The 72,089-nt window shown below is 42.0% G+C and overlaps 2 long non-coding RNA genes across 3 annotated transcripts; one reads left to right on the top strand and one right to left on the bottom strand.

Moving 5' to 3' along the window:
* Positions 1 to 22,580: 22,580 nt before the first annotated feature.
* On the bottom strand, positions 22,581 to 23,726 carry LOC136287676 (uncharacterized). Of its 2 annotated transcripts, none has more exons than XR_010720251.1 (3): positions 23,665 to 23,726; positions 23,291 to 23,404; positions 22,581 to 22,973 (listed from the first exon to the last, which is right to left on the bottom strand). It is a non-coding gene; the product is annotated as an uncharacterized lncRNA (long non-coding RNA). The 2 variants fall into 2 exon arrangements; XR_010720250.1 differs by having other exon boundaries at positions 22,581 to 23,142.
* Positions 23,727 to 24,148: 422 nt separating this feature from the next.
* On the top strand, positions 24,149 to 30,282 carry LOC136287677 (uncharacterized). Its single transcript, XR_010720252.1, has 3 exons — positions 24,149 to 24,271; positions 24,714 to 24,757; positions 30,253 to 30,282. It is a non-coding gene; the product is annotated as an uncharacterized lncRNA (long non-coding RNA).
* The last annotated feature ends 41,807 nt before the right edge of the window (positions 30,283 to 72,089 follow it).

The raw sequence follows: 72,089 nt of genomic DNA on the forward strand, positions 1-72,089 counted from the left end.
CCTTCTGTGTTCAGGCCTCTAGATGTTGTGTGAAACCAGCACACAGGACGAGGTCCAGAATAGATGCCAACAAAACCTCACTCTGTTTGTCTTTCCGTGCCAGTTGTGAACCAGTCTATGTGGTCACTCAGTGTAGCTGTGTACTTGCACACAACCTGCACTTGTTTCATCAACACTCTACCTGGCTTATGAAAATGTCATGTGAACCAGGAACAGAAACATAACAAAATGAAGATAAGTGACTCCTACTGCTTCTCCTCTACCTACTAGGCCCATTACCCATTATAGGAAGGAAATCTACTGGTGGGACACAATGTTTTGTTCTTAACAAATCCATTCTAGCTGTTACTCATTTCCATTTTCCATTAAACAATATACGGTAACAAATAGATCTACTTTTTCTTTCTTTCTTTTTCCCCCTGAAAATTGAAGTTTTGGTGACAGACAATTGTACAAATTTTCCTTAATTTTTCCCCATCATTTTCTGAAGACAAATGTGATGCTTACTCTTCCCCTGTCTCCAGGTAAAACTAGAGATACGGTAATATGCAAAATTTAAGGACAGATAACTAAATGCACAGGCGGAGAGCACTGTCTTAGTGGAACAAACCAGGTAAAATAAGGGTTATTGGAAAATCACTTAACAGACCTGCATACTGAAGCATGAAAAGAAGTACTAAGAGCATTTCTTGTCATGAAATGTCAGTGCTAAATTAGGAACACAGAAGTCACTGCTATTGATGTTGGCAAACACAATTTCATCTAGAAAAACAGGTTTTATTTTTGCTTGTTTAAACATAATTTCTCTCTTCTTATCAGGACAGCCAAACTTCAGAATAAAAATATGCAGAAAATGCAGTTTAGTCTGTCAGTTTTCAGATGAACCTTTGAAAAGCAGTTTAGTCTGAATTGAAAAGATACACAGGATCCCCACAACCCAACCTTCAACCAGATCCATGTGTTTGCTCTCTAAACAAATCCTCTTTTCCTCCATGGCAGGTTAAAATTTTCCATTTGTTTCCTAGTTTTCTGCACCATGTAGTCTCTTTTGTGTTATCATGTATTTGCAACACATGGCCACTCTCCAGGAGAGCTGCAGGGAGGAGGTCCAGAGGAACTCCCAGGACTCAGTGCTGGGTAGAAAGGAGCTACAATGCTGCCCTGATTTGCAGTACTGACCATTTCCAGGCACTGAACTTCCCTCTGCAGAGAAGGGCACTTTGGGCCAGAGGGAATCTGATGGGCTCTGAACCCTGAAGCTGGGAAGCAATGCCTTGGCACAGCACAATCAATACTGTCTCAAATATATCCTCACATAAACTTCTCCTCTCTAAGAACAGGGACCTATCGATGTATCTATTGCATTGGGCAGCACTGCCTACCTAAACAGCACTGGGCCTTTAGTGGTTCACAAGAAAGCCACTGCTCAACAAAGTCAGCAGATTTGTTTGTTTGTTCCAAATGGAGAACTTCAACTATCAAAGGAGTGTTTGACACCCAGAGCTAAGAATCAAAATTGTTGTATGACTTCTGCTTATCCTTGGCTTCTGGCAAAACAGTGGGGAAAGCTCTACAAGCAATTGTGTTCATCAATACTCAAGGTCTGCTTTACCCAAATTTCCTGCTCTCAGACATCTAAGGTTGTTTTATAAGCAAATAAAATACAAATGATTTCTTCATCCCACATATATTAAATCTTTCTGGGAATTACACACTGTAATCTTTCTCATATGCTTACTCAGATGCTCCCCAATGTCCATTTTTACTGATTGCCCAGAACACCCCTTTGCACACACATTTTGGGTGTTTGTGCTATGCAGTCCAGTAGATCCAGCGAGGTTGAAATGAATTGGATAACAACAAGTGCACAAAGTCATACATGGTGCTTCCTCTCTGTTCTTCTTGAAAGTCAATGGATGGATAGGAAGTTGTATTGCTGACTGATGAGCTGTTACTGTCTGTGGAGAGGCATTGCTTTCAGAGGGGAAACTACGTGATTCCAGTAAGTTTGTAATAAGAGGAAAGTAATCTAGGATTGTTTTGGTCTCAAAGTTCACATCTGTACCCATGTGAACTCATGTACTTTCACTGAAGTCAGTGAGTCCAGGCTGATTTACCATAGCTGAGCACTGCCTGGACGTAATTAATTTGTGGGGTTTGGGGTTTTTTCTGCCTAATCTGGCATCCATTGCAAGTCAAAGCACATTAATAAGACGGTATGAATTGCCTATAAAAGAAGGCATATCTTCTTGCCTTGCTGGTGAGTGCATAGGAGTGCTGTATTCCTAGTCTAGCTAAAATGATTCAAAGGGTAAACAGTTCTCTCCTTTTATATTTGACAGGAAAATATAGGACAGATGAAACAGCATATTACAAACCCTTTTTTTAAAAAAAAAAATTCTGGTGACTTAGAAGCAGATCCACAGATGAACCAAAAGCTTTCCAAGACTCTGGAATCACTCTTACAGTGCTTGGGAGAGAAAACATAGAGGTGGTTCCTGTTCTGTGTTTTGCTTTTTCATATTAAGCACCACACATCATAAAACATGGGATCCAGGATCCAGTCTGCCTCTTTCCTCCTTCCCCAAGGGGTGAATATCTGCATCACTGGTTTACAAAATCATCCACACGTTTACTGCTTTTCCTCTGTGTAATGTGTGGATCCCAGGGGCCATAAACTGGCAGGCTGGGCACCTTCTAGCAGGAGGTGAGTGATATGGGCTTGCATCTGCAGAAAGAAAAGCAAATTGAATTTGTTTCTCACAGACAGTCCTACAGAGGTGCATTAGGCACATCTCAGCATACCTGGGTAAAATCCCTCTGAGGAGACAGGCCCTATGGGAAGCATTCCCTAGCCTTCTAATTACTGCTAATTATAGGTGTAATCTACTAAATGCAGCCATCTGGGAAGTGAGGCTATTTAAAGTATTTTAAGACTCTCTAGCTCTCTAAGGTACTGAGACATCAGGTAAAATCAGGTACTACCCTGGTTGATGAAGACTGTGCTACATTATCCATACATTTCATTGACTGTTGAATGGGACTTAGGTTTTAAAAATTCCTGGGGTCCTTTTACAGAAGGATGATTTGGAATCTGAAATTGTTGCTTCTTCTCATTTACTTTGCCTCACTATATGGCTGAACTATCAAATATCTGAGTGTTGTGAACTGGGATTACATTTTTCCCCCATCCTAAAACCCCCGGAACTTCAATGTGCTGAATTTGAAGAATACTGATTGTGAACACAGGAAAAAAAAAACCCACAAAAAACAAACAACAACAACAAAAAACAAAAACAAAACAAAAAAAACCCTACAAACCCTTCTTTTGGAGACATCATATGCAATCCTAGCCAACCATCCTGAAGAAAAAGGCAAGATGGTGAGGTGGGGAGGGAAGAGACACAGACAGCAAAATAAATAAAAATGAAAAAAAAGATAAAAAGGCTGAGATGCCATGTGCTTGCTATCTACAAATAATCACACTGCAGAAAAAGATTTATGTGGGTTAAAGGACAAAGATGGTATGAGATCAAATAACCATGAAGTATCTGCAGTTAAAAAGGCTGCATGTAAGCAAGCTGTCAAATCATCTAGGAAAAAAACATTTTGGGGTGTTTTTCAGAGCAAGTGACTAGGGAGAAGCCCAGATAATTTAAAAAATAATGGTATCAATTTACCAAAGTGACAAATGGCACCTGTCAGACTGAATTCAGTAACCCAAGATATCCTGCTTAGTCCTGTATCAGCTTTTCAGTAAAAGCATTGTGAGGTTTATTTTCAACCAAAATATGCATTTTGATTGTTGTTCAAGGTGCAAATCAAAACATTCAGGTTCAATGTATGTTATTCATTCAGGAATGCACATTCATGTAGGAATGTACTGTTCTAGCAGCTGAAAAGCCAGAGGAGAGTCTGTACTGCTTTGAGCCCCTGGATGTCTGAAATTATTTTTCAGTGCCCTCCATTCTCAGTGCTCCTGAAAACCCAGAGACAGCACTACTGATTTTGTATATTCAAAATTATAACCAGAATCCTTGCTGTAACTGCTAATATCATCATTTTGTCTTCAAGGCAGTAAGATTTCAAGAATCAAAAGTATAAGATGTCATTTGACACCTTGTTTTGGAGATATAAGCTTCACTTTTAATAGTTCTGAGGGTAACAGCTCACTGTTTTTCTCAAAATGAGAGCCGAGATCCTTGTACATAATTCTGGAAACTGGGACTTCACAAAAATACCAAATAGCATGACAGAAAAAGAGAGAGAGTGTATAAAAAAAGCCTCTATCAGCATGCTACTTCTTTTTCCAGACAAGTTCATAAACCAAACCAATCTCTCCAGGAAGCTTTCTGGTGTCGTGTATTTTTACAACACATCCTTGCTAGCAGTGCATTTGGAGGAAAAAGCAGGAACATGGAGGTGAAAAGTCAAAGGAATACTGGTTTCTTGTGGGACCAGGGATCAGGAAGGGCACAAAGGGTGAGAGAGCTTTCTGCGTGCAATCTCCAGTCCTGGAGGCACCCAGTTCTGATTTTGCCTGAAGAAGAGAGGGGACAAGCCTTTAAGGAATCAGGAAAAGTCCAGTCTGGAGGAAGTATAATGAAGAAGGCAAGTTTTTTGGAACCACCTATGACTTTAAATATTTGTTTTTAATAAACCAGACCCAACTGCTACCAGTGCAGTCTGGAAACAAAGGCATTCCTATTTCCAAGTAACCTGGCCAGGCAGACACTCCTCAGCTAAATGTAGCAATGCTGGAAGCTCCCCAGTTCAAGACATCAAGTCCCAGTTAAAAACGATCAGCCTGACACTCCTGGCCATATCCAAAGAATTGGGGGGCCTGAACACACAATTAAGTGCCCAATTAGTGAAACACAACATTGCATGGCTTCTTGACCTTCCAGAACTGGAATGAATTAGCCAAACAGGAAAGAGTAGGAATGAAACAGAACGAGTAATTCAGAAACCCTCTGGGTATAATCTGCTGATGCCTTGCACCTCCAGGCTCATTTCAGGTCTTTTGGCAGAGGAATTCATGAGTGTCAGCACATTTCCAGGGGTGAGAGCAGAATCCTGCAGAACCTGCTCCACCACTTCTGCCTGTGTGAATTAAAAGAATGTGGTGTTTTATGCCCAGTTTACACTGACAGAAATGTGTGCCCCTATGCACCTCTGACAATTCCCTGTCCTGGCTGGGTTATTAACCATTGCTTGTGAGTGATGCACCAAAGCAAGGACATCAGAGCAGCAGTACAGTTTCAGGCCTTAGGTCCCTCTGCCCCATGATTTATTTTCTGACTGTAGGCAGTGACAGGTGGAGGAATAAGGTTGGAGCAAGAGCATTTAATGTTCCTCTCCTCCAGTATTGAGTGGTTTACAGATTGTTTTTGAGTGACAGAACACTTTTTTCGTAAACCCCCTCTGGTGATCTCACTGATCTCTTTTAGCCTTCCAAAAGGGAAAAAAAATAGTGCTTTGAGTCTCCAAAACTGTGTCAGCACAATGATATTCAGGGTTTGTTTTTTTGTTTTTTTTTTGTTTTTTTTTTTTTTTTCCTGTTTTATTCTCTATGTATTTCCCAAAAATTCCTAATACTAGATTTACTTTTGTGGCTGCTAACCCAGCACTGATTTTATAAAATACACCTGGATCACCTGTCCAAGCCATGCTCCCTCCCACTTGTGCAAGAAAGAGCATGGGAAACTGAAAAGTCTTTGACTCAGAGGAAGCGGCACTCAACAACAACAAAAACATCAGTGTGTTACTAACACTTTTTCTCATTCTGAACCAAAATCACATTGCTGTGTCAGCTACTAGGAATAAAATTGACACTATCCCAGATGAAACTAGGACAGGAGGAAAACTCATGGCTGAGCAGCACAGATTTTACCCTCATGTTCTTTGAATTCACTCGGTCCCCCTTCAAGCTTTCTCCTAGCAAGGAATACTTGCCTGAAGTAAGGGAGAGATGCAAGGTCTGGGGAAGCCACAGGGAAAAAAGGGAGAAGCAGCTGGGCCTGGAGGTGGGAAGGCTGTGCAAGGAAGGCTACTGCTGTGCAAGCTGGAGGGCAGCATCCAGTTTTCCTTTCAGCTGCCTGTCCTGTGACTGCATGGTACTTCATTGCCAGCTGGGGTTAAACCATGACACTGCCTTCACTTTTCTCTCAGAAGCCTCTTGAGGAAATTTGAGCAGGAAATGTAGAGAGTGAGGTACATGAATGGCACATGAGGCAATCTGTTGGTTCCTGAGGGCCAGATGACTTTTCCCAGCACTTGCTGAAGGCTGCTGTCATTGTACCTTACCCCTGGCCTGGGCACACCAACCTGCACAGTGCTTGCACAAAGCTGCCAGCAGATCTGTCCCTGGGGAACAGACACAGCCAGTGAAGCCTATGCCAGTGAGACAGCAGCTGTCTGGATCTGTTCTTTCTTTTTTTTTCCTCACTGTGATTTGCATGTTCTTCCTTGATAGCTGTTACCTTCTGCTCTCAAAATAGTGTTGCAGTGTATTGCCCTGTTATTTTTGGGAGCATTTTCAGAGAAGTCTCCAGAGCTGCCTGCCCTGGCTTCAGCACCCCATCCCTCCTTTGTACCTCTAGATCCCAGCCATATCCCCTTGGCAGCCCTGCTGCTGGGACCTGCAGGCATCCCCAAGTACAGAGAAAAGATTTACAACAAGGAAAAAAGCAGAAGTAGCTCATTAATAAATAGATCTACATCCACTTTAATCTGACAGCCATAGAACTGCTTTCCCTGGCTTCTGACCAAGCTCCAAATTATTTTTGCCCATCTGCCCCTAGGGCAAGGCTGCACAAGGAGTCAGTGAGGTCACCCTGAGCACTGAAACTAACTCCCCATGCCAGATCAGATCAGTGACTCAGTAGGAAGAGTTTTTCTTGGTGGGTTACCAGCAGTGCTATGAATAACACCATGATCAGGCAGGGGGTTTCCTAGGGAAGATTTCTCCCTGACACTCATTGTGTCAGACCTTCTTTAAATGCCCCAAACTTAGGAAGCTTGACTATTTAACGTGTGGTAATGAAGGATTACATTTGTGCTTCTCCCAGGGAAAAATAAAATATAAAACAAACTTTTAAAATAGAGCAAAAGCTGGAGATGGATTTATATTGAAAAGAAAACAGGTCTGGGCACTAATTTCAGAAGATTTGAACTGGATGGTCAGGCTGTCTTTTACCTTAAATGAGAACAATGAGCATCAGATCAAAACCCAACCAAAATCTGTCAGTTAATGCTCAGTGATATGGGCCCTTCTGTATAATTATTTACTGATCCTTGATCATCTTGAAAGCTCATCATTTTCACTCCACCTTTTGGGCTGTGGAGAGGTGTGTGCAAGTGGAGCATCCAACACTGGGATCAGCTGTGTGACTGGGGAACATCCAGTTTTCCTGAACCTGCCACTGTTCACATGCTGCACTGACACTGTGCAGCTCCTAATATTTTGCTGCTCTAGGCAACCACCTGTTATGCTTTTTTGTCACAAAGCCAGTCTGCCATGGAAACACTTCCAGTCCACCAGCAATTGCTACACATTAGGTCATTGCAGAGATGTTAAATCGTGGATTGTAGATGTCTGTGTTGGGATCTGAAACATGAAGTATAGTATTGCTTTGGGATTAGACTTTCTTCACTCTTGCTCATGACAACAGAACCTGATGAGAGTTCCTCTACGTCACCTGAGCTTCTGTTTACACTATGGCAGGTAGAACCACGCACCCAAACGCTGACTTCAATAACTATTGTTATCTTTCATGAAACACAGTGTACTAAATACCATACAAACCAGTGGAACAATAACCCCCATGCCAACAGCAGCTGCCCAGGAGCCCAGGATGAGTGTGCTGCATGAGCTGCTGTCCTCAGGATGGCCAGGAATGGGGAGGGAAGTGTGTGAGCTATCACTGCAGGGTAGGCACTGACACACTGGCATTGTTTCACAGGACTGCAGGCCTTGCTCATGAGCAGCAGCGGAAGGATGACAAAGATTTGTGCCACTTGTTCTGCACACACACAACTTGTGGCCCTTTAAAGCTGTCCTGTCTGAGCTCAGTGACTGGTCAAGAGGGACACTAGAGAAGCAGAAAGGAAATAGCACAGCAGCACACAGTTGTTTCCACGCAAGAGGTTTGCTGGTAGAGAGCCAGGTGCTGATGCCCTGGCTGTGTGGCAGTCGATGGAGCTATGTGGGGCTGAGTGCTTCTCACTGTATGGGTGTAAGAAAGGTGCCTGTCCTCAAGTAAACCAAAATAAGCTGTACTTATCTCTAAGTGGAGGTCTGCTATTCCACTTGCGTGCAGGATATGCAATACATCTGGAATAATTAATTTTGTAGCCTATTGTTACTTTCTTGTGTATCAGACGTTTGCTGCTTCTGAAGCCTGTTGACTGTATTCAATATCTCTTCCTGTTTAACTTCGTTATTCCGCTCTGAAAACTTTTTTTTTTTTAAGGGCATGTCTTTTTATTTTCCCTTGAACTAGAGAATTTGCCTGAAGTATGGATGAGTCAGAGATACCATATTTCCTCTTCTCTGAAGCACATTTACATTTTTGAAGAATTACAACTGACAACAATCAGCCATACTTCCAAAATAGCCTTTCAGGGAGGAGAAAGGAGGAACAGTGATGCTGAAATCAGCCCAAAAGGTAAATGACTAAAAGCGGGGGGAGACAGAGAAAACACAGAGTCTTGGAAGGGCAGCCGGATGCATGCATTCACTGTGCAGTGTTTGATGGTGGTGTCTCAACTGATAACGTTCTTGCAATCACAGACACTCTGTCATTCCTGTCAGAAGCCATTCAAGCATATCACCAGCGGCTCTGATTACAAATATCAGAAGCAAAAGGAATACATATTCAGAAAGTCAATTCCTTTCCTTGGCTCCTAGCCCAGCATTTTCTGAAGTGAGGGAAGGTTAGTTTAAAATTGGGTGTAGAAGGTGCTGCCAACCCTGCATTACCCCATCAATGCCATTGTATTGGTTTCAGCTGAAAGAGAGTTCTAATTCTCCTCATCACAGCTGCTGTTTTGGATTTGTCATGAAGACTATGTTGATAACACAGGAATGTTTTGGTTATTGCTAAGCACTGCTCAGCATCAAGGCCTGTTCTTCTTCTCACCTGTTTTGCCAGCAACTGGGGGTACACAGGAAGCTGGGAGGAATCACAGCTGACCTCAACTGACCAAAGGGGATTTCTGTACAATGTGGTGCTATGCCAAACAATCAAAGTTTGGGGGAAAAGTTGGCCAGAGCTGCTGTTGCTCGGGCTGGCTGGGCATTGGTTGGCTGGTGGCAAGCAGTTATGGAGGACTTTTTTCCTTCACTTATTTTTCTTGGTTTTGTTTTTCCTTGTTTCCATTTTTCACTTTTAAAACTGTTGTTATCTCAGCCCATGAGTTTCCTAGCTTTTGCTCTTCCCATTCTCTTCCCATTCCCACTATGAGAAGGATGTGAATGAGTGGCTGGGTCATGCTTAGCTGCCTGACAAGTCTAAGTCACAACAGCAATATAGGCCCAGAGCTGTTCCACGTTTTGGCTCTCATATGAAGCATGGCAGTAATGTATTTTTAAAGTCTTTCAATTTTGTCTCAAAAACCAACAGAAAATGGAGGTTCCCAGCTTGTCTTGTGTCTTAAGCTGTTTCCTAAATCAGGTCTTGTGGGTTTGTTTCTGACATTTCTATGGGTTTTTTTTTGTTGTTGTTGTTGAAGTTTGTTTGGTTTGCTTTGGGTTTTTTGCATAAAGCTGTAACATGTATTTGCCTCATAAAGAAATCTGCTACTGAGTCATTAAGGGCTAAAGTTTAAAGGGCTGCTATTGTCTCTGTCTTTTCATCCCCAGATTGTAAGACTGCAAGAAGTTCAATAATGAAAGTCCTTTCTATGAGTATCAGAGTGCAAATCAAGCTTCTTCGTATGCAGTCATTGACAAGACAGGCTAATTCCAGTTGTCTCTTTCTGTGCACCAGAGTGCCTTACATTAAAGCCCATCAAGCACTCACCCCTATTAGAGAGTCTTTGTGTAGTGACTGGTGCTGGCACACTGCAGTCGACTTGAGCCCCACAAAGGGTTCCCCTGACCTTCACTCACGACTGGAAGATCATGTTACAATCTCACTGCAATTGAGCTAGTTATTCCAGCAAATCTTTTGTGTTGTTCTTCAGGACAAGGCAGGCTCTGTAGCTGCTCTTGTGAAGAATCATAGATTGGGAGGGGTCTGCTCTTTGCTTCTGCTTCTGTGAGACTTCACTGCACAGCTGAAAGGTGCATATAACCATCCTGCTTCGTGGTCATCTCCTCATTCTGTGTCTTGCCTTGCCTCACCTGAAGTAACCAAAACATTATTAATTGTTCTTATTACCTATAGGCAGCACACAGGATTGATAGGGCAGGAAAATGCGAGCACTCAGGTGCTGCATTGTGGCAGGTTGGTTCCCTGGGGGTTGGCTTGGTGGGACACTATCTGGGATGGAAAGGACAGGACAGCAGAACAGAGTGAGATACTCACTATTCATAAAAAAATAGTCTCTGTGTACTTGCTTACTTGGCTGAAGACCTGGTAAATTCTGATGAATTTCAGAATGCTGAGAAAAACAGTGATGGAATGGTAAACACTGACTAATTATTTCTCCATTTTTCAGGAGATATCAGTGACCATTCATGGGTCCCGGTGTCAGTGGTAGTTTTGTCCCCCAGGATTTAGCAACCTCAAGCACAATCCCTAGCCTCTGTTCAAGACCCAGGAATAGTGGAAGTTCAAGTGAGTACCAGCAATCAGCTGTCCAAACACCCCTAACAATATGCTTGTTCAAAGTGGTTGTGGAGTGGCTTGCAGTGTCTTATGTACACTACATTTTCTTCTTGACAATGCTGGAGTTACAACATGGGAAGATTGAAGAAGATAAAACCAAAATAGACCTGGGAAATCAGTTTTTCTCCTGGGATTTAAACCAAGAGGATGTACTACTGCCAATTACAGTTATCCTGCCAGAGTAATTTGATGTAAACCAGTGGGGTAAGAGACAGTATAAACAGATAGTTACAGATAGTGTGGGAGAGGAGAGAGGCCTAGGACTCTCCTGTTCACAAAGCCTTTGTCATAACCACTTGTCCATTGTATTTGTCATCCCGCTTGCATTAGTGCTGTGAACTCTAGTAAGGTGCTGGGACATGAAGCATAGGACCCTGATAGCCTGAGATGAGAGAGGTGGAGTTGGAGCAAAGGCTGGAGGTAGAGATGGTCACGTCAGCACAGAGGAATGCAAAACTCCCAAGACTGACAGCCAAAGTGCTTGACAGGGTTCACTTCCAGCTACTGAGGAGGTCAAGATAAAAGCAGCCTTCAACGTACTCTGCTTCCCTGCTACTCTCTACCTCCTTGATGTTGGTATTTCTGCATCCCATACTTCTAGTTTCACTGCCCTGGTTCCTTGGAGAGCCCCATGCCTTCTCCAAGAAGGCACACCCGGTAGCTTAGCAGCTGGGATAAGCTTTTGTGCCTGAAGTTGCTTTGGATGATACCCTGTCAGGAGGTGGTATTTACCATTATATCCCATTGTGAGGTGTCACCCTGACCACTGATTTTCCCACTTCTGCAGCGCCTTTTGGAGCACTGACAGCCCTGAGGTGTCAGCTTGCAATCTGGTCAGTTCTTACTTTTATAGCAGTGCTTACCCGTGGTGTGCTGAAGTTCTGCAATTGCTGGCCAGAGGCATAATAGGATTCTTTACAAAGTAGAATGAGGGATGTGCTCTGTTTGGCTCCTTTAATTAGGTCTACCACTTCTGACACACACATACAAGTGTGTCTGCATGTATACACAACCCTGAACGAATTCCTGGTTATTACGTGCACCAAAGGTGTCCTTTTTCACTAGGGGACAGCCTCCAATCAAGACCCCAATTCTATGGAACAATTTTTTAAGTGTTAAATTCAGCTTCCAATTCTGCTTTGGAATAAATTCAAAGCTTTTCAAAGGAAAATATGAGGTTCTCAGTTCATGCTGTGTCTGAAGAAATGGCTACACTCCACCTTAAAGCTTCAAGACCTTCTGTTACAATCTTTATCAAAATCTGTATATTTTGATGAAATATTCTTGTTTTGACTTAATCAGTATTTTAATAGAATGGCTGAAAACTGAAAATGTTTTCCTTAGTGGTGCACATCAAAGTATGTTTAGGATATATGTTTACACTCTCTGTTTGCTATGAGTTTCAAGATTACAAAGATGGTCAAGTGTCTTAACATTTCAGATTGAGAGACTTTTTGAACTTCCTGTTCTGCACAAATCCTATTCTTCCCCATCAAGTGGAAAAACTAATGCAGTGATTAACAAAGGTACATCTGAAACTGAGATATCTCCCTACAGGCTGCAAAGGTTGCAGGAAGTGTTATTTCCAGTAATTGAATATGGTGTTATAATTTACAACTGCTCAGCCACAACTTTGCACAAATCAGACAAAATGCTCATGATTACTTAGATTATCTGTTTATCACAACACCACAATCTTCTGACCAAAGATGATATTTCCCCTTTTATTTACTGCCTTCCAGGAGGCAAAAGGTTTCCGAGAACTGGAATTGCTAGGCATCTTACATCACTGCCAGTCAGATGGGCTGCCCTTCACGCTGCAGCATTTGCAGCACCACACATCTTGTTGCTAAACCAGCTGTCCTGTGATGCAAGGATACAAGCAATTTTTGCAGGTATAAGCACATGAGTATGTGCCCACACATACAAGACAATAATTTGATGGTGTTCTCTGTTTGAAAGAGATAATGTATGTTTGTTTGAGTTTGTGGGGTTTTTTTAATCTGAATTGAGAAAGCAATTCCTATACAACAAGAGCAGGGTTTTTTTAAAAAAATGGCTCAAAAATTGGTTTGGTGGTTTGGGGATAGGTTAGGTTTTGGGGTTTTTTTTTCCCCCAGCATTTAATGTCCTCAGGTTATATAATCCCCATCCCAAATTATATTGCTTGTTCTAAACCAGGTCTGATTAGCTCCAGTGAAGCAGAACATTGATATGATAGTCTATTACATCTACTTTTTGTGTTTTAAAGCACTAGCATTGTGTTTAGCATTGACTGAAACACAGGAGAAAATGGGCAGCCCATTGACTGTCTCTGAGCTCGCTGCTCAGAGAGAGTTGGGGTGGAGAAGGAGATCTGCTCAGTTCCCCACATAACACTGCAGTAGCTTTGCTGCTGAGCACTGTGCCTCCTTTCCTGTGTCATAGCTGCAGTTGTCAAGACCATACATGCAGTTGTCCTTAGCCATTTGCATTCTGGGGAAAGGAAAAAAAATGAGCTGAAATGTGAGAGCTCTGCAATTTTTCCTTTAGTAAAGCAAGTAACATTGTGTGAAGTGCCCTGATACAACTTTGTAGTCCCAACATACAAAACATTGTTAAAAAACGTGAACAGAAATCCTGAGTTTCATACAAAATCAAAGTAACATGAAGTCTGTGCAGAGATTTAGGAGCAAGTGAGCTGCCTTCCCAGGAGCAAGGCTGCCCTCCAGCTTCACAAGAGACAAAAAATTTCAGTGCAGGTGAAGCAGGTGGAGTGGTTAGTGTGGAGTGCCAGGAGCACACCTTCTTCACTGCGCAGCTTGGTGGCCTGCTCCTTCCCACTCCATGGCAGTCCTGGAAGTTCCCAGAAGAGCGGAGTGCTCTCTGCTTTGCTTTGTGGGAGCAAGTGGCAATCACAACTAAGCTGCAGCACTGAAAAATAACCAGGTGATATCAGCCTTTTTTCAAAGCAGGGAGGCAAAAGATAAGGAGAGAAAAAAAACCCCAGAAAAACAGTGGCTGCATGGGAAAGCTTACCAGCATGTGTAGAAAAGGAGGAACTCAGTTCCATAAAGGAAATAAACTGAGTTGTACAGCACTCTCTGTAACATTTCACTTTGTCATTCAGGCAGGGCCTTTTTGAAGTCAGTGGGAGTCCTTCCACTGCTTTCAGGAGTTTTTGGAATAGGACCATCCAATTGTTTGGGTTGCTGACACATAACTGGCCCTTTCCCTGTTGCTTTAAATGAATACTCCAAGTGAAAAGTATCAGATTCTCCTCTGCTCAGAAGGCACCTAATGTATTGTAGCTGCACCCAAATGTGTTGAAGCAAACAGGTTGACCCTGCAGCTCAGTGTTTATTTGCCTATGCTTGTGCTGAGTTTACATCAGCACAGGAGATTGTACAGAGGACGTGGCTATGGAAACTGGACAGCAGGAAGGAATGACCTACCCTGATGAGCAAGGGCTGCTTTGGAGCAGACATTCCTTAACCCTACCCCTTCCAATATAGGTTCCTTTTCAACACATGCAGCTTTGACAGAAGATTCTGCTCTGTGACCAGTACAGGGTTAGAGGGGATTAGAGATATTTGCATGGTTTGCGGTGGGGTTGAAGTTGTGCTAACCTTTAGCTTAGAGGTCACAAATCTTCAGGAAAAAGTTGCTCAGCTACAAACTCAGGGAAATGCCATTCTTTTCTCTGTCCATCTACAGAGGTAAGGGGGGAGAAGAAGAAAGGAGATGCTCGCAGATTCGGTTAGCAGCAAGGTCAAGCCTGCAGATTTCTATCACATCGCCTGTTTGCAGTTTTCCAGATAGACTTTTACGAGTCTGAGTATCCCGAGGGAAAAAAAAAAAAATACCCCAACAACTCAGTATTGGAATTCTATTAATTATTTTAAAAATAAAACAAATAACTGAGCTTTTATTTTGAATGTTTAAGTGAAAAGCGAGAGGCCCAATGTCTATCTAAATGTAGAAACATTCAGTGTGCCCAAAGTATGAAGTGGACTTTTGTTTTTCCTGAAAATACAATAAGTCACTGAATGTGCTGTTGGTTTTTGGGTGTTACAGGCCTGCTGTTTCAGACTATCCAGTGCTAAAATACTCTGCTGTAGTGCTCTGCTGCACACTGATTGTTCTGTCTTTGCAATGTCTCTAGTTTGGGATTCTTCATGCTGATACTTTAGTGTGCCCTTTCTAAAATGCTGTTACTTAGGATTTTACTAGATGCTACTCAGTTCAGGCCAGTCCAGCTGCCACTGAAATAAAGACCACCTCTCTTTTTGTTCCCTTGTTCTGACAAAACACAGAGGACTGGTGAAGGAGGTGAAGAAAACTGTTATGATTTCCTAGGGCTTACAAGAAAGAAGTATGGAATTGTTTTTGATAAAGTGCTTAGCTGTGCAGCGGGTCAAGCAGAATGCCCCTTCCTCTCACTACATAAGCAATGAAAAAAACAAACAGAAGGTTTTAGAACTACTGGCTGTGCTGTGGCTGGGACAGGCTAAGAACAACACCAGACTGGCAGGACAAGAAGAGGAGTCCTTTTCTTCAGAGGGGAGTGGCTCCACTTCCTTAGAAGAGACTCCAGGAAAAGTTGTTTGTAGGACTGAATTGCTTAAAGGGCATGAGATGAACCTCAGTGAACCAAAGGTGACTGAGAATTGCATACAGTCATACTTACTTTAAATGACTGTGAGGGCCACAAACAGGCTAAGCAGAGGTCTCTACTTCAGGATGGCTTATACACATCCAGCTAAAGAAGGATGCCAGAAGTGAAGGACAAAACAGTTACAGCAGCCTCCACTTGGTCTGACATGAAATCTGCTGAATGTCCAGCTAGGGATTTCTACAGGTGTGGTCACAGCTCTACTGATAGCATGATGTAGGGTGGTGGATGTGCATTAGGGCACGGCACTCCAGTAGCTGAATGGAGGAGCAGTGTTTCACTCAACACTTGTGTGTCACCTAACGCAGGTTTGTAGCCAGGCAGGCTCCTCCTTTAGCAACCATGCTGCCTGGCTTGTGAGCCAAAATGTTGTGGTGCAGAACAGGAAAAATTGCCTTTTGATGTGATCCCTACCTAGGAGTTTTAATGTATTTATCTCTCTATTTTCTGAGCGCACATTTTCCAGTCATGGCCCTATGAATTCTTTTCTCTCACAAGGTGTGGTTGTGTTTTACAAGTAATCTTGTGCTGGCTGGCTGAAATATGAACCCACAGCCTTTAGACCAATACCATACAAGTTGTAATGTTTTCCTCAGACTCTGGGGTATTGGTTAGCTGCAAAGCTGCCAAAGGACATTCCACAGTCAGAGGAAATTGAGTGTAGGTGGCCAGCCCAGAGCCCAAGTGCATACTTAATAAACTCTCCATTATTATACTTAGAGGGGTGAGTCACACAATAATCATTCTGCAATCAAATTCACTGTTGAGCGTGTTGTTTTTTTCCTTTTAAGTCAAATGTCATATCAAAGTTGCCAATGCCTACCAGAAGTTTAATTTCTGAAAGTGGGAGAAAATGAAGCAAAGCTAGCTAACTGACACACCTACATGTGTGCAAATGCTATCTTAGCTGTGCACTGCTTGGGCTTTTTTATGTGCCAAAAATAAAATATTATTTTGCTGTCTGAAGCTGAGGGACTCTGGCAGAGAAAAAGAGCTTGGACATCTTTATTGCCTGATGCCAGTCAGGGATCTCCAGTATTAAGGAGGCCTTCAGTGCTGGGAAAGCATGCATAATGTGCTTATAACTGGCCAGCACCACCACTGGGTAAGTAGGCAGTCACACACAGGAGGCATAGACAAAATATCTATATATTGTGTATATACAAAGTATTTTGTCCTCAAGGATTAATCCAGTCTGGTGTAAGACAGAAATTGTTGAGATTTTGTTATGCCAAAATCAAGTTTTTAAAATAGAGAGCCTTTCCCAAGAGACCTCCTAGGAAAGTGCCTGGTGCAACCAACACTGCTTATGACAAATTCCAAGTGACTGGCCTGTGGTGGCTGCCTCTGATCTCATGCTGATCAGCTACTCCTCTGCTGTTTTGGTGGAGTATGATGTCACTACAAGTAAATGGACATAGGAAGAGCTCCTCAGAGATTTGGAAGGCTTTGTGTGATCCTTAAGCATCACTGTCTGCCCAATACTCATGGCAGACCTTTTCCAGAGCTTGCTATCCATGTTGCACACAAGAAAATCCCATCCCCTACAATGAACAGTCCCAAGGAGGTTCTTCTGCCCAGGGATGCCCAGGGTTTCTCTTTCTCCTGGGTTTGTATTTCAAGCAGGGGAAGGGTGAAGTGGTGCTTTGGTCAGGAATGTCTTTTAGCTTTTTTCTTCTCCTGTAATGGAAGAATTTTAACTTAGTGAAGCCACTGAGGTCTTGCCCAGCCCATTGCAGTCCTCACTAGTCTTAGGCCAACACCAGCTGACACATCTCCTTCAGCTATCAGGAAATAGCTTGCAGTCACAGAGGCAGAAATAGGAGAATACAAGAGGTATTCAGCAATGACAGTCCTCCCTTTTTACTTGGTTACTTCTTGGACTAGCCTGTTTAAAATCATTAATATCCTGACAGCATAAATGAGGAGAAGCTTGTTTCATTTAGATGATGTTAGGAATTCATTCTCTACTTTGAAGACATTTTTCCTGCTTTCTGCTTATTCCTTCAAATACATCCTAGAAAAGCCAAACCTCTTCATTTCATTGCACAGTCTCCATGCTGTTCTGCTTCATCTTTTGTCCTCAACTACACGTCAAGGGAGCAGAAAGGCAACAGAAATGCTACCTAGCCCTGAGACAAGCCAGAAAACAGGTGCCCTTCCCTGCCAAGTGCCATTCTCCATTCATCCAGGGAGCACTCAGTAATTTTATTGTTGGAACCAAGTGTCTTGCTGGCAACATGAATGCTGAGGTGTGGGGAGCTAATGGGTCTTTTGCTGAATATAAAAATCATTTCTGATAAGTGTAATATGCCAATTATCAAGAAGGAGACAATCACTGCCTTTGTACTGTTCACATAAACATCACAGCAGGCCTTGACTACACACTGGGGTCCCTTGACAAGTACGTATACTGGTTTGGCAGTCCCAAATTCTATATCTGGATGCTACTTAAGCCTGTCCCTCCTTCATGTCCTCCTGGTGCTTAGGGGCTATATCAGCAGGAAGGAACTATTTTCAGAAGAAAATGCCTTTCATTTTTTGTGACTCAACCCTCCCCTTCTCCACAGGGAAGCTGAGGCTGGTCGGGTATTGTGCAGGTGTCTTCTGGATGCTGGCTTAGGTGAAGGGGGCCTCCCAGTCCTGTGCAGTCACAGGGCACTTCCTGACATTGTTCATTGCAACAGCTATTTGTTTCATCATCTTTTCACCAAACCCACTTTTTCCCTCTGCCACTTCAAACAATATTATTCTTGCGGAGGCTGCATTTCAGTGGTTCAGTGACCACTGTATAAATTATCCTTTGTACCAAAATGTTTAAATGGCTGTTTTTAATTTGAAATGAGCAGTGCCACAAAAACTCTAAACATTATCAGTTGCTCTTTTTACTTCCTTCCTTTGGAACAGGAATGAATGAAACAGTTGGGATAAATAAGACTATATTACTCATGCCTTTTGTTCTTAACTAATCTGAATCTCAGATGAATGTTTTTCCCCTGCAGGACAGATATTGCTCTCTCTCCGGCCAGTCTGCAGCTTGAGTATCACATTCTGTTTGTTGCTTCTCCCCATGGATTCAAATTGATCAGCTGTTGTCCTTTGCTTGCCTCTCCACCCCCAGTACAATGCCTTGTCTTAAAAGCTGTATCCAGGCAGTGCTTTAAGGCAGTACCTTTTGGGTTTGCCTGTCTCAGAGCGCCCAGCAAAGTTGGCTCAGCTAGGACTGTGTCCATACTACTGAAGATAATAAAAGCTTTTCCATTAACATTAATGGAAGTTCAGTCTTCCTTTAACATGCTGCTGCATATCCTGAAATCCTAGAAGATGATCCATCTTCCAGCCACCTGGGTTGTAGTAGCTAGTAATAATTCATGAGTGCAGTGAAGCTTAGAGATCTACATATTTTTTAATATTCTTGCACCACTTTTGAGAACTAAAAATTCTGGTGCCAGTTGTTCTTGGGTTCTGTGTCAGTGGCCAATTCTTTTGCCTTGGCAATGTTTGTGGGGCCATTAAATTGTGCCACTCAAATGTGTCCCAGTAAAAAAACACTCACTGCTGGCACAAAGCACAAATGTCCTCCTCTAATCTCAAAATGATCCCCACTGTCACAGCCCAACAGACAAAGAGAGGGTTGTTAAGTGGTGAGCAGAGAGGTTTTTAGGGAACCAGGTTTCAATTTGTTTTTCATGAGGTGACTTGTAAAAACAGTAAACAGAGATGGTTATTTTAAGAATTTTGAAAAACCTCTTGTCTGCATCCGTTTAAATAAATACTGTTTGTTTCCCTATCTCATGTAATAATCATAGGCAACTTCTGCTGTGCTTGTTAAGCCTGTTCCCTCTTCACCAGGTGATGTTTACCTATTAGTGCAGCTTGCACTAGAGGTTATTCAGTGCAGCTGAATCCCAGGGTCTGCTCATTTTGTGGCACACAGCTCATTAGTCAAGATAAATGATGATGTCTCTGTTTAGAAGACCAGGTGAGTGCTGTCTCATTTTCAGACATCCAGTTTCTGTGGTCTCTGAGATTCCCCTCATTGTTTGTTACCTTTCCCCTCAGTGTTATCTCATTTTCTTTCAAGGGTGTCATAGTCACCTATTCAGGGCAAAGGATCTCAAAAGGTAGATGGTTTGGTGGATGGAAAGCACAGACATAGTGCAGCATAAAATGAACAGACTCTGAAGAGGTGCTTTTACATCAGCACTTAGTGCTGAAGGTATATGGAGAAAGAAAGATAAAATATTGTCACAAGTGACAAAAGAGGTTACATGAAATAAGGACAGAAGGACACACTTGTAATCATAGAGCTAAAATGCTTAGGGTTTTTTGTAGGTCAGATTAATGAAATACAAGATGAGACTTTATAGCCCTAATGTTGGATGCAGGTGTGGTAGAGGGCTGTGACAGAATATGACTGTTCCCTCTTTACGTAAAGGACATGTACAGCTGTGTTTAGTGGGGGAAGCATTTTCCACAGGATAATGGGATGAGAAAGGCACTGCAGTTACAGCCTGCTTATAGTCACACAGAGAACAGATAATGGCTAGGATTTGTTATTCCTCCTTCTCACTGTGATATCTTAGTCTCTCTGCCAATGGCCATTTCCTTGCTAATAAATGTCCATGGTTCCTTCCTGTGCCACATCCTACCTGCACCCTGCTCTTTAACCCCTTGAAAATCTCATTTATAGAAGCTGCACTGCCTATCCTGAAGTTGCATGTTCTTTCAGGCATGAGGAGCCTCTTTCCTATACCAGAATTTCTCATTTTCCTTCTGAATTGAGGAAGTCATAGCCAACTCTACTTCAAGGAGGCAGCTGAGGCAGTAGTGATGCAATTTATCTTCGTTTATGTGAGAAGGTCAAAACCACTAATGATGTTGCTTGCCTTTCTAAAGCACCCCTGACCATCAGGAGCTGAGCTCATGCATTTCAGGAAAGCAGGTTCCACTAAGATACAGTAGGTCATCTTCAAAGTGATGTACTTCAAATCGTCTGGCACATGTTTTGCCCCTCAAACAAACAGACTTCACTGCTTCCCATCACTCTTTTTTTGCTCCCTCAACTTCTTTTTCAGAGTCTTTTTCTCCTTCCATATGTCTATCCTTGTTCATCCAAACTAGATGTCTGCATATCCTTCCTCTGAGCATTATTCTCTCATGACAGCTTGTGTATATTTTGACTCTCTTGGCCTGGGTGACTTAGTTCTTATCTCAGCACTTTGCCAAAAAACATTTCTCTTTCTTTTAGATGTTCCCCTCTTGGTTGTGACTGACTTTGTTTCCTCTCCTCCTCCCAGAGAAGTGACAGTTTTTGTAGTCCCTCAAAATTAAAGTTTTAAATACCTGTAGATGATCCAGGGATCAGTCTCTGTTACAATCAGGTCTTATTCACAGTATTCCCCTGTAGGAGGCATCACTCTTGAACATAAAAAGTTTAATTCAGACACAGGCCCAAATCACACATCATACTGGCACATCTACATAGGTTATATAGACAGTCAGTTTCTGAGATGATCAGGGTATTGTGCATGGGTCCATCCCTATCATGAGCTGGTCCAGATCTGCTGGACAATCAGCATGTTAAAAACCTATAACGACTGAGAAGCATCAAAATCAGGATCCGATTCTGAATTTTAGAGGCTAGGTGTGTTCCTTTCCAGGCTGCTGGAAGCAAGGAAAATTTCAAATGATCCCACTTTGCAATGTACTTTCATTCTTCACCACTCTTTCTGCAACATGGAGAAACCAGTTCCACTTCTGGACTATCCTTCAGGAATAAGGATCAAGTTAAGAAGTAACCTAAAAGGCAGGAAGAGAGAGTTGACTGTTTATTCTTCATCTGTCATTTTTCAGGTGGCTTTTTACAAACCCCTCTAACTCAGACAGGCTAAACCATCCTTGAATTAGCACATGGCTGGTCCTGCAGGGACAACACAAGTGTGAAGGCAGAGCTCTTTTACAGAACAGAACCCCCAGGAGTGGATGGACAAGTATGTTCATCAATGTTCAGTGTTGCAACTTAGGCACCTGTGAACACTTTAAAGCGCATCTTTGTCATGGTTCTGCACACTCATGCTGTATTGCTGGTGCAGAGGATGTAAGTTGTACTGCCAAAAGTAATGCTACATTCATGTTGGAAAAATAAATGCAGTGGAGATAAGTGAGGAAGTCTGTCCAAAATGCCTTTTCTATTGTGTGAGAAGAAAGGGAAGAGGCAAGGGAGGAACCCCTGTGCAATGAAAAGACATCTTTTACGAAGCTGACTACAGATAGAAAGAAGACAGGCATTTAAAAGGCTACTGTAATGTGCATTTGAGATAAATCAAAGAACAGTTCATTCATTTTTCAAGGTTAATTGAACACAGTGGGGTTTTTTTCTTTCTTTTTTTCTTTTTTTTTTATTATTTTCAGAAGCTGTTCTATCTCTTGTATTTCAATCTTCTCAAAATGTGCTGTACAAAGCCAGTGCATTTCCTGCCTTTAAGGAGAAGGGCTATTGGACTCAACACAGGAGGTGGGTTTGCCTTAAGTTCTTGTTCATTCCATTCTTTTCACTGGACTTTTTATATGTGTATCTGAGTGTACTGAAGCACATGTGCTGCGAAGAGGGAACATGCTCCCACTTTTTTGATTCCTCCTGATCAGACTGGAGCTGAGAGCTCTGTAAAGTGGCAGCAGATTTTGATTCCCCACTGCCCTTGTCAGTCTGGATGTACAGTAAAATAACAGCCAAGCTGTGTATCTCTGGTCTCCCACTGTAACTCCTGCTGAGACAAAGAAAAGGGGCTACTTCAGCAATTACACTGGAAGTCATCTCAAAAATGAGTAACATCTCCATGGCTCCCAGCCCCAGAGGCTCCATATGGACTCATCCAGCTGAGCATCTGTGGAGTTTTGGCTCTGGTTCAAGAGGCAGAACTGCTATTCAGATATGTGTTTCTGGAGCTCCATTTCTGTCCCCACCCCCATGCCCATGAGCCATCCCAGCATCCATGTCCATGGAGTTTTAACACGGGCTTGCTGCAGATGAAAGATGGATGTCAGCCCCAGCAAGTCAATATAATCCCCTAAAAAACATCCATTCATGTTGGCAAGAAAGCCCCTAGGGAATATATTTTCTGGAAATACAACAATTAAAAGAGATGGCGGGGGTAATTGCACTTAATTGAAGGGAGAAATACTTTTTGTAGCAGAAAAATGAGCACTTAAAAATGTTTGGCCAGCCAAGGACAGTTGGTGATGTGCAAGTACAGAGGGCAGTTAATCCATTTTAAATCACTCTTGCAGTCAGGAGAGTGATGGGGAAATGCACCAGGATGGCTCTTGCTCTGGGTACAGTCAGGGGGATTTCAGTGATGGTTTGGTCCAGGCTTGTTGGGCACAACCCCTCCTTGCCTTGTCCTGACTTCTCACCAAGAATATTCAGCTGCTAACAAGGTGCTGTCTTCCACTCTTACAAGCCTGCAGAGGCAGCCTGGGGCCTAAGCGTGAAGAGGGGAATTAGTGCCTTCCTCCCAGAACGTTGTCTGTAATTCACAATCTGCTTCCCAGGTTTAGGTGACAGTGCTCTGCTGTTTTGGGAGCGGAGCCGCCCCCCACACCAACTGCTTAAGGTGCCAGTGCTGGCCTCAACAGGAGGAGCTGTTCCCCCTGTCAAAGGAAATAGCAGGCGTGGCTGAAATGCCTGCAGAATACACCGGCTGAGGAAAACAAAGCTGTTTCTGTGGTCTCTCCCCCACTGGTATGTCTTAAACATGGACCCAAAATATTTATTTGTTTGTTTGTTTGTTTGTTTTACCTTCGTTCCATTAGGATGATGAAAGAAGAGTCAACTGATTTGTGAGAGATATAAAATTTGCAGTTTCCTAAATTTACGCAGAAGCCTTCGGAACCAATCCATCCTGGGATTTGTCTACAGCAGGAAACAAACCACCTGCTTAGATTTTGTTTAACTTGCATGAGTAAAACACTTCAAATTCACTTATGTGTTACAAAAGACGGAAGGGAAGAAAAGCTTGAGCACTGGCACACTTCCCCACTGCCCCCCTTTCCCTGTAAATGTAAAGATCTGAAATCAAATGCTCATTCGCAGGGAAGCCTCTCAGTTTTTTCCTCTTTAAGGAAAATTACAAACTACCGAAGCGCTGCCTAGAGCATCGAATGCAAGATTACCTCATCACCACACAGCGTTATTGGCTGGAGATAACGGGAGGTGGGGTGTTGGTGCTACCCCTCGGTGGGAGCTGGGCTTTCTCATTATCTCTTTCTCTTTATTTCAAAGCAACTGACCCTTCTTAATGGATGTCACCTGCAGGGGCAGCCTGGTCTTTATGGAAGCGTCCTATAAAACAAAGAAGGACCAGCCCAAGTGTGATCGTAACGAGATTGAATGAGACCAATAGAAACAATTTAAAAATAAATACCGTTTAAATGCAATAAGTAATTGTGTATTCAATATGGCAATTTTACCTATCCCTTTAAAATTACTATTAAATCCCGCAGAGCAGCTCTAAAAATTATGCAGTCATTAGAATCCATAGGGCTTCTTGATTTTTTTTTTTTAAATCAAGTGTCTGTATGCTTCCTAAGGCTAAAATATGTAATTTTTATTCAGGACCACCCTCTGTCATTGGTTTCCAGAAAAGTCATCACTGATTGCAGAGAGCGTGAAAAGTCTGGTGATGATATTGCTCACCTCTTGTGAGGACCTGACTTTTAAGTTTCTGAGAAGATATTGCCCTGTTGGGACACAGCAGGAAATTTGAATTTCAGTGCTAAGGTAAATCCCAAAATACTTTTTGAGGGACAACATTGCCATTCTTTTTACAAACAAGGACAGCAAGAGCAGTTAAAGTCACCTGCAAACATGATAGCTGCATGAAAGTGGCAGAATCAGGACTAGAAGCATTGTTTGATTCCAAGCAGTGCTCTTGCCACTGGCCTTGGTTTTCACTTGGATCTCACTGCTCTAAAATTACTTTTGGCAATTACAGCAATTCAGTGTAAACTAAGAAAGGATCTCAAGGTTTATCTTTTGATGAATAACATGATCAGGTGCAGACACAGTTCCAAGAACCTCTTCAACATCTGTGCCATACAAAGCTGTATGCCATGTGTGCTGCAAAAGACCTTTAATCCTTTATTTCCTTTATGGTGGTTATTAATAGGGGACTGAGTTCTGTCTTTGTCTCTCTGATGTTGTTTCCTTTGTTTCCTTTTAGGAGCAGCACAAGAGGATAGAGAGCAGACAAACAGCAATATCCTGGTAATTAACTACCTCAGAAATATAGCGGCATCATGGCTGTGGTAATGCTGTGTAACAATTTGCATACATTAGTTTTCATGTTCCAGGATAGCAATTTCTGTAGCATTTGAGAGAAAAATAAGGCGGAAAAAATGGAGAGAGGAAAGGTTGAGCTGGGGTCAATATAGGACTGTAACTGAGATTGCATTCTGAGAGAGAATGAGTGAGGCTCTGAAAGTGCTTGGACCCTTGTTAACTGGGAGTAATTCTACCTGTAAGTAGGTGTAATTCTACCTGAAGCAGTTAGCTGACAAAGCTGGTCCAGTTTGGAGAGATATTTCGGTACCTTTAGGACCCACTGATTTCAACCAGCGCTGTAGGTGCAGATTGTCTCAGCTATTCCCTAAGTCGTGGGCTTGCATTTGCAGAACTTGTGATGCTGCATAGACACTGCACCCTCCCTGCACTAAAAATACCTGGCTTGAGAGTTCAGTTCCTGAGCAGAAGAGAAGACCCACAAAACCTGTCACCATGTCAGACAATCATGTACTAGCAGTGTTTTCATTGGAGAAACAGAAGCATTGGCAGTGAAAATTTATCTGTCTCTGCCAAGCTCCTTTGTGTCCTGAGGTCCTTTACACTTCAGGGCCATTTGAAGAGGTATTAGTAGACTCCTGGACATTAAGAGATACAATCACAGAATCACAGACTGGTTTGGAGTGAAGAGGGCATTTAAAGACCATCTAGTTTCAACCCCTCCATGGGCAGGATGCCACCCAGTGCACCCCATCCAGCCTGTTCTTGAACGTTTCCAGGAATGGGGCATCCACAAATCTTCTAGGTGCTCTTGGACCTGGGGTACAAGGCAATAATCCATTGCCAAGGTTCATTGTAGGTAGGGAGAGAGGCTCTAGCTGCAGCTGCTGTGCTGCTGCAGCCACTGAGTCTCTCCTGCTCCTGTGCTCCAGATTATCATGGGGATGACCCTCAGCAAAGAAAAATAAAGCTCCTGCACAGGCAAACCCAAAAGATTTTATTTTTTTTTCATCTAAACTGCTGTGTGGTGGCAGTGATGCTACCCTGTTGTTGTCACAGCAGTTCGGTTGAAACACTCAGATCAGGAGGAGGAGTCCGTGGTCTAGCAGGCAGTATGGGATGGGGCACCTCAAGCTCGGTTCAGACCAGTAACAACCTGTAACCTTTGTGTTAGCTATGAAGATCTTTCTCCATGTTCATATTTGTGTGACCTGGCAGCATGCATCCCTTAAAATCTCTTTTTGTTCTTTTTTGTTGATTTACTCTGTGACTTTGGGAAAATTACTTAATATCTGTGTGCCAGAATTTATGTATCCATATCATGGGTGTATTGTTAAACAGCTTTCTCAGAGGGACATTGTGAGGTTTAATGAATTCATGCTTGTGAAGTAACTTATGATTTCAGATGAAAATTGTTTGAGATGTGCAAAGCACATTATAGTTAAAACCAAGAGGAAACAAAATAATAATAATCAAAAGGCCCTGAAGATGCTGATCACTCTAAAGGGGGAATATTTATGATTGAAGTTACTAATAAAAACATCAACCACTGTGTTACAAAGTAAGATTTTTCAGCTATATAACACTGGTTAATATTATGCTATTTATTATTCTGCTTAGTATATCCATTCTTATTGCATGGAAAGAAAATCTATTAAACTGATCCATCCTGGATTTATTTCAAAAGGACATCAGTGTTTGCCCAAAATATGTCAGAAGAGTGCAAAGCCATGGCATGTTTGTTTGTATGGCTACCTTTACTGACAGCAAAAATCTATAGGATGACTTACCTGAGTGAGTCCAGAAGCTTTTGTGGAATCAGGGCTTTGGTGTGAAGGAACAAGGGCTTCAAAAATTGTCTTCTTGCCACAAAAAATAAAGTTCACAAAGAATAAAGTCCACAGAGGGTACCAAATCCTTGGAAAGAAATTGTGTGGCATGTGCCAAAGCCTTTTCAGCAACAAAGATTTCATTCTGTAACACAGAAAACAGGCATTAGTGTGACCTTCTATGCCTCCATAAAACAAAGGTTGCCACTGCTCATGTCCAGGCAAAAGCTGATGAGAGGAAGGCAATAACTCTTGTGAGGTGTTTCAGAGAAAACTGTTGGACAAAAGGCAGAGCAAAACCAGAAGACCAAGAAAGAATAGAATTTGCATTCTGTCCATCAGGATACAATCCTTTTGTGTTTGTAAACATTTGGGGTTTGGTCAAGATACAATCCTTTTTTGTCTTGAGCCAAAATCCCAAAACTTTTGGATCCCAAAAGCAAGACCAAGCAAATTTAAGGTTTGCCTCAATTTGTTCAACTGTAAACCCTACAAAACATAACCTTTGCTTTGCAGCCTGTGTCCCCCCTCAGGCAGCTGGACCCTTGGCAGGGAGGTGCCTGCTGGTAGGTCAGTGCAAGCTGGGTAGGAGGTGTAAGCTCACCTACCTTACAGATGAGGACAAATCCTCAGACAGTTGAAGTGGTCATTGGTTTCTGTGCTTCATGTACAGCTAATATCAAATGAAGGGCTATGCAATCGTTTAAATAAAGGTGGTTTTCCTGTTAAAGGGGAAATTATGAATGATTTTCCTTCAGAAGTCAATGCTGAACTGGGGCAGAAGAGACAAGACAGTATTTTGACTACTGGGAAATGTGATGCCATAAGTTGGACTTTGAATTTCAGTTTCCTAGACATATCTATGATGGCTCTCATGTGAGGGGAAAAATGAAGAACCATTTTTACTGTACTTAAGAACCTCAGTTTATTTTCATGGAGTTGTACTTGATCTCTGCTGAGATGAATCTCAGAAGCTGCCTGTCCTGAGCATGGCAAACCTGAAGGGTCTCTGGGTTACCATTAGAATTCTGGCTGACACCAGACTGAGTTTTGAGAGCACTCTGGCCTCAGCTTCCCGTTTTGCAGAGGGGAACTCAAGCGGTGCTGGTCTTGGGACAACAAACATACAAATCCTTGCTCCTGTAAGCGGATTCCTGGTTCATCCTCACATGACCATGAGCTCCCAGAAAAGCAGATTACAGAGAGTGTCCAGTTTAGGGAGGACTGTAGATGCTCTATAGCTCTTAACATCCTTGGACATTGTGTTTTGATGAAGTATACATTTTAGGGACTTAACAGGGAATGAGAAAGAAAGGGATAATCCCTCTCTATTGAAAATACAAAAGGGGAAATGTGGGAAGTATTCCAGCCCTCAGCCACAAAAATACCTCAATGTATTAGTCATCTGAGTGATTGCAACATGTTCTGACAGTTCTAATGTCAAATATATGACTGAAATGCCGAGGAAAACCAGGTGTCCATAGTCTTTTTAGCAATGAGTAACACCTCAGATATATTCTTTGAAAAAGCCCGTTTTGTGTTAGATAGTTTGGGGTTCAACTGTTTATAAACCCAAACTCTGACTTTATCTGCACTCTGGGCAGCATTTGTGGGTCTTAACAGTGCCTGCATTTCTGGCGTGGTACAGAAAACCTCAACCTCAGTTCTGTGAAAGTAAATGTGTGGTTGCTTTCACTCAGAGCAACTTCATAAAATAAGAGGTTTTCTTAGTGCTGTGGGCTGGTCTGATCCAGCTGTGAAGTTGGGACTGTGTTACATGAAGTAGTTCATGCTTTCAAACAAATTAAATGATCGGAGGGAAAGAAGGAATAATCTTCCCATTAAATCTGTTCCTGCCTAGTGTATTTCAGATATTTAGCACTCAGATTTAGCACTCTTTTTTTCCCTGTGAAATGGACATATTAAAAAAAAAAAAAAAAAAAAAAAAAAAAAAAAAAAAAAAGATGTGTGGCAACTGGATATATTTCTTTATTTAAGTTATGCAAAGTATGTTGCAAAGGTGAGAAAATGCTCCTTTCACCTATTCTTAAAAATGTAAAAGGTATAAAGGCAAAAGTCCTGCAGGTGGCTGAAGAGAGTGATGGAAGAGATGTTCCCATTTAGTTCTTATGTTCTGTGTGTCTCAGCTTACTACTCTGCTAAGTGTTGGAATCTTGCACTGTGCCAAAGGAGGGAACTTTGGAAAAGACACCAAAGTACATAGCATTATGAGAAGCAATCATAAATATCTTTGTAGTGCTAGACATAGTTCTTGGTTGGAGACATCTGAATTATCAGGAGTCAGTGCTAACTACACTGGATATTTACTTCTTTTTAGCATTTCAAGTTGTTAATAGAACAAGAAGATATATATATTATATAGATTAAGGATATATAGATATAGATATATAGATATATATGGATAGATATAGATATAGATATAGATATATTTCATATGCTGGCTGTGGAGAACTACATATTTTAAACCACAAAGGACCATGAAATATTCTGGGTTTGAAGTCTTCCCTATAAATGCTCCCTAAACTTCATCCAGTTACTTGCATGCTGATTTCAGTAACTTCTGTTTGGTAAATGCAAATTTGATCCTCATCTGAGTATCTCAAATATGCAGAAGTTGCTATTTCCTTTGGTAGTTCATTCTATGCGTTTGTGTCCCTTGCTGGAGAGACTAGGGATGAGGCTGGTAAGAGGAAAGACTGAAAATAAGGTGTATTTATATCTAACTACATAAAATTTTAATGCTTGTCCATTTACTCTAGAGTTTTTCTAGCTTCTCATTTATCCCAGGAAAATAATTTCTGTATACTTTTTCAAATAACTTCCTGATATTTGTCCCTTTTTCTGGACTTCCTTGTTCTAAGGAAGCTGATCTTCATTTTCCTAGTGTAACACATTTTCCCTAGCCAACTGAAACTATTCTGGCTCCTTTAGACCTCTTTTTAAATTTTCAAGTGTCTTTTTTTAAAAAAAAACTTAGATAACGTATTTGACTATTCTAGTATTGGTCTTGCCAGTCTCATATGTTCAAAAAAATTGTTCATCTGCTCACTCCACTCTTCTTGTACAGGGTGAAGAACAATGGAAATGAAAGTGAACATTTTTAATTCCAAATATAGCTGACTGTTTGGAATTATGTGGTGTGGATTTCTCAAAGTAGAAAATGAAAATATAGTAGATAAGTAAAGGAAACAAGTCAAGAGCCTGAAAATATCCAACTGTTCTAGAATAGCTCTGAGAATAGCTTGTTTTCCATATCTCTAAAGCCATTCTTAGGCTGGTCATTTACTGCACAAATGACCAGTTATGCTTATTGCATAAACCCTTAGTGTACCTCTCTCAACAGTATCTCAGTTAAGGAGGTCTGAGTGAAGTCTGGATAAAAGAGAGTCTGCCCCTGTTTTAGCACTGTGCTTTCTGTATCTGCATCCCCATTGGGATTTATGGTCTTGTGAATGTCACAACAGAGCTGCTAGTTGTTCCAGTTATCCAATCTTTCCTTTTCCTACTGATCTGTGAAGTAGCTCAGTGGAGCTTTCCTTTTCATTTGGAGAAGATGTTGAGTCATAAATGTGTCTTACTAATTTTACGACAGCATTGTATGAAACTAAACACTATGATTTCACCCCACAGTGATCCTCCTATGTTACTCTTCTAAGTGTGAATAACAAAGAACTCGACTTTAGGATTTCAAGAACAGCTACAAGCAGATGTTTGAAGACATTTTAAGAAGTTGGATTTCTTCTGTCTGAAAATAAGACTGGCCAAACCGATATTGATCAGCCAAATTTCCAGCAGAAATTTTGGAGGACCCTTGAGACTCTGATAACCTCACTGAGATGCTTCAAGAGAAGCAGAGATCTTCTGAGTCCAGAAAACCTCAGAGACAATGATGAGAATATTTCATTACTTAATTAAAAGTGGGGTAAAACAAAGCTGACTTTAAAAGCTGAGCAAAATTCTAGAGTCTGAAATTGAACACATATCCAATTGTTAATTTTTAGTTTTATGAAAGTAGAGTGGATTTTTTATAATTGGCTAGTGGACCATCCCTTCTCCCATCGTGATTAATAGAAAAGACCTCAGGGAAAATTAAAACTGGAGTAATTTTAATGCCTCCACAGTTTATATATAGATATATACACACACACGCACACACATATATGTGTATATACACACTTTTTTAAAATACGGTTTTCAAGGCTGGGCAAAATACAATTCAAAAGCAAAGTGAAATCAATCAGAGACTTCTAGCCATCTTTCCTTGTCTCTCAGTTTTACTGATTCTTTTTGGACTCCCTAGCTATATCCCTGGCTCTAGAGCAGGAGAATGAGGGCTATTAGCCAAATGGGCTATTGTTTATTACAATCTGTAGTGGGAGTGATGGCAGCTGTTGATGGTAGTTTTTCATTAACAGTTAAGTAAAGCCAATATGTGTTGTAATACCCTGTGCAATGGCAGATGGTGAGCTGCAGAAAGACTTTCTACCTCAACCAGTGTTCATCTTCACTTTGAAATGCCATTTAAAAAGAAAAGAGTTTTAAAAAGGACCACCTCTTCTGCTGCCTTATTCCCACATAAATTTTATGTGTCTGGAAATGTAGTCCAAATACAAACTGTTAGGATAAAACAGGCTGCTTGCAATAAAAAGAAGGAGAAAATACCCCTTTCCATTTACAATTTGACTGCTACCTACAGTGCCATTTCCAACCCATTTTATGCTCCTTTCCTTTGCAGAATTGAGTGGGTGTCTATATCCGGAATTAAGCATCAGCCCATGCTGAACCTCAAATTTTTACAGCTTTCTATTCCAGAATCTGCAGTGTAGGTTAGGGTAGAAATGCTCTTTCCACAAGGCTCTTCATGTCCCTCTTGGCAATTCTTCTGAAAATTTACTCATGTTCCTGGTGAGTTATCTTTATTCTCTGGTTACACCACAGGTAGAAGGATGACCTCACACAGAGAAGCCTAAGCCTGACTGTTTGAACTGAAATATCTGAAGTAGAAAAGCAATATTTTATTCTTGAATCTCAGTGGTATTAACCTTTAGGAAAATGTCTCTTTTTACACCAGCATTGGTTTCCACACAGTCTGTGATTACTGGCAGAAAGTTCTTGCTGGTATCAACAACTGTACTGTTCTGGATACTGTCATGGATATTGTACAACATCTAGAGGGGTGTTGTAAATGGTTTCCTAGGCATTTTGTAGTGTCTTGCATATCTAATGATGTTTATGCTCTTCTAGCATTGTAGTTTTTACATTGAAGAAAAAAGAATATAAATAATGGATTGGACCAGAGTACTAAACCTTTAAGTAGTTCCTGAGTCTAACAGAGGTCCCTGCTGTATTCTGAGTCAGGAGCTAGTGAAAACAGCCGTGCAAGTTTAGACCCTCCCTGCCAGTAAATAGGTTATCTGATGCCTGAAGCATCAGTGCAGTTTCTGTACGTTATTGCTGCTGTAGAGTGAGAGTGATGCAGCACCATATTTCCAAGTGAATGCACAAAATTTGTGAGTCATAGCTATGCTCTGAAGGGAGGGACAGAAACTTCTTTTTGGTTTATCTGTCCTGCTATGACTAGAAAGTTAAAGCAAAACAATAAAAATATAAAGTTAGGTCTGGTAAATCAATATATCTGGTAAATCACAAACTCTTCTTATTATTTTCTGTGAGGGAAGTTATGAGAAATCTGAAGGGAGTTTTCCACAGGGGATACTGCAATGCATGTTTTCTATTCCAAGTGTTTGCAGCATCAATGAGAGCAGAACAGTGCCTGCCTTTGCATGTAATTGCAAACAAAATATCTGCAATCCCAAATCAAAAGGGACCTCACACAGACACTTCAAACATCTCTTTGGGAGCTACCTATGCTGCACAGGCAAGCGGTTATGAGAATCTGCATTCAACCATCAGGAGGCCTGTGACTGCAGCCCAGGGCACTGTAGAGGGGGCTCTGAAATATAGCGCTTGCACCCAGACTGGAGAACAGCCCAGGCTGTAGGAGGTTCCCATCTTTGATTCAGATCTAGACTTCTCACTCTTTTTAATTGAAGAAACACTGACAGTTCTATCATTTCCAATACAACTACATGTGGCCCTCCTATGTGAAGAACTCCTTACAACTGGCATTGGTGGAATTGATCTTAAGCAATGACTACTCTCCTCTGCAGTGCCATTGCTTCCTTCTCCTGTGGAGCCTGGGGTCTCCTCCTCATGGGGAACTCCTCAGTTAAACACAGGAAGCAGCGCCAGACTTCCTCAGCAGGTCCGGCAGCTCTCCCAGCCTCTTCTGGGTGTCCAGCCCCACACAAGAGGAACAGCTCACGTCTGACCAGGCGTGTGAAGCCAGAGGATGCTCCGTGCATCCATCCTCCATGCAGAGGATGCCAGTGCAGCCATCCTCACACAGCTCACCGGCGTGTGGAAGGAGCTGTGCTGCTGCTCTGACCCCATGCAGATCTCAGAGCTTTATAAACAGCCTTGGTGTAATTCCTCTTTGTGGCTTTTGATTTGGTTGGGAGTGATGGGGGAAGGGGCTGCCCCTTTTTTGTTTCCTCAACTGGGGACTTCCAGTGTGTCATTTTCTTCTATGCGTCTTAAGCCTCCAATCAGGATCAATTATGATAGCACACTATGTAAATATTAAAGACAATTGCAGAGCTTTAATTAAAGACAACTCTGTTTCTTTTCCCCCCTCCCTCCCTCACTCCTCTCGACTTAGTCAGGAACACAATAAACTTAATCAGCTGCCTCAAATTATGCATGCATTAGCCCGTGAGATTCAGCAGGGCCAGGCTTCTCAAGGACAAAGAAATATACTGAGCTCCAGCACCTCACTTTGTTTTCTCCAGCCATCTTTTGTGGTGTGTCATGGGAAAAATTCTAATGAGTCTCTCCATGCTGCTGGAGAAATTCCTGTCAGGCACAAGCCAGTTGCTCTCTTTCTAATCTTTATTTTCCAGATACGAATTTTCTGTTACCCTGCCCTCTCATGAAGAAAAAAAGTTGCATCAGGACAGCCTGGACTAGCACTGACTGCTGACAATATGTAACAGTTTTGTTTTTCTGGAGTTGATTTTCCTCCCTTCTCACACATCTTGAAGCTTTTTGGCACTGCGGCACACACACGTTTGCATCTACAAAACAGTTTCTCTGCATCTACTGGCACTGTGCATGGATTTGATTGTGTTTGCCACATAATATTTTTTTAAAATATGTTATCAAGCTGAGGATATGGTACAAAGTCTTCTGCTTCTAGGAAAATTTCTGGCACAGTGGATATGCAGAATTTGCTAACTCTCCCTTCCTCCGAATCTTCCAGCTAGCAAAACTGCTCAAATTAGCAAAGCTTCAGGAGGGAGACGCACACTGTCCTGACTTAGCTTTAGGAGGGGAGGCTGAACACTAACACCGGGCGGGGTTTCTAATTTTTTTTTTTTTTTTTCCCGTCTCTATGCTGTGGATTTGAAGACAAAATTCTTTTCGTCCCTGGGTTTGGGGGTCTTTCTTCTTTGACCCGTATGGCTCCGCTTTGTGCTCCCTGATAGTTTCAAAGGTGAGCACGCTTCAGATTCGCCTGATTCTGCGGGTATAAACAAAGGAATCATTTCCTGATGCCGGGTTCACAACCGGCTGTGTGCCCGCTGCGGCTACCTGCGGGGAGAGGAGGGGTGGAGGAGAGAGGGCAGCTGGGGAGTGTGCCCGTGGTCTCCTGCTGGGCTGCCAGAGCCACCTGGAAGCAGGAGCTGGTTCTCTGGGCTCTGTCGTGCATCCTCCAGCCCGGCTGTCGTTTTGAGCATGTGCTGCTGCCTGGTTATGACAGGAAGCTGCTCTGAACAAATGGCTGTGGGTGTTCTTGTTTGCTCATTGACAGGATAATAACTTGCCGCTCTTTGTATTAGGGGAAAGAGCCCTGAAAACGCAGCTTTCTGGAAACATTGGAGCTTATTTATGTTAGTGTGTCAGTCTCGATTTAAGAAGGCAAAACAAAAATAGAAATTTCGCCTGGTCTCTGGCTGGCTTGCTCACCAGTCACATGGAGCTTAACAATAGTCAGACTCAGTTGTGTGCCTGGTCTGGGAAAGCACCAACAGGAAATAAGGACGTAATCTGAAGCATGACATCACCCCATCAAGAGAACCAGCACCCCTGCTTTATTTCTCCAGATCAAAGACAGATATTTACATATCTAAATTGAAGCTGTTTGCCAAGATAAGAATTAAATCTATACCACTTAACACCCTAAGACATTATCCACTATTTATTTTAGAAAATAAATACATTGGCTTTGTTTTGACCTTTGTGTGATTCTATGAGGAAGCTGTTCCTCTAGCACAGGCCTCTGCCCATGGATGATGAAGGGTAGGAATGCCCCTCCTCTGAGTGCAGGGAGCCATCCAAGACTTGGAGCATTTCAAGAGATCACATCAGGAAGGGAATTCAGCTCTGGAGCAGCCCAAGGGAGAAAGGAAAAAAATCATTGCCATCCAGGCAAATCAGCTTGTATTCACCAAGGTGGGATCCTGAGGGGCTCCTCATACAAATCTGAGAATTTGAGATCTTATTTTCATTGTATCCTGCTCAGGACTTTGTTTCCACTGCCAGAACAGTGTTAATTTTAGTGTAGATTAGCTCACTTCAGTTTCCCAAGGTCAGTTAGGTGTCAGGTGTGTTCCACTAGTTTGGGACACAATACTTACTTTATTCAGATATCTAACAACAAAATCTAAATTTGCCTAGGCCTTATGCAGATTTTAAGTAATGTCAATGTGGCTCACTAATTATTTCCTTCTAATGCTTCAGTTTTTTCTGGTGAAGGCACAATCTTTGGGTTTTTACTGCCTCAACCATGCAACAATATACTAGGAATATACTAATTGCTGACAGCCAATGGATTTATTCTTTTTGTTGCACCCTAAGTTCCAACTTTCTGAGCCCATAAAATCTGTATTCAAGTAGGATACATATTGCCCTTCCTTTGCAATAATATACCAAGGTGTATTACATTCCTCAGCAGAAAATACTGGCAAATGAGAACAAGTGAAGAAATGAATTTTCAATCAGAAGTTAATCGAATGCTTAAAAATACGGAGACCAAGATGATTTCAAACATAACACAAGTAGGAAATTTTGCATTAATCTACCCGACAAGTGACCTTCTTCTTAAGCCTAGAACAAATAAAAATACAATAGCTACTAAGTCTTTTGACAATCTCCTCTCCGTGTTTTAAGGATCTGCCATTCAGCATTTACATGTAATCTTCTGTTTCAGAGGAAAGGTACCCTTTGGTCTGGCAGGGTCCCTTTGTTTATAGAGAAGTCTCCAGAATTCAGTGATAAAGAAGAGAAAGAAAGCCTCAATAATAACGTTGCAAACATTCTGCATTTTTGACCTTGGCAATGCCTGCTTGCATGTTGTTTAATGTATTAAACTGTTATTTGTTTGGAGTTTTAATACTCAGCTTTCCCTAGCAGGACTAATGCAATGAAAACCCTAAGGATTTGACTTTGTTGTGATAAGGCAAAATCTCCACTGAAGGAAATGAAATGAATTTCCTGAATCTCTGGACAAAAGTTACCACAAAAGCTGTAGTACAGTTTTGTTAAAGAGGCCTATAGAAAAAAGGCAATGGACAATTGTCCAGTGTACTACTGCACCACTAGAAGGTAAAAGTTCTCTGCATTCTACTAAATATCCAGTCATGTGGAGCAGGTCTTCAGTATCCTAGGTGAAGGTAATGGGAAGCAGCTGCCTCATAGGGAAACTGCAATAGCGCTGCAGGTGTGAAGGGAGACCAGGGGCCTGAGCACTAGGGCTATAGAGAGGGAAAAGGTGTTCTTTTATGTGCTATGAGAGGAATAAAAACAAAAAGCTGGTGTATGACAACCAAAATCCTCAAAACAGTTTAGTGGAAGGACAAAGATTGTTTAGAAAAAGGCAAGGTCAATGCCAGATCTGCATTTAACAGCTTCTGTTATGCAGAGGGTCACTGAATAGTAAACACTAATGCACCAAATACTAGTAAAATACTGTGTATTTACAGTTAATGTTAACTCTGATATATGGTTAACAAAATAACTATCAGAAGACATTGTATTTGGAAGAAAAGCCCTCCAGAGTAGAAGAAATAGGGTAGCAGAAGAACTGCAAGGGAGGTATAATTTTATTACTGTGATCACAAGGCATAGGCTAGATGGTGAGGGAAGAAAGAAAGGAGAAAGGAAAAGTGTCTGAAGTGTTCAAGTAGTTGTTGTAAGGTCCAAGCATCAAACCCCTGTGAAACTAGGGAAAAATGCCCTTTTATTCATCAAAGCACTTCACCTTGCTGCTACACACTGGTGAGAAAACCATGTTAAGTTAGTGGCACTGTCAGAGAGATGAGGAATTGTCTTGTTTCTGCATTTCCACAAAAAAAAAGAAGGCAGGAGACATATCATTAGCAGTTTATTTGGTATTAGTTCTAGTGTACTATTTCTGCTGGGGGGGGGGGGTGGGATTGGGGTGGGAAGAATTAAGAAAAAAGGGCAAAAGAAGGAAAGGAAAATGATTCTGCTTCAGAAAGGAAAGAAGTGTGGGTTGAAGGTTACACTGGGTGCTGGGCTCTCTATCTTCCATACAATGGAAGAGATGGTCTGGCTAGTAGCCAGGTAAGAGACTTTGAACAGAAGACACATTTCAATTGAACTTGAGGTTGAATTTTGCCAAAACTTCATGAAAAAGGAAGCTTTTTTCTGCAGAATGTAAGGGTTTCGGAGAATTGGCAAATTTTAACAGCTTCACTTCCTCCATCTCCACACTCCCATGACTGTAGTTAGGTTTTAAACAAAAAACACTTTCTGAATTATGTGATACTACATCTCAATTTTTCATCTACTCATCTGGAGCTGATAATACAACTCCATCACCTTCACTTTTAAGCTGATAGGTTTGCAAATATCATGCCACTAGCCATGGTAAAGCACAGCTTGAAGAGTCTTCCATTTCAGTCACCACAAACTTGGAGCTCCAGATCTGCCTTTGAGTCAAGACTTTCTGTTCCTTTTGGACTGTTCACATACCTATGGTCAAAAAAATGACCAATGACCTGATCAGAGTTTCAGCTTCTTACTGTTTTTTAATTTCTCTGTTGCAAAGATATAAATGCAAATCGTAATGGCCTCTCAGACTCACGTGAAGAAGATGTAACACTTGCAGGCTGTGAATTAGTTTTCCTAATATTATGTTGCAGTTTTAAAGAATGGAAAGAAAATTTTAGCTCTTCCTTAGGCCACAAACCACCTCTTTTTTTTCTTTCTCTGTTCTTTTGTTCTTTCAGCTTTGACTTCGATGTGATTTTTGTGGTTGGCATACAAAGGTACAAACCTATGGACTGTAGTCCACTTGCAGCTGGACTTTGGAGAAGAACACAAGGACCAATGGCTTACGGATTCAAAAACTGAATGACAGTAGGGAGATCAAGATTTCTAGGGGAAAGTAACCAATTTGAGCACTCATCTATGTTTATATTTTTAAAATGCAGATGATCTTTATAAAGATGTGACATAGAGTTGTAGAAAACAAAAAACTGATTGTTGAGATCAGTCTTGACTCTGATACTGCTTCTGTTGGGGAGTTGACACCACAGGCCTCCAGGCCACAAAGGGTGTTTTTTCTTACCCTGTTAGTTTCATTGTTGGATAGGTTTTTTAGGTTTCTGGTTCACAAATACTCTGCATGTATGCTGAATAACCTAGCTGAACAGTTGGCTCATCAATATTTACATGGGAGACCTTTATAAATAACACATCAGATTTACACACAGAGGTTTGTTAAACTTACAATTATGACTTACACTAGCAGCCCCAAGAGCTTGCCTTTGCTTTGGAGATGGCTGATAGAGGCAATCTTGTACACTGGTCAGAGGAAAGTAAGACCCAAGAACCTTTATTGGCTTTTACATCTGTAAAACCTGCTTTCAGAATTAGTCTGTTGTGTCACTGCTGTGCTACATGGTTTTCTGTTGCTATTTGGCTGTTTGGAACAAATGAAAATGAGCTAGTCAATGAAAAGGCTCCCTAGGTTTTAATGGTGTCAGTAAAATGAGATAATTATCTTTTGTTACCGTAGAATGTCCCCAGCCAGTACCCTAGTTGTTTATTCATAGAGAATAAATAATATATTGAATTTATTTCATGATTTTATTCAAGTTGATAAAAGCTCTTATTTTCCTAATGATTTGCAGTTTGCAGGTGATTGTGATCTGTTAATATAACCTCTCTTTTTTTTTTTTTCTTTTTTTTTTTTTTTTTTTTTCCCTGTATTAAATGGGAATTGCTAATCCCAGGCTGCAATTCTTCCTTTGGAAGAAGGGATGCAAAGAGCAGCATGGGTATAAATCTGGAGTGGTTGAATTGAAGGCAGCATCATTATGCCACCTGCAAGGGAGCCCTGCTTTTTGGAGTCTTTTCAGCGATGCCGAGATGCAATTTGTGTGTGTGGTATATCATCTTTGCTGTGTCTCTGTCCCTGGTTTAAAACTGATGTGTTAATTCTTGATGACTGTACTAGCACCTCCTGCTGTGTGCAAAGCTGATCAACCTTGCCTGCCCTTCCTGATGATTTCTATTTAAAATCTGCTGAGGAACTCAGACACTGACTGTGATAATGGGGTGAAGGGAAGGGAAAGCTGGAAAAACTCCCTAAGAGTGACTCTAATGCAGGGAGACCTGTGTCACTGGACTCTCTTCACTGATGAAGAGAAGGGGGTCTTTTTTTCTTGAAAACTCCTCTGAAAGCTTCAGGCACTGGGGAGTGTGCACTGAGGGGGGCTGTTGGGAGGACAGGGTGCCTGGTGGAGTCACAGTGGCCTGATGAGCACTTATCTTGACTTGATGAACCTTCTCCTTGACTGTGTTGTCAGTCGGGCTTCATAGGCATCACCACAAGACAGGGTATTAAAGAGGGATTAAAACTCTGTAGGTATTCACAGGGAGCTCCTTGGAGATAGCAATCTGAATTGGAAAGATAAATGCTATCTGAGAATACTGCCTTCCTCTCATCATGTCCCTGTAGCTTTCAAAACAGAGGTACATCACATGTGTTACGTGAAACTGAGCCAGACTCATGTCCTGCCATGCAAAAGGGGTGTGTGGTTTGGGAGGCAGAGGAATTAGATCTCATGACAAGCAGAATCACCAGGAAGGGGTGAATGTCACCACAGTTTGTCTCAATGAGATATTTGTTGAAGTGAGAGTAATGATAACTTTGACATTTTACGGAAATCTGACCACCCCAGCAGCGTTTGCGCTGATGATAGAGCCACTTCTCAGAGCAGATATTGTAAACAACAAGCACAGTTAGCTTGTTCAGTGCCACGTGTCTCACTGAGAACTTATCCCTTTGGAGCAAAAGATCCTGCACATCCAGTGTGCACCGCAGCAAATAACATTTGGTACATGGGCAAAAAACGAACTTACAGCTGAAGTAGCTTTGATCACTGCTGATAGCTGTGCTGTTAAATGTTGCTTACTCCAGATCAGAAGCAGACAACCTTCCAGAGCCTGACAGGCAAGAAAATAAAATGCATAAAGGCAGAGAATCATTGTGTTTATAAGCTATTCAATTTAGCATTTGGCAGGTATTTTTACATAAAAGCTAATACAGACCTACTGTGCACCACCCAGTACATCTGACTTACTCTTTCACAATTTTAATAAGTGTCCAAGCATGCATTTTAGTATATTCTACTTGCTAATCTAAGTAGCATTGCTATGGCTTGCTATTAAAAACAGTTGCAATAATCATTCTAAAATTGTACACATAAACACATCGGTTCTGGCCTCAATGTTTGTATCTGTACCAGCAAATAAAGCCGGCCAGGGCTTCTTCTGCAGTCCTCACAATAAGTGGCACAGCTTACAATCATATAAGGAAGCTGTCTTCCCCCAAAAAAGAAAGGACCTCATCAATGGTGAAAGTTCCTCAGCATCAAAGCATGCCCTGGCATTGCCTGGAACTGCTGGCACAGATCAAAGCTGTGCCAATAAACATATCAGCAGTTAAGCAGTGCACATGCTCTGGTGCCAGTGATGAGGTCCATGCCTTGGACCATTTCATCTTGCTACTGCTGTTGTAGCCACCGTGAGGTAGAGGGCTGTTTATATCCTGTGGTGATTTTCCCAAGAGATGGCTTGTGTTCTGCTGTGCACACATAAAGATATGCAAAATGCACCTTTTTGTAGGTGGCCTATGATAAAGTAGAAGTGTCATAGTAAAGTTGTGTTCCCTTGGCTAGCCATGGAAAAATAGAGCTATCTCTCCTCTTGCCTTTGCCAGCTGGTGCTCAGTTCCTATGGAGTGCCAGGAGTACCCTGTGGAGTACTCCTGTGGAGTACCATCCGTTCCCTGCTCATTTAGTTGGCAAGTTCCTACAGAGCGTGGTAACTGGAAGTCCCTGCCTTCCCTTCTCTGCCTCATGGAGGCCATTGGCATCTTTGGAGAAACACAGCAACTCTGTGGTGCTTCAGTTGCTCCTTCCCCCAGGCCAGGCTTCCCCAGCTGCTGGGCAGTGCGTGCTTTGCTTCCACTGCAGCACACAGAGGGATGGGGAGTGCTGCCCTGCAAAGCCCAGTCACCCCACCAGCTGGTCCAGCATGGACTGGTGGGTTGGACAGGCAGACACAGAAAAGCATGCCTGATATGCCAAAGAAGTGCAGCAAGCTAGGGAAATTCATTTTAGTCAAGCCCTGCTGATTCCCATCCACTCCCTCCTACATGCCATATCATGTGAAGGGGGGCATAGGAAGCCAAGAAGCAGCAAGATCTTGCTGTGCTTATCTAACCTGACCATTGCTTCCATTCAAATTACTTTTTTCATGTTTTACAGAAGCTACCTAGTAAGGTCTAAGGAGCAGCTCAGGGATTTTCTGAGGGATTGATTAAACACAATTCATGTCAGGCTTCAGCAGACTTAGCTGTTGGCTCCAATCCTGCCCATTGCAGGGGGTGAGACCCCTTGGCAGGTGCTTCAGGATAACATTGCATCACAAGCTGTCCAAGAACCTCCTGTTGCAAAAGAAATTCAAGAGGCTGAAGCATGAGTTTTGCAACTTCTGAAAAACAAACTGCTTTCATAGAAGCTGCAGTCTAACTCTACTGCTTTGAGCCACTGATGAGGATGTGATTTAGAGGGCTGTTTGAGCAGGTACAGAGCAGGTTCTCTGCCAGTTCAAATCTGTATCTCTTTAATGGGTTGGGGACAGAAGGCACTTCTGCTTTCAATCAAGTTAATGAACTCTCATACTGTGCTGGCTGGAGCAGACAAGGGGATACAAATATAGTCCTGTGTCTGCCTTTTCTGAGCACTCTACAAATGTTGCAGCATGTTGTATGAGGAATGTGCAACTCCGAGACCAATATACAGGATTCATAATTTAATTTCTTTTCAAAGGCCTATTAATAGTAAATCAATCATCAATTTAACATAATCAGAGCGTGGGTGCCAGCTCTCCCTTTATAGCACAGCATATGCACATCTTCAGTCAGCTTAGTTATTGCAATGGTAGTATTGAAGCTTGAAAGAAAGCTTCCACCTGCATTATGAAGGTGGATGATCCTGTAGGAACTTACTTTTTGCTGAGCTATTTGGAGTTCACAGAAGACTTAAACTCTGTAGGAAAGCCAAAAAACGTTTTTGTTGTCCACTGAGACTTGATTGTTTGATGGCAAAAGAAATCCTGGCAAAGAACCATGGAAGTGGGAAATACCAGTTAAAGAGCTTAGGTCTGATGTGCCTTCCCCCCCCCCCTTTTCAAGAAACAAAAGACCATGTTCTTGTCAGACAATATCAGAGCATCTTAGGGCTGATTAGAAAGTTTTGGATGTGCTCCTGCTAGTCTTCCCCTAACTTGCTGTCATGGTTTAGGAATGGTATTCCCCAATTTAGTGTGTTCCCACCAAAGCACCCCAAACCATGTGCCACTCACTGCAACAAACTGGAGAGGAGAATTGGAGGCACAAAAGGTAAAGATCACAGGCTGAAAAGAGATCAGTTTACTGGAAACAGCAATGAAATAAAAAATGAACAGTCACAGCAACGATATTAATAAAAGGGTGTACAAGAAAGGCAAATGATTCCCACATGAGTAGCTACCACACAGAAGAGCCCAAACAATACTTGACCATGCCATGCTATCCTGACTGGAACCACCAGTAAAGAGAGCACATTGCTTTTCATTTTTTGGTAGCTGATTCTATGGTGGAGCCTCCTCAATATGTGTCACCTTTCCCTCATCTGACAGTGATGATAGTCCAAAATGATGCCTTCATGATGAATTCCAGGATCCCTGGGCAACTGAGTTTTCTTATTTGAGCCTTCTGTGTGTTCAGCATGACCCACTAACTCCATGTGGCATCAGTGGCATGATGTGTGGAAGGGACTTTCCCTTTGAACATCCAGCCCAGCACTGGTAGTCAGGGTGCCAGAAGCAGCAGCACTTCAGTGCCAATAACCTGGCAGCTCAAACCCCTTCATGAGCTGCCAGTGTCTCTTTCTCATTTGGGGTGTAGCTGGCCACAGATCCTCTGTATCCCCTAATACAGAACCCCAGAGGTTGTACTCAAGTCTCTCCAGGTACCTTTTACCAGATACTCCATGAAGGATCATTCTCCCTGGCCACAGAGTAGAGCACATTTTTCACATCTTGTCCTGTCCTTACTGGCCCAAGGGCTATTGCATGAACAGTCTGCTGTTTAGTTTGATCAAAAGCTTCTTGTTGTTCAGGACTCCACTTAAAATCATTCTCCTTCTGGGTCATTTGCTAGAGAGGGCTTACAACTTGACTGTAATCTGGAATAGACTATCCCCAAAAACCCACAGCACCAATGAAAGCTTGTGTTTCCTTTTTACTGGCTGATGGAGACAAAGCTGCTGTTTTGTTAACCACATCCATTGGAATCTGATGACGTCCATCTTGTAATTTACTCTTAAAAACTGAATTTTCTGGGCAGGTCCTTTGACCTTACTTTGCTTTATGTTAAAACCAGTCTTCAGAAGGATTTGGATTATCTTCTCACCTTTCTCAAAATCTTCCTCAACTCTGTTGCCCACACAATGATGTCATCAGTGTACTGTAAGTGTTCTGAAGCCTCAGCCTTTTCCAGTGCAGCCTGGATCAGTCCATGGCAGACGGTGGGGCTGTGTTTCCACCCCTGGGGCAGTCAGTTCCAGGTGTACTGCACACCCCTCCAGGTGAAAGCAAACTGAGGCTTGGCTCTGCTGTCAGAGGAAGGGAGAAAAATGCATTAGCCATGCTGATGGTGGCACCACTTGGCTGCCTTGGGCTCCAGTTGATACTGAAGTTCCAGCATGTCCAGTACAGCAGCACTCAGGGGTGGTGTGACTTCATTCTGGCCACAATGGTCTGCTGTCAGTGTCCACTCCCCCATGGATTTATGCACAGATCATACATACCACTGAAGGGGGAGTGAGCCTTGCTGACCATTCCCTGTCTCTCCAGCTCATGGATCATCTCATGTCTGGGGTTCATGGAGTCCCGGTTGGTGCAGTACTGTCCATAGTTCACTGTCATGGCAGCAATTGGTACCTGCTGTTCTTCCACCCTCAGCAGGAGAGTCCTGTGAGAGGACAGGCAAGGTATTCAGCTGTCTCATTTTCTCTGTCTCCACAGCAGCTATACCAAAAGGCCAACAATGATCTTGGCTTTTGGCTATCTTCAAAGAGTTTTATTTTAATAATAAACTGTTCAAATGATAGTGGCAGGAACCAAGGAAATGTGGTCTGATATCAAGACATGGAGAGGGTAAGCAGTTGGTGGGAGGAAAAGGCCAGAGCTAAAGAAGGGATTGGTTCAGTGGTCACACAGAAAAATAGAAGGGAAAATAATTTTGACTGGAATAAAATGTTAGTTGCCATTTGGGGAATATTCTGCAGGATTTTTAAAGTGTACTTTACAATATTTTTATTTCTGAATTCACATCAGCATCACCAGAAATGCCTGGTGAGACTTGTGGAGGTATCAAAGGGAGACAATAATAGAAAACACTTCTCTCTAGCCGGTTTTGATAGAAGAAAAGAAAAACTACAGATGACTAAGTGTAAATATAGAAGAATAAAAGAAACCACATGCAGCAGGGAAGGGAACAGAATGGACTCTCAGAAAAATCTGACCTAGGCCTAAGCACTAGCTCAGAGTCATGATGAAACTAGAGCAGGAAACAGCATGAGGTTGCATTATTTTTTTTCTCTGAAACTTGTTTATGACTATATCACCTAAAATTCTGTGAATTTGTGTTAGAGACCTTTGCAAAGACTTTGTGCTATGTGCTTCCACCTAATGTGTGAGGTTTGACAAGATAATTGAAAATGGTTTCCCTGTCTCACAGAGCTCAGCTATACATCCATTTCCTGCAGACATGCAGCACAACTGTTTGCATGACCACCTGCAGAGCAAGTCCACCTAAAGAGTAACCTTGACAGAAAATCTTTCAGCCACATCCATTTCTCCATCTCTAAGTGGCTGAGCTGGGTTGTGCCTATCCTGTGCACTCATCACTGTGCAGTTAAGATCATGATAATACACCATGATTATACACCACACACCCAGCAAGGGAGGGAACCCTGGTGGCGAGGAAGCATCTGTTGCTGGGGTGGAACACAGAGCACAAGAGGTGGGCAGAGAGCTGAAGGTGGCATTGTCTCGAGATTGTCTTTTGTGCCAAGATTTTCCACAGGATATTTTAAGAAGCCTTGATATATAGGGTACAGAGTAAGATGCAAGCAAAGAAACATTAAAAATTGTGAAAAATAGTAGACTGAGAAGTGTAGAAATACTAGCAAGGACTCATATTCACATGATTTTTTAGTAACTCCTTTATTCTCTCAGATATCCTCTAAAAGCTGTAGTTTCCCTCTCTGTATTGGGGATGGTGTTGCTCTGGTTTTGTATTAGATATGATATCTTTTTAATTTCCAGATCAAGTAGAATACTATCCTTTACCCTAGATCACATGTGGTTTTCTCCTTGCTAGATGGATGGTTACTTTGGTTCCATTCAGCTTGTGTTGTATATACACTTCACCGGGTTTTGCTCTCCTTTAAAATTCGTGGGACTGAGATTGGTTTGGTACTTACATGTAATACAAACTGACAGGAGCCATAATATAGGAGTATGATTACAGAGAATAATTCATAATTTTTTTCTTCTAGGCAAACAGATTCAGTTGGAACGTATGTCTGTTTGTAAGCATGGCTGTCTTTGTTCAGTCCACAGCAAGCTTGAACCATTAAGGAGTTTCAGCATGTAAGAGGGTTCAGGCAGCTGCTCTGGTCATTTTCAGGCTCTCTTTTCTTTCTGCTGAATATATTAAGAATAATACGTTGTTAGAGGGGAAAGCTACATGCTAGAAATAGAAAAATATTAAAGGAATGAACAAAGGGAGGGGATGCTGTTTTTAAACCCTAGTGGTCTCCTTTTTCTTTCTATCAACAATCAAGGATAAAAATATCTGTATTCTCAGAAGAGATTGGAAGCATCGAATATTTTATAAAGTATATTTTAAATTAGTCTAGGCAAAAAAAAACCCCAAAAAACAAAACCAAAACAAAACAAAAAAAAATAAACCCCAAAAAAACCAAAACTCCACACACACAAAAAAAACCAACCCTACAAATGCAATCTAAGAACCAGAAAAAGAATTCTAACTTCTGGAACAGAAAACCAGCCAGATTCAGTGTGACTGAAACTAGATTCTAAAAAACATGTTAAATGATAATGGCCATTTTAGGGACACTAAGGGAAGAGAAAGATTTTTTAAATGGAGTCAAAATCCCCCCCCTTTTTTTTTTTTAGAGGCAGTGGTCCTAACCAGGCATCTGAAAAGAAATGGTTATATTCACATCTCTGCTTGAAATGATGAGATGCAAATGCTGTCTTCCCTGTAGGGGCTTCTGTCTTAGGATCCTTACACTCTTCTGCAGAGCTCTTCTGACATCTGTAGAAAAATGTCCAGGTTAGGCACAGGAAAAACCCTTCCAGAGCTCAGAATTAACACTAAAGGTGTGGACAGCGAGAGAGGGTCCAGAGAAGGGCCACAAAAATGACCAAAGGACTGGGAAGCTTTCCATATGGGCAATAGCTGAGAGAACTGGGTTTGTTCAGCCTGGAGAAAAGGCTTAGAGGAGACCTAATCACCATGTTCCACTGTTTGGAGGGTGGCTACAAGAAAGACAGACTGTTTTTACAAGGAGTCCCTTGAAAAGGACAAGGGGTAATAGGTAAAACTTCCTTCTGGAAACACTCTGATTGGATTACAAGATGAAAATTTTTCACAGTGAGAAAAATCAGGCATTGGAAAAAGTTCCCCAAGGAAGTGATGTTTTCCCCAACACTGGAAAACTTTAAGATTCAACTGGACAAGGTGCAGGGCTATCTTGTCTAGACTGTGCTTTTGCCCACAAAGGTTGGACCAGAGGATCCTTGAAATCCCTTCCAACCTGGCATTCTATGACTCTCAAATTCTGTGATTCTATGACTGGTCAAGAGTCCTGGGGGAGCACTAGAATTTGCTGACTGCATGTGGTAGAAGGGCACTCTCTACAGAAATTAAATATGGATTCCTCACATCAGTGGGAATCACCATCTAACCTGCAGCTTCTCTAGTGGCTTAATAGTAATTTTTGTCTTCAATGCTGCCAAATAAAAACAAAGAAGTGCCCGAACTATTGCTTGTGAAAAACAGGGATGATGAGTTTTACATCCATACTCTGTAGATGCTCATTCCCTCGGGAAGTGACACTTTAGAAGCTCATAGTTATTGCTGAAAAGGAAATTTGTAAGGCACTTTTTACATATTCTTGTCAGTTATGCAATACTTTTCTTTTAGATGGTGTCTCCACGTATCTCTCTTGGCTAGGCCCAGACCTGTGTGAGGCACTTGAAACTGAAATGTCCCTGTGCATTTGGATGGACTCTGATATAGGTCCTGCTGAGTTTTTCAGGTGTTACAGTCATCCAGAATATTCTTCTTTTTTTTTTTTTTTTCCTTTTTTCTCCCCCTTCCAAAAAAAGCTGCGAATGCCATGCTTCCTTTACAGCTTTTGGGACTGGAGAAGAAGTTGCAGTCAGCTAATGTGTGCTCATCACCTTGTATTCTCCCTGCCAAGCACTAAGAATAGTTGGAAATTACCCCTCAGGGGAGAGAGATGTCAGGGAGGGAGCAAGAGGAAGACTGGTCTCCTCGGACAGGATCAAAGACACTCTGCTGCCAAGTAGTCCTTTACCACTGCCATGGATTGCCTTCCTCTCAGCATGCAACACCCAGACCTGGACTGTGGCTCTTCTTGGTTTTCCACTTTGGAGGACTTGCTTAGGAAAAAAGCTTCCCTTAAGAAAAGCTGTCTGAAGGGCACTGGGAGAGCTAGATGGTGGACCACCAAAAAGGAAGCCCCACTCATGACATGAGATGGCACTACAGGCTTCCGATCAGCTGGATCAGCTGGATCACACTGCTTATCCCAGTCACTGGTGCTTGTCCGTGTAATTAACTTCTGCAGATCCAAGAAGATGACACAAAGAAACTGCATACTGTGAAGCCTCAACTAGGGATAGGGATTAAGTGAAGGTTCAGTAAACTACTTAGCAAGGAATGCTATGGCACTTCTTAGGGAGCAAAATATGGGTGGAACAGGCAAGGGCTGGGCATGTTATCGTTTCTGGCATTAGGTTAATTGCCTTGCTGATACTCTGAAAACTGCTGACTGAGTGGCTTTTTTTCTGGACTCTGCCCTTGTTGATGCCAGAGGGGAAAGTCTGACTCCCAACTCTAAAAGCCTTGCTGGGAGTAGGAAATCACTGGCAAACGACTGGGAAGTTATATGCAGAGAAGTCTTCTAAGTATACATGAGGGGAGATAATCCAGCAAATGAACGGTAGAGACTGTGTCAGGAGTTAAGTGGGATATTTAAGAGCGTGTGTGAAAGAGAAGGAAGAAATTCAGTACAGGGAGGTGTCCTCTAGATGCACACACTCCACAGAACTGGGCTCCACTGAACAGTACTATGCTGTACTGCCATTATGGTGATTCCTATTTTGCCAGGTTTACCCCTGCCTGCAGTGTGGGATGTCTACTTACATCAGCTGCTGAGCACAAGCCAAAGTGCCCAAGCTGTGAATCTATAGGTGGGGCATTTCCAAAGCTGCTTAGGAGAACGTGGTACATTATTCCTTCACGATGACAACTCAGTTGGCTCTCTCAAACCAGCCGTCAGAGATTTTCAGGGTAGCCAGGACTCTACAGAGAAACACGAGCTAAAGAGAGTTTCTTTACCCTATCTTGTTACTCACCCAGAGAATCAGAAGGCAGCTTTGCTTTCCTTGTTGCTCAGCCATGGGTTGGCATCATTTTATTCCAGATAACACAGCCTGACTTTGTTATCATGCCCAAGTAAGTGAAATATGAACACCTCTGGGCAGTGAAGAGTAACAGTGTAGAAGTGTAGAAAATGTAGTGTAGAAAGCACAATATAATTTGAATTATACAGTTAAAGAATTTGGGATTTGAACTCTGCCACTGTTTTCAATAATTGCCTGACTGAGACCCCTCTGCAGCCAGTGTGCAGATGGTAATGAAACATCACTGGAAAGAGCCATGGTGGGAAAAAATATTGTGGACAACGTGTCTGCCAGAGCTGAAGAACACTTCTGAAGACCATGGTGAGAAAGGCATGCATTACTTGCAAATTTCAGATGGAGGAAGAGGTACCACTTCCTTATTTCTGAACATAAGCTAAATACTGAGAGGAGGGACCAGTCCATGGGAGTCTGAACCACCCACACCTAAACAAAGGGGGAAGTGAGTGATGGGGAAATTTGGAGGGATTTAGGTTTGGACCAAATCCAAGTGCCAAGCTGAACTTTGGACTGTGCAGTTTGGACCTAAACTAATCAACTCAAGCCCTTTTCTGGCAAAGAGATCTATATTGTATGTCTTATAAAACCGTGTTCCCCCAATTGAGTGCCTAAGAATACAAATCTCCTTGGAAGCATGTCTTTATGGAGCTAGTTTTATGGGCTGATGTATATGGAAGTCATGTTACAAAATACAGGCAAGGAAATGCCCCAAAGGGCATTAAAGTTTTGTTCTAGAGGCACTTTAATGATGACAAGGATCAGATCTAACCCCAGCTCTGCTGAACACAGAAGTGAAGCCTGTTTACTGTCAAGATAAGTGTTTTGGCAGAAAGGTCTAACAGCGGTCACCTGAGACCAGCTATAAAGTGGCAGGTGATAGCTCCATCAGTGAACATAGTATATCCTTCCTCTCTCCTTAAAACACAGAATTACCGGCTTTAAAACACACTCATACACATTCCTTTCCAAGAAAGGAATCAATTTGATCAATCAGATGACAAGGTGATTGTTTTGAATTCCTTTTCAGTTTAAAATCATCGGTCATGTTTCAAGCAAATTCACATGTTCTCAGCTATCTGAAAGTAACTCTGAAAGGTAGGAATTAAGAAGGCTGGTCCTGTTTATCCAGCTAATTGTGTGCTAATTTAGTAGACTGTAACAGATTTACAGTTTTGGAAGGTAAAGAGAATGTCTAGAAAAGGGTTGACATCCACCCTAAGGAAGGTCTTGCTGAAGTATACAGGCAGACCATGAATAATAACTTTTTTTTTTTTTGAACACGTGAGGAAATAGAGTTTTTGAAGAACTCATGACATCTTCCATGTAAGCAATTGAACCTAAACAAGATGAAACCATCATTGTGCCCATATAGAAGGTGATGAATGTCCTTTATTCTGCACTTCTAGGTGCCATTTATGATGGGACAAAATGAATCTAAAGCACTGCAGAAGTAGTGGTCTGTGTATTTTTCACCACCTCAAAAGGAGTCTCTATAGAAAATGGCAAGCAGTGCAGGATAAGGCCTGGGCATATTATGTAGCTTGTCACACAGCAGCCACTACACTGTGGACTGAATTGGCAATGATGAAACGCCATGTTATACTACTTAAATTTTTTTTTAATATCTTCCCATGTTGAGGAAGATGGGGAGATTAGAGAGGGAGAGGGATGGTTTCCAGGACAGGAGGCTGCATGTGTGACTGCCTGTGAGTCTGGTGAGGCTGCAGGGGATCTGGCTTTCTAACTACACCAAGATGCAGAGACAATAAAACTAGGCTTATTAATTTGGTAGGGGTCAGAGAGGTCATGACAGGTTCCAGTGCTCACTGGAGGAATTTGCAGGAATTTGGTCTCTGCAGGAATTTGAGATGCTTCAAATGCAGAGTGCTTGCTAAATCCCTACATAAAGGAGCATTTTAACACAGAAAACTGAATCCTATTGCCTAAATTTTGATTAATCTTAGGGTTGCATCTGCTTGTATCATTCACATTCTTCCTCTTGAAAACCATTGCCCATCTATACATGTTGAAAGAGAGCATTTATTTGATTGTAATGATTTTCCTCTCCAACAACCATTTATTGACTTACCTTGAATTACAGCATTAGAAAACAGCTGACTGTGAGGCTATGGAAGTAAATACTGCATTGCACAATGAAGTGAAAAGTAACTGGCATAAAAAAATCCACGCTGAGCCTTTGCTGAATGGTGCATAGGAACCAGAATTTGTTTCTGTACAGCACAGCTGGTGTTTGACATGTCATGTGGAAGGTCAGCATGCACTTTCAGTTAATGTACAGGTGCCACATTTTCCTTTGCTTGACCTTTCCTGGGTTTCAAATCTGGTTTAATCCCTCCCTCGAGGGAGCAGCATAGCAGCAATAATCACTTAATTTATGCCCACCCACAAGTAACCACAGGGGAAGTACACAAGAAAAACTTTCTATTGCTTTCATTAGGGAATAGGAGAGATTATGTTAGACATGGAAAGAGAGAGAGAGAAAGAGAGTAAAACATGCATATGTTTTTTCCATGTTGGAATTGGTGTATCCTCCAGGCAATTATTACAATAGCTAAGAGTATTTGGGCATGTCTGGCTGGCAGGGCAAAACAGAGACTTTGCAGATGGTAGAGAAAAAAAAAGGTTTGTCTCTCATTTACGAAGACTGGTATTTGGCATTTAAAATGCAACTTGCATGGGGTTTGCACCAACTGCAGGCAGAAATAGCAGCATTTCACCTGACAAGTTTCTTGAAGCAAGAGTTAGAACCCCAAACTTTTGGCAATTTCCTTTGTTTCAATTTTCTCCTACCTACAAAGATTACAAAGTGTAATTTCTGAAAAGGTATTTTTTCATTTGGAACCTTTGTCAGAATGAAGTCTTCCAGGTAGCTCTAAAAGCACAGACAACTTTTACCTGTGTGCTGCATTGCTTATCTAATGGATTGCTATGTAAGTTAGTGGAAAGGTATTCTAAAAGACCAGTCATTTTCTATTTTACAAGCTTTACAAGTGCTTTAAATATTACTCAACTGTATCTCCCAACTACTGATTTCTTTATCCTTTTTTGCTTTTCTTTTTCCTAATAATAGCTGCTTTTAAAAAGCTATTTGCAGATTTTTTTTTTTTTTTGGGTCAGAGTCTTGCTCTGGCCAATTTGGAAAGCAACTGCAGCTTAAATAGCAATAATTTGCAATGTCACTCGGACATTCAGAGAATTGAAAAATACTACTTTAGTAGAAGTTACTACATTAAAAAAAAAAACCAACAAAAAACACATCGAAGAAAAAAGCCCCTTACCTTTTAAAGTTTCAAAACAAATGTGTCCTTGAAAAATGCTTGAAGAGTAGCTACAAAAGAAAAGATTGCCTTAGACAGGAAGAACTAAGCAGCTAAAAACAAGTGATGCAGACACTGCACTGCAGGTTCTTGCAAGATAAATAGAGGAATGGTGTCTAGGACCACCTGCTTCCATTGGCAAGTTGTCCTAGAGGTCCCCCATGGAGTTAGACCTTCAAAGAAGTAAAAAAGCACCTAGGAAGATGTGTTAGCCCAATATCCACACCTGGGGCAAAAGCCTGATCACTGCTCCTTGCCAGAGCAGTCTTTTGGAGTGTTATGGGGTTTCCAAGGCCAGAAAGGCACTATTTGTTTTCAGGTATGGATGTGGGGTTTTGTGAAGATATCCCTTAGCTATGGGTAATTTCCAAAAGAGAGATCATATTTAGGAAGCCCTGTTTCATGCAATGTCATGTTGAGTGATCACCCAAGTGGTGATGGGAGTGGGGGGACATGGAATGAAGAGGAGAAGGAGGGAAGAGGAAGAGGAAGAGGAAGAGGAAGAGGAAGAGGAAGAGGAAGAGGAAGAGGAAAAGGAAAAGGAAAAGGAAAAGGAAAAGGAAAAGGAAAAGGAAAAGGAAAAGGAAAAGGAAAAGGAGAAGGAGAAGGAAAAGGAAAAGACAAACTGTCCTGCTCCTCCTGCTTGGAAGAAAGCTAGAAGGGGATGTTTTGGGTCTTCCATGAAGTCTGGAGCAGGACTGTCCTCCACACCTTTTTTACCAGGCAAACTAGTTCTACTATTCTATTCCACCTCCAAATATTTTATTTTGAGACTTACCAGGGAGTGGCTGAAAGACAGAGATCACAAGAAGGCTATCAGGGATTTCTCAGGCCAGCCCCTTTTCTTTCCTTCTCTCAAACCTTGCCTATTCCTGTTTTATTTAGTATAAAGTTCACAGAGTTGGCTCAAGACAGCAATCAGCTAGCAGAGCACAGCATGAAAACTATCCCAAAGGGCCTCCAAGGGCCAACTCTGCATCCAGGAAAGTGCCAAAAACCTTGGAACAATGGCCATGAGCAGCTGCAGTGGATTTCTGCCACCTCAACATTTCTCTGTAGATGAAGAGAATCTGAAAAAGGAGTAACTATTACTGTGACCTTGCTTATGGCTCAAATGTCATGGAAGCCTAATTTTTCTTTAAAAGGGGCCAATTTCACTGAGATTTTAATTGGAAAGGACTGTGATGCAACAGAGCAGAAATTAACCCACAGAATGCATAATTCATCTCATTTGCAAAGGTTTTTATTGCTGGTCCCTTAGGCCCTAAGCACAGCCCAGACTGTGTTTGGGATAAAAAATACCTGATTTCTCTTGTTGCTCATCAAATTAGTCTAGCACAGCCAGTACTTAGAAGGTTGCCATTCCCAGAAAACTCCATGTGTGGTCTCTGTTTCTATTCAGCAAAAACTCCAAATGTTTTCAGACAAAAGCACCTAAGGTTACCCAACCCCATGCTATTATCTCCATTTATTCTTAAGGTAGAAGAACACCCTGTTGTCATGATGGAATTAGAAAAAAACTGTATAGAAATCCACTCCACTGCCCATCCATAGATGACCCATATCACCTAGAAGAAAATTATTTATTAGTCCCAGACTGAAGCAGCGACTTCCATCTTTCCTCTTGGGCTAGGTTCTTTCCTTGGGAGTGTCGTGCAAAGAATATCTCAGCAAGGCTGCCACCTTTTTCTGTGGACCTGTTATCACTGTGAGAAGGTGTGGTATTGTGCAGCATGAGAGTCTTCCTTGACTTTGTAATGTCAGCAAAACAGGCTTGTCCAGGGGGCAAATGAGCTAAAAGCTCCTTCCTCTTCAGTCCTCAGCATATTAATTCATATCATCGTCCTTGTTTCCTTTCAATTCCTTAAAAACATATTTATGAAGTGGCTTAATCCAAGCCTGATGATGTATCCACCCTGCTCAACACTTTTTTCTTGATTCAGAGCTGCTGTTAACTCCATCATTTGCATGGAGATTGAGATGCTGGAGCAGGCTGCTCCTGCTCCTGTACTGCCAAAACTTTTTCTGGTATGTCCTTACTGTCATGTAGTCTGCCATCCACCCATGAAATGGCGGTAATAATTTTTGACTCCCAAGTAGGATAAACTGCCCTGTATGTTTGAGGGCACATGGACATGACCCTGGCTTGTAACAGCCCACCCTAACAGCAAAGTAGCTGAAGTACCCAATGCTGCAGAACATGAAGGGCAGCAGGGTGAGTGCAAAGTGCTTGGCTCCTGGCATTCAGTGCACAGGTTTCTCCTGAGGTCATAAAGCTGAGAGGGAAATCCTTTCAGGGGAATTTTGAATAACAGAAACACATGACACATCAGCCTTGTAGGGCATAGGTGGAACACCTCAGGCACAACCTCTCCACCCATCTCAGCAGTGTTTCTGCTGCTGTGTGAAGCTGGAGTCCACAAGCATGGAGAGCATATCTAGGCTTTTCAAATATTTGCTTCAGTGTATTACTCTGCAACCTGCTCTTACCAGGATTTAGTTTGAAATACAGCATCAAACTGCTAAAGCTCAAAGAAGGACTAAAGCTGGAAAAGAAGTCAAAGTCTGATTAGCAGTCCACAGCCTACAGCAGAGTAATAACCTGGCTGTGCGCCTTCCTACTCCATCCACTTCTCTAGCTGCAGAGCTCTTGCATACAGTCAGCCCACCCTAAGTCATCCCATAACTTTTCTTGTCTTGAATTCAGTGTCTCACTGTTCCCAGCTCTTCATTCATCTATGTTGATCAGTCAATTCGGTGTTCAGCAAAGACAGCCACCAGTCATTTCACTTCACACACTTATACACAGTGCTCTTGCTTGTAAAATTTGCTAACCCGCCCAGGCTGATACTTAAGACAGCCAGTAAACATGTCCTCACCAGTGACTAATGAGGGGTGTTTCTGCACTCACTAATGAATGCATATATTGAGATAGATGCATTTTATTACATCAGGCTTTACACCACTTCATCTGGGATGAATTTTATAGACGCAGTAAGGTTTTTACAGCATCTGAAATGACTCAAGAACTGAAAGGTAGATTTATACACCCTCTAGTTTTGCAAACATAGTGTACAATCTGTGGTCAGTGGAGTTCCAAATGACCTCCCTAAGGTTTTTGCCCTTTTAACTGCAAAAATGTAAGTCCTGAAGAGTGCAGAAAAAACCCACATAACATGACAAGTATGTAAAAAGGGGAACATTTAGGTATTTTATAGTCATTCCTATAAACTTAATTCAGCTCTTCATTCAAAAGAGGTCTGCAGATACAGTCAAAAGTTGTTGTTTTAATTCATATCATATTCATTGTGTTATGTGGTGTTATTTTTATAGTGATCATAGATAGTTGGCTATTAACTTATATTACTAGTGGAAGTTCCTCTTTTGAAGTTATTTCTAGCTTCCTTTTGTTGGTCTCTAAGTAATGAAAATTTCTTGAGCCTAACTTATTTGCGATCTAGAAAGGACAGACTTTAAGATGTGTTACCACTTAAGCTATGGCCATCTAAATTATATGGAAGTATAATTAATGACCAGCTTTAATGACCTTTGAACTGGGCAATGAAAACTTAGTTTTTATAGACTCAAACCACCAAATTCTGGTCTACTTTTTCTGTGCACAGGAACTGAACTATATGGGAGGTAAATTTCTGAAACTGATAGCGAAATTTAGTCCAAGACCTGTGCAATCACTGACTTGTCCAGAAGAAACAGCAGGCGAATGTCTGATTTACCTTTTGTGCTGGTGTAATGTTTTGCCTTTAATAAATTGCTTTCTGATTCATACTGTTGTAACTAAGAGGAAATTCTGTTTTCAAGGCAGAAGGAGAGTTAATTGTTATATTATGACAAATAATGAGGGAGGCTTTCAAAATTCTCTAAGCAATTAATTAACCCACAACTCAAAACATAGATATTCCCCACACTGTTTTCTAGGACTTAATCCAATATTATTTTAAAAGTCTCCAACACACAGCCTTTTCTTGTTCTTCTGAGCAGCTCCTGTGTCATCTTAAAGATGGAATCATCTACAAGATACCCTGGCTGCTTCCTTTAAAATGTTTCCTTCTCCCCATCTCATCACGTTTGGAGCCCTCATGGAATAGAGGTCATTCCCCAGTTGTTCTGCTCAGCCCCAAGGAGAGAAGTGGTGGAGGAGGACTGTCCTGAGTGTCACAGCCTCAGGCTACCTGTCTGCACTTGTGGGCCACCCTGCCACACAGAAGGTTCTCTAGATGACCCTGCTGCTCCAGGGTGGGAAAACAGATTTTGGAAGCCCTAACCAGAAGACAGAAGTGACTTGTAAAGCAAGGAAGGTTAGGAGGAAAAAGAGTCTGCTACTAAAACTCCAGAAAGAAAAATGTAGGGCATGGGCTGGTCATTCACAGGGAACATATGTGGCAGGCTTTTGCCTGGGATGAGACAGAACCAAGTACCCCAGGACTGAGGAGCAGCATGGTGAACTGTGTTGCCAAGAAACAAGCTCCTTTTGTACCTGAGAGGCAGCATCTCCCACTGGGTTTCTACATGCCACTTAGCCTTTACATAGGGAAAGAAATGTAGCTGTTGGATGCACACCCATGAATGTTCCCTGCCTCCAGCACACGTGAAGGTCTGACAGCATCAGTAGTTCTACTAATGTTTTGCCAGAAGGTTGGATCTAATGTATGCTTCAAGTCCAACACATCTTATACAGCAGCTTTAAAAATCTGCCTTTCATCTGCTTACTGCTATTCTATCAGTTTAGCACAGGCAAACCCTCTCTTGCTCTTTAACTTAACAGCCTCTGAGGCATCTTCTTGTCCATGTCACCACCCTTTGTGAAGAGTCTTTCCCTTCTTTAATTATGGTTCTTGGATCTCCCCAAGTAGCTGACTCTGGGGAAAGAAAAAGAAGACCTCTCGCAGGAGTAGCCCACAGTTTTCATTTATGTGCTATTAAGAGACATGTCCACCCTGTTGAGTTTTAATGGTTCTAGCTATTCTTTCTGTAGACCCCCATACCAAGACAGAGGACTTCAAAAAATGCAAAGGTCTTTGGTCATGTCCAGTCTGTTTCTACAAACATATGCAGGATAAAAGATCTCAGCGGAAACTATCCAAGAGCTTCAGAAGGTCCAGATACTTCTTCCACACAGATGTGCTTTTCATCCCACTCAGGAAAACTTTCCTTCATCAGGGCTTAAATTCTGGCTCTGTAGGAGCCAATTAAGCACTTTGTTGCTGAATTCAGCAGGAACCAGATCTCTGCCCAGATGTTCCTCCTTTGCTTTAACATCTCCCTGCACTCCTGGGCTCCTATTGCCACTTTGTTGTGCTTCCCTTCACACGCTTCAATCCTTTTCTTCTCCCCGATTGACAAACAACTATTTCTGGCAAGCAGTGGAAGCAGCAGAGGATGCTTGCTGGCATCCTTGCCGGATGATGTTTCCATCAAGTGGGTCAGTGTTGTGACTAGTGCAATCATTCTGGGGCATACTGTGCCCTCATTCATGACAACAATTTGCCTCTCAAAACCCCTCACATAAAATAGCTGGCAAGAGCATCCTGTTATCTCTCTTTTTTGACTGTGTGTAGCTGGTACAGGCTCCTCTGCCTCATGCGTGCTGTGCACTGGATACAGCTATGTGGAGATTTCAATTTAGTTCTTCAATTGCTTTTTCTGCTGGGTCTGATCTAATTGCTGTCAGGATGCATAGCTGGCACTTCAAGTGGTAATGGGAAGACCTAGGAAATGCTTTTGAGCTTTAAAATCTCCTTAGGAAAGATTCTTCCCCTTTCAGAAAATTTGCTAAGCTTCTAAAACTTGTAAAAATAATTGGTCAATGTGGAAGAGAACTTCGACTGTAAAACTAATGTGCTAAAATTCAATCACTGTGCACACTATGCCATCACTTCAACAGATACAGCTTAGCAAGCATTAGATTTACAGCCTTTTTTTCCAGCTTGGTCTGCAGAGATAAATTCTTCAGCAGTTCTCAGGACTTCCCTGGATTATTCTCAGCCAGACAGATCTCATATGTCTCCCTTTCCAATCCTAATAGCTTTTCACATACAGTTCCATTCTCTGGATGTATTTACCTCCTTTGGCATTTTGATCTTAGCCTTCATTTTCCCTAAAAGTTGTAGCAATTTTCAGGGAATTGTCCTGAAAATTAATAGGTGGACAAATAGTTTATTGAAGACCAAGTGTTGCACATGTGGAAGTGTTACTTTGAGAATGGACAATTCCGGATTAACACCTTGGGATAATAGGACTGGCTGTCACTTGGGATGTTTGATTCTTTAGTGTTTCCAAACTGGTCAGCCAAACACCTTGTCTGCTGGCTTAGGTTCAGTTTCTGTTCCTTGTTTTGGCATCACATTACAGGACAAACTCCAGACTGGGTAGGACTTAAATTATTGTGGTCATTCCCAGTTTCTCTTTCCTGAGTGGGTGTGGCAAGTTTATAATTTATTTTGGGACAAAGTGCAATTAATGGAGATATTGTGAGCTCCTAGCTGGACCACTTAAGTGTTTCCCTGGGACCAGCTATAACTGTTTCAGGTAATTGGAGTGTGTAATGGATGTAATTAAACACACAACTCTTAGCAGCTAATTCCTGTACCTGGTCTTTGAACTCTGCCAATTTAGGAGCTATAATATGTGCTGTATCTCTGGCAGAACTTGGCAATAAATGTCCAAGGAATCCCCTTGGACACATAGAACATAAAAATGTCAGTCTGATCAAGGGCTATGGACACACTCAAAGGTGTGATACCAATGGGATGACCTTGAGTTGAGAGTCAATGTGATGAGATCAAAACCACAACATTTAAAAGGAAGATAGCAATTTCCACTACGTAAGCATGGAAGGATGCCTTAAAGAGTGATTAATGTGGCATTCCATTAGCTTTAAGTACTACAGAACATCTGGCATATTTCCCCCTTGACTACAAATTTATGAGCACTGGTGTTAAGTCATCTCACAGTACTCATTCTCTCCCCATCTCTATAATTCATCTCAGCAATTGTTGTTCATATGGAAGTAATTATATAAATGCACTTGATTAAATTAGTTTTCATCTAGTACAGTTTTGGGTTTTTTAAATTTGGGCATTTCCCCTCCAAAAATAACTCAGAGGAACTGATGTACATATTGTGCCACATGATGGAGATTAGAGTCCCTCAACACTTCTAAGGCATGACACCTAGGGCCCAAATCCTGTGCCTCGAGTTAATCCACTGTGTTCCTCTCACAGAGGTACCTGGGCAAAATTTAGTTCTTGGAAGCAGTCAGCTTATGGAAAATTTAGTGATATTCTGGAAGCTGGCATTATTGCTTCAAGTTTTGCTGATTTTCAACCCTTGGAGGCTTAATCTCTCTCAAAGGTCAGTCAGAGAGTGATAAAGACCAGACTGCATGGCACAGTGACCTTGGGCTCTCTACTGTTACCATGTCTTGGGTGCTTTAACACTGAGCAGATTGGGTCCAAGTGTAAGAGGATAAAGTCAGAGTGATTAGGGATTTGTCCCATGACTTCAGCACTGTTGGATCCTCTTGAATGCCTTAAAGGCCCTCATGAATTATGGACATAAACTGTGCATGCCAACACATACTCTTGAAATGTTATTTTTTTGATGTCTCAAAGTTGATTTAAAGAAAACTGAAATAAGCCATCACCTCAAGGAAGGAATATGTGTTGCAATATGAATTACAGTCTTTATGACTTTCCCTGGCTCCTGCCTTGTAAGTGTGGATCAGAACTACATGTGGAGGGAGCCACAGTGGGGGCAAGGAGTGGCTCCCAATCCCCTCAGTCTTTTTATGACCGTGCTCAACATTCAGTCCTCCATGTCATGCTGAAGTCGTTCACTTTGGTACATGACAGAATGAATTTTTTTTTAAATACCCACCACTTGGAGCATCTCTCTCTTTCTCCCCCTACCTCTATTTCAAAGAACCAAAAAAAAGGAAACACCTTCTGTACAGGGCTGATTGCATATCACTCCTAACCACCCACTCTCCCCTCCTCAGTCAGTCTGACCTGACTTCATTTGGGTGCTAGACAAATCTCAGCGTGTAAGTGACGACTGGGGGAACATGAGGTGCGAGGAGGAGAGGAGATGAACATACCAAACCTAGGATATGTTACCCCCAGTCCTTCACTGCTGCAGTCACTAAAGCAGGAGTGACAGAAGGCAGGAGCATGGGGAAAGGGAGAGGGGTTCCTTCACTCCACAGCCACTTGAAGTAACTTGTGCTTTGTTGTATTCACAGAGTGGCAATGGTGGGGCCATTGCACCAAGCAGGAAACAGTCCCACACTGTGTATTTTGAAGGGAATTTTTTGTTTCTTTGATTGCTACTGGCTGTCTTTCACCATCTCATCCCAAGTATACTTCTAAATAGGAGCGGTCCCAAGTGTACTTCTAAATAGGAACTGTTCCTGGAATGCGTGAGTTGCAGGTTGTTCCCTCACACAGGCAAGTGCTATGATTCCCACTGAAAGAAAAACTGCTTCACTCTGCTCAAGGAGAACAGGCAAAATGGCTCCAGAGAGGAGCTGCCTCTCCCACTGAGCCACTGGCTTCCCTTGGCAGTGTGATACAACAAGGAAGGCAATATATCACACATAAACATAGACCTCCTGAAGCATCTGTATCCTGGGCTTGCCCTGCATCCCAGCTTCTCTTCCTCCAAAGTGGGGATAATGGTACTGCGCCATCTCCCTTCTGGGCTGTAATAATGTGTGTATTTCCACCCTGCCTTGTGCACTGGGCACCAGTTAACTAGATACATTATTATGCATCCAGACAGACCGTGGCTTCTTACCTTTCTTTTTCCCCCACAGATGGAGCTGGAGGATAAATACCCTGATTTATCTTATCTGTGTGTCACACACCTTTAAATAACAGATGGAACTTTTGGTATACCTCAAGTTCAGTCTAGGCCTTATAAAAATGCTCTTTTCCACTGAAGAGGTTCTTAGCTGCAGAGGAGAAAGGGTCCCTCATGTCTTGAGAGGAGTTTTTGTATTATCTAAGTCATTTAATATAAACCCAGATCTACTACCAATGATAGAATTAAGCCCTGTTAAGGGAAATAATGTTGGAGATAAAGTTTGAGATGAATTACATGTTTGGAGTTCTCCATTAACCTTTTGGTCCCTAGGTCATCCAGAGCTGGTCACCCACATCAAGCCAAAATACAGCACCAGCCACCACAAAAGTCACAAGGAATCCTACTAATAGGATATAAGATTAATAGTAGGGAGAGGACACTGTAAGAGGTTTGGGTTTGGCTAAGCATGCACAAGGCTGGCTGCTTATTTGAAATAAATTCAAATGACTCTTGCCTAAAAAAACTATGAGCTTGGTAAGAATGAGCTTTTTAAGTTGATTTGTCCTAGCTTTTTGTTTTAGTCGGTCAAAAAGGGAAAAATGTTGGGATTCCATACTGGGAAAAGGTCCAACAAGGAGATTGTTCTTTAAGGGAGACAAGCTGATAACAAAGCTGATTAAAGGCATGGATTTTCACTTATTCTGCACGATGTTTGGTGCACACAGACGCCTTCTATTAAAATATGTTTTCAAGGCTTGACATTCATGCACTTGTATTAGGAAATGCCCAAATTAAAATCATCCGCACACCTCCAGTTCATCCCATTCAGAGTCTAGATTCCGTGATGGTCCATAGCTTCCCACTGCCACACAGTCTGTGCTGTGCTCACCCTGCCTCAGCCCCTGGACTCAATGGATGATGTTCCTTTAGGGAGAAGCTGTGGAGCACATTCCTGCCTCCATGCTGGTCCTGTGCAGTCCCTCGCCTTATTTACCACCCACCACTGCAGGAAGAATCACTCATATCTTCAAGAACCCTCCTGTGAAATTTACAGTTGGCCGTGAGTTTCTGCACATGTGTTTAGAAATAGCCTCTCACAATAACTCTTATCAATGAAAAGCAATTCAGCACCTTTCTACATATAAGGAATACAAAGCAAAAAGAGGTGGAGATGAAATCAAGTTTCCCATGTACTACAGTTGCGGTTTTAAGTGTCCAGCACTTCTGCCAGTCAGGCTGAAGGGTTTTTAGGCAGAAATCAGAAAATGGAAAGTAAACAATCCCTAACCCTGTCAGAATAGGGGTTTGGGGAAATGAAGGAGAGTGTCTACTCCATTTTTCTCTGTGAAATCCATTTTCTCTGGATTTGAAACAGCAATGTTTTTTGCATAGTGTTTGTTGTGCTGTTTCTTTTGCATGTAAAAATCACTTTGTTGTTATTTTATTATATTGAAAGGCAATTTTTAAATTCAACCTGAAATCTTGCTTTAAAATTATTTTTAAAAACCTTTAAGCAGATGTTAAAACTAAATTTAAAAAAATATATATTAGTCGCTATGCCAGTTGACAACCATGTGTGAGAAGTCTGGTTGAAGGCACCCTCTTGGCACTGCACTAAGGTCCCAGACTTGGGAGGAGCTGAAATTTCTCCACAGCAGTCTTCAGTTGCCTTGAGCTTGTATTTTACAGTTTCTTCCAGTCCCCCACCTCACTAATAACAGCTTTTCCATCTTTCCCAGACAACAAGGACATCCAGCCAGGTTAACAAGGACATCCAGCCAGGTTAACAAGCATGCTGCTGGCTCACCCAGGATCCTTCTCATGCAGAACAGGGGGTTGAATCCCCCTAAAACTCAGCACAGTCTCCTTGCTGGCCCTCACACTAGGTTTTGGTCCCCTGAAAGCCAAAGCAGATGAGCAATACAGAAAGGTACAGAGCGGCATCTCCCTGAGATCCTGCACTGGGTCATGGCTGAGGCATATCCTGGATGTACTCTTGTATCCCTCCATTCAGGTGAGCATCTGTTGTCACTCATTTTTCCCCTTGCCATAAGTTGTGTGGGCTCAGGGCAGGTGTGAGGGAGAGGTGTCTGTTCCCCACTCCTCTGCCAATATTCTGATTATGGCATTTGCCTAGGGAGAGACTCTACTAGCATAAAACTAGGCTTTTTAACTTTCAAATCTGCTCAGAGAGGTTGGGCAAAGCTGTGTTACTCCCTACAGCAGATGACATGTTTGTTTGCAAGACTGACTCAGTACCAGTATTTCCCACAGTAAATGATGAGACTAGGAAATAAATATTGGAGAGCAAGGGAAGGTTGCCAAGATGAAGCATTTCCTTGAGATGTTGAAGCCAGTGTTTGCATATTTCGGAGTGTTTCTGTCCCGTTGTTCACAGACAAGAAAAATTCCAGGACAATTACTTTTCCTTTGGCAAACCGTCCTCCTCTCCAGACCCTCTTTCCCAGGTCCCTCTCCAGAGGTCTCATCTGTGTTAAAATAGGTGAAGTATGTTGGCACTTACTGCAGGAGGTTAATATTTGGAAACAAAGCCAGGCAGACTTTGTTCCCAGTACTGAGTGCTGTTGGCAGAATGCATGCTCATTCATGGCAGCTGCAAAACAAACCCTGTTCCTGGTAGCTGTTGTTACTCTAAGAATGTAAAAGCTGTTCATCCACCACAGACAGGAACTAAAAACCAGCAGGTGCTCAATGTGGCAGCATTAGCAGCACTGCCTGCACAGGCTTTTCCTAAATTCAGTTTAGTCATTTCCAGGATGAGTTCCGATTCGTTACATGAACGTAAAGCTCCACAGTTGAGAAAACAAATCAAAACAAACCGAAACATCATCCTTTTACTTGAAAGGTGTGATGTGCCCTCACAGAGAGCAGTTTTCTAAGTTGGGAAGCTCTGCAGTGCCATGAAGGTGTGAAGAACTCCAGCTGCACACTGAGCTGTGTTGCAGTGTAACAGCGATGAAAACCGGGCACATCCACCCCTAGTGTCACTCTGTGGTCTGATAGGCAACACTCCTGGGATGACCTAGCCCTAGTGAATTTAAACAGACTCCTAACTGTGAGTGAGAATAGGAATGGATGCAGAGGTGTCCCCAGATTGAGCACATTGCTATCCTGGAAACTACCATATCAGAGCACAATCTTGTCATGTGCAACTGCCAAGTACTGCACCTGAAAGAGGAGAGTAACGTACACAAAGTAGGTTTGTTTCCATATGCAAAGTACTGAATATTGCCTGCCTTGATGTACATGCAGAGCATGTAACACATGGCAATAGAGCTTGGTGTCATGCGAGAAGATTTACACTTAGGAAGTGCTGTAACTATGTTTTCCCTTTCTTGAATCATTTTGCATCAGGTCAATGCACTGCCAGCAATTGAACAGATCTGCAAACTGAACAGGCAGGGGAAGCAGTAAAGCGAGCACACATTAATAATGCTGATAATGCCCCCATTAATGCCTGTCACTGCCAATCTTTAGCTCAGTGCAATTATCAAATGTCTGATGGGAAGAGTGATAGGCTCGTGCCATGCAGCATGCAGCTTTTGAAAAGCAGTGAGGCAAGCTCAGTACATCTGAAGGGAATTAATGGCAAATTGATGGCAGCCAGGCAATATTGAAGCAGCAGCTGGGAACAGCTGTTGCTGGTGTTCTCCTGTTCTGTCATCCTGCCTAAGCCAAGCAGAGGCTGTCAATACATCCTGCACATGCAGAAAAACTGACCACTCTGCCTTGCCTGGCTCATTTGTGGCGGCTTCTTTGGCTTGAGCCATTACTTCATTTTATTCTGAAGCTTGCTTGATTAGGCTGGCAGTTGGCTTTAGTAACAGCCTTCCCCTTCTTGCCCTCTCTTTTCTTTCCTCCTTTCAGGGTACAGTAAAAATTATACATAACCATTTGCCATGACAGAGCTTAATTTTAACCCCTTCCCCTTCCCCCCTTCTTTCATAGCTCTAAAACAATGCTGAAACAGAAAGGGTAGCAAGACCCTTCAGACAATTAGCTGAGCCATGCAAAGGTTTCTGTTTCTTGCTCCATGGCAAGGTACTTCTTAGGGGACAAAGCAGGTGTCTAATCCTAGGAGCAGAGCTATACTAAATGATCCCTGGAGAAAATGTGTTGAGAGCAGATGAAAAGGTTTAGTGAGTTACACAGGGACAATGTTTTATGAGAAGAGAGGAGGGATAGTTCCAGCCATCCACCCACATCTTCCTTCATGCTTTCTCTATCCAATGAATTGGGTGGTTGTGCAGAAATCAGTTTCATGAGGTCTTTTCACTGGGCCAAAAACAATTGCCCTCATCACTACTTTCCTCAAAGGAGCAGGACCTAGTGCTTTTCTCTCACACTCAGGATGTGCAAATCCAAAATTACTCCACAGAAGGTGATTGAGTTCTGTGAATAAAGGGGAACAGGCTAAAGTAGCTCAACACTGAGGGCTTCATCCTGGGAACAGATTCAGAGCAAGCCTGAGTACAGAAATCTAATTGCTAAAGTCAGCCAGCAGTGGATGTGATGATGTACAACAGATATGAAAATGTCAGTGGCTTAATGTACAATTGTCATTTTATAGCAGAACACTGATTTTTGCATCCCACTGAAACCTCAGCTGACATACAGGAGACTTCATGACGGGTCTTATGGGAAATTTTTTAAAGAGTTGAAAGTGGAATTTAGTTTCCTGTAAAGCACTGCCGTGACTGTGGAACTTAGTCTAATCATCCAGGGCTCCATGGTTTTAAGAAGCAACATAATGTCACACTGTACCTCTGGGAGCAATGCTAATAACACAAAAACTTTTCCTTTAGATTTGTCACTATTGTTTGAGTTATGATGTTCCTAGAGAGCCAAAGGCTGGGTGAGGGTCTTACTGTTGTGGGAAAATGGAAATGTGTAGTAAATTAGCATTCTTGCTCTCAAAAATTTTATATCCAAAATGATAATGTATTTTCATTCCATATTTCATGAGAGTGTATTGATATAGTAGTTTTCATCTCAAAGACTCTGTAATCACATCTCATTGTATGATGCAGTCACCGTGCAGAGTGCAAGTGTTAAATATTCACTATGCAATCCAACAGTGAAGACACTTCAGCTCAAGACAGATGAATAAAGGTTTTACTTATAGGGCAAGTGCTAAGGGAGGATTAGCGTTCATACAATCCAAACAAGAGCAGGGTGTTTAATGTCTGGCTTGAAAGATTCATGGGTAGTAAACTCCACAGTTTCTGGCTTCATTCTAGAAATATGGATATTATTCTACTAGGATATGAACATTAGCTGCTGCAGTCATGCATCCACTTGACCAGCAAAGCCAAGGAATACCCGTTCATCCATTTCTCCCCCTCCCTGTCCAACCATATCACTTCCCTGCAGCCACTGCTGGAGTTAAACAACTCTCAGCATTATCAGTTCAAATCCCTTTTCAGTGGTTTACATAACTGTGCTTGGAAAAAATGGCGTAAAATGCTTTGTAAGCTGTATCTTTCAGGGTCTATTATGTAGCTCACTGGTAATGTTCATGCTGCAGCAAAACAGTTCGCCTTGCCATATAAGCTGTCAGAGTTTTGTTGTTCTTATTCCCTGTGTCTTGCAAACTGGGATGAAAAAAGCCCAAACAGTCGTTGTAGGTACCACACACAATTGGTATGAAAAAGCAGCACTGACACCAATGGCATCCTTTTCTCAGCTCAGAAGAAAGCAAGGGCGCTGAGCTGAAATGTGTTTGAACTGAGTAGGCTGTTTTGTTAGCCCTGTGTTGCCCATGGAATCTGCAGTATTGCTTACTGTGATCTTCAGCAGGAAACAGAGTTTGGCTTTCATGTTCTGTTTGTCACAGTGTGGAGCAGGAAAAAAACCAACCTGGATTCAGTATTTCCTTGGAATACTTCTGGATGAAAAACAGGTAGAGTTCTTGTGAGCTTCTGTGAGGCATTCTACTTCAGACGTGAAATGCCTGATGCTTATGAGAAATGTGAAGATACGTGGCAATGTGCATTAAGATTTCCATAAGCCTACTCCCTTCTGCCACCTGCCCACCCTGTTCATTGATTTCAGCATTTTCTCTAAGAGTGCTGACAATCTTAATCTCATCCAGACAGATGTAAAATGGTTACAAAAGGTCCATCAATTTGCAAGCACAAAGGAAAAGTATTGTGAGCAGCCTTCATCCACCTGACAGATACCTTGTCCATGTGTGGATTAAATGTCAATTCATTTCTATAGGGTCAACAGAGGAAAGTGAGGATGGTTTAAAAGCAATGCCCTCCCCTCTCCTCTCCCTGCCACCATAAGCAGGTGTGTACACTGAGTGTCTTTGAGCTTCTCTTACAGAATCAGAAAATTTTCTTTCAATGCAAGAACTCTGTGGGTATGGGCACATAAATTCATGGCGTAATTTAGGTTGGGAAAAACCTCTAAAATCATTCAGTCCAACCATTAACCCAGCACTGCCAAGTCCAACACTAAACCATGTCCCTAAGTGCCATGTTACATTCTAGGCCAGCAACTGACCTTAAGCATGAAGCTACATGTCATGGTCAGAAAACCTCCCCATTGGCTGACTCACAGATCTTGAATGGTCTGTGAGTCAACCAATCAAATGGAAATAAGTAGTCTGAATTGCCTTAATTGTACAGCCTATGAGGAACAGTGCATACTCAAATGACCGTAACACCTCACTCACGGATCATCTGCCTTATCTCCTCTGTGAAAAAACAGTATATCAGATCTCTCATGGTGCTTTTTAATGTTGTAGCATAATGTATTGCCCCTTAAAGTGTTACATTTCTTCATTAACCTTCATCACTACATAGTGCTCTATGAGACATGGCAAAGGACAGCTGGTGTTCAAAGAGTTTAAAGACTCAGTGATGAGAGTAGAACAAACAAGGTGAAAAAAATGGAAAGATTGTTGTACTTAGTTTATTTTTTTTTCTTCTACGGCTGTCTTTGATACATTGAGCATATTCTGTGACTGAATATTCAGTCACTATTGTGACTGAAGTGTGTTTTTGAGTGACCAGGAATAGTTCTGATGGTCTTCTGACAAAGTAAAGCATCATGAGGGGAGGGAATTTATGCTCTGTTTGCAGAGCCACCAGAAATACCAAAGCAGCAGGCTCATTCATAAGTGTCAAGTTTGGGGAGAAGGTCCACTGATAGAGCTGAGAGGAGGAACAGAGGAAAAGGGTATGCTAAATCTTGATCTGACAGTGCAAGGCAAATAACACAATTTCATTTCATCTCCAATCTTTCCTTTTCTCTCTGTTCCTGCTAATAATCTTTCTGTTCTTTTTCTTGACCTTCTTGCTGCAAAAAAGATTTAGATGCAATTCACAAAACTCTGTTTGTTTGCAATGTGGATCAGCTCTACATTCAGGGCCTGTGCAAGTGTGTAACTCCAGGACTCCATTTACAACACCAGGATTTTGAAACCATGATGGTGATCACCTGTCATTTGAGGCCCTGCTGGAATCAGCTCTGTCTTCTGGCAAGAGACTGGGTCATACCATGCTCTCAGCACACCTGGGCAAGAAATGTTTTACCTGTCACACATCAAATCTTAAAAGTCTGCATTTTTTTCGTGCTATGTGTCAGATCAAAATTTTTCACATCTGATAAGTGACACTCTCCTTCCATGACATTCCCATGTCTGAGGCATTCATCTCAGATGGTGAGGCTTCAGGTTTAAAGTCCCCATGTGTTCCTAGAGGGTGTGCTGGTTACAACTAAAGCTGACTTTTGGTTCTACCCTAAAACAGGTGCTATGTTATTTACTACGCTGGTTGAGAATACCCTGAGTTCCTTTCTTGATGAAAATGTCAGAATCAGTGACTTTCTGCATCAATGAGCACGGGGGTCAGTGAGCTGACCAACTAATAAGAACATTTCATCAAAAAAATTCTTGAAAACATAAAAGCACCACATTCTTTAAAGTAGTGGCATATTAAAATATTCTAAATGGCAGTATTGCAAGTTCTATTATCCCTTTAAAAAGTTCCATTTGACTAGATGAGTTTGGATCTGCTCTTACAGTGATGCAATTAAAGTAAAATATTCTATTATATCAGCAGCCACTGGGGATAGGTAACCTCATTTTGTTCATCAGATCTGAAAAGCTAAAATAGTGCCTATTCTACATACGGCAAATGTGGTCCATACAAAAGGTGGGTCCACATACTCTTCTAAGCCAGCCTGCCCTCTGTATACTGCCAGTTCAGTTATGATCCCATCCCTGCTTTTCCAGTACTTTACAAAAACCTTAAGCCTTTCCTCTTTTGAAGGAGTAATTAGCTCCCAATGAGGAGGAAGTCCATCCTGCAACACATTGTTGAGCTTTTTCCTATTTTGTTCAGCAGGTACAGCTGTTTTTCAGTCTGACTGAAATGCTGTGAATGACCCTTCCCTCAAGTCAGAGAACTTTCTCAGCAGGAGGTCAGGCAGCCAAGCACTTGACTGTTTGCTTTGTTTAAAAAAATACTTAAATCCTTTTGCCTGACTGCAGTAAATTGTTTTTGAGACCTTGGCAATTGTCTTCAGTTTCTGTGTAACTTACAGTTAATGTTGACCCAGCAGCTTCTGAGCTGGCTACATCACCCAACACCAAGAAAACCCAACTGACTGGTGAGAGGAGCTCTGGGGACACTCCTACTGCAAAGGCAGCCCATTAAAACTTTCAGTCAGAGTCAGAGTTTGGACTCTGTTTGGATACTTTTTCTTTTAGACAACTGACTTTAATTCAGAGCATAGAGAGCATGAGTAAAAATCACTAACATTTGTAGACTTCTCAAGGATCTGTGAGGTCATAGATCTCATCCTGATGTCAAGAAACAGATAACCTTTTTTAAAAAAAACTGCTGCTGTAATTTCCACCCTTTGTCAATAAATTCAGCAGAAAGTTCAACACTGGATGAATGTGAAGACCAAACTGACTCCACTGGATCCTGGTGGACGGATACTGATACAGTGCCAAAGTCCTTCTCATGCACTTTCAGTGTTGGAGCTGTATTCTCATTAAATGGAAGACTGCTGAATTCATCTCCATGATTCTTGAAATCATGTCAAAAATTTCATTGACATGTTTAATGTGCAATACTGAGATGAAAGCCCAGTTTTCCTTTATCCTATTTCCATGAAGGACTAAAATACAAGTGGTTCATGGTCAGACCTGGAGATCTGTTGCTGTGTGGAGAACGGCCCTCCCCAAAGAAACCAGACAAGAATGAACTCGAACAAAAAGCAGGACACACTCCTATCTGCTGCACAAGCACAGCCATTAGATCAACCTATTCATGCTACTTTTAATTAAGATTTAACAGTCATTCCCAGGTGAATCCAGGCAGTTGGGTGTTTGTCAGAGACCAGGGAGGTCTTACTTGTCCTGTCCCAGCTGAGAATTTCATGCCTTACACAGCACGTACTGCAATACCAATGTATGTCACCCAGGACTGGTATTTAAAAGGGTTTTCACTTCATACACAGACTCACAATGGGGTTGTGGTAGTTCCAAAAATTCCTGTACACTGGCCTTTAAGTTTTTTGCCTACTCCAAATGCGTCAGAGCAATTTAACTGGCATGTCTCTGTGCAATTACCATAGCTCAGTTGATGTCGCCATTTGGTAATTTGCTGCATTTTGTCTTTATGTCGGAGTCTTCAAGAGTTTAAAATGCTCTTGAAGCATCAAATGGCTCCCTTTGGAGAGTTTATGGATTTGTTATATTTTGTTTATCAAAAATACCTAGCTTTTAGAGGGGGCTTCAAGATAGAGTTTTATGCAGAGAGATTGGTAAGCCAAATTTCCCTTCAATGTACTGTTAGCAGTGTCAGGAGCCAAGAATATGTATTTGGGGATAAATAGGCTCTATGCAGGATGGAGCTGGCTTTTTGTATGCCCCTGGTAATCAGAACACCTGTACGATTTTAAATCCAATGAATTATAGGAGAAGATTAAAACCGCAATTGTTATCCATATGTTGCCACAAGGATAGGCAAAAGGATGCTTTTTCACTCTGTGAAGCTTTTTCACTCCATAAAGTATTATATCCTGTTACAATCTAGTTGATGCTATTGCCTCTAAAAGCCAGTCATGAAACCAATGACCAAATTACAGACTGTGACACTATATAGCACTCAGCTTAGGCTGAGACTCCAACTTACTAACTAGATCACTCCACATTATACTTTGTTGATTGTCTTTCATTTCTCTCCTTCTGCACTGCAAGCCAACAGCTGAGGAATTATAGGAGAAACAACAGTGTACAGTTCTATTACTTATTGCCACCAGTTGTATTATACTTCCAGAAATTATCTTTCTTCTGTTACATACTTGCCAAGCAGAATTGCAAACTGAAGCACTATAGCTGAGACATTTAGGCCCCAGCTTCTATTTTTAAGGGCTTTTACAAATCTTGAAGTAGCTACTCATAACTTTATGGGGAGTGTCAGTGCCACAATGGTAAAAGCAGTAATTGGACTTTGTGACTTGCTGACTCTAGCAGAATAAATCCCTAAAAGCCCCAGTGTACTCTATTTCTATGCATAAAGTCTGCATGCACCTAATGAGGGTGCAAACTGCAGAGCACAATGGGGGTTGAGTAAATATAAGGCCTGTACTGCCATTTATGAAAGAAAACTGAGAGGAGGAGGGAAAGAGTCTGGTCCACAAGCAAACACACCATGTACACATGACCAGTGGTGGTGGATTCACAGCCCATGTCATTCACAGGCCACACTTTTGTCTACCTCACCTCCCCCTCAGGAGGCTCTGGTGCTCCTGGATGTGCTCCTGCACAACAGCTGCAGCTCTCCCTGGTGCAAGGGACTCCTCAGGTTTTAATCCTGTGTGGTTGTCCCTGATGGGCAAGCACCTTACTTCAGT

Source organism: Chamaea fasciata, unplaced genomic scaffold (assembly GCF_029207755.1).
Source record: "Chamaea fasciata isolate MVZ Bird 193981 ecotype frontalis unplaced genomic scaffold, bChaFas1.0.hap1 SCAF_3, whole genome shotgun sequence".
Lineage (NCBI taxonomy): Eukaryota > Metazoa > Chordata > Aves > Passeriformes > Sylviidae > Chamaea > Chamaea fasciata.